The sequence below is a fragment of the Eschscholzia californica genome, unplaced genomic scaffold, assembly GCF_041429995.1.
Source record: "Eschscholzia californica isolate CP2 unplaced genomic scaffold, dmEscCali1.0.p SCAF_2, whole genome shotgun sequence".
NCBI lineage: Eukaryota > Viridiplantae > Streptophyta > Magnoliopsida > Ranunculales > Papaveraceae > Eschscholzia > Eschscholzia californica.
The window spans coordinates 6434134-6503213 of NW_028238309.1; the positions used below are offsets into that span (position 1 = coordinate 6434134).

General features: G+C 35.6%; 7 protein-coding genes, 1 long non-coding RNA gene and 8 other non-coding genes across 18 annotated transcripts; 11 read left to right on the top strand and 5 right to left on the bottom strand.

Annotated features, from left to right (window-relative positions):
* Positions 1 to 1856: 1856 nt before the first annotated feature.
* On the top strand, positions 1857 to 16327 carry LOC147555693 (myosin-2-like). The gene is made up of 24 exons (XM_086663375.1): positions 1857 to 2777; positions 3367 to 3468; positions 3572 to 3715; positions 3806 to 3956; positions 4289 to 4316; positions 4521 to 4686; positions 4884 to 4947; positions 5069 to 5082; positions 5175 to 5259; positions 5384 to 5487; positions 5604 to 5742; positions 6474 to 6592; positions 7452 to 7604; positions 7747 to 7836; positions 9165 to 9242; positions 9579 to 9737; positions 9903 to 10112; positions 12051 to 12256; positions 12345 to 12480; positions 13150 to 13279; positions 13403 to 13549; positions 13913 to 14028; positions 14659 to 14871; positions 15392 to 16327. The coding sequence occupies exons 1-24, from the start codon at positions 2268 to 2270 to the stop codon at positions 15875 to 15877; spliced, it is 3750 nt and encodes a 1249-aa protein (XP_086519501.1). The 5' UTR covers positions 1857 to 2267; the 3' UTR covers positions 15878 to 16327.
* Positions 16328 to 16995: 668 nt separating this feature from the next.
* Positions 16996 to 17068, bottom strand: TRNAF-GAA (transfer RNA phenylalanine (anticodon GAA)). Its single transcript has one exon. It is a non-coding gene; the product is annotated as a tRNA-Phe (tRNA).
* Positions 17069 to 18766: 1698 nt separating this feature from the next.
* On the bottom strand, positions 18767 to 18839 carry TRNAF-GAA (transfer RNA phenylalanine (anticodon GAA)). Its single transcript has one exon. It is a non-coding gene; the product is annotated as a tRNA-Phe (tRNA).
* Positions 18840 to 20203: 1364 nt separating this feature from the next.
* On the top strand, positions 20204 to 22773 carry LOC147555696 (uncharacterized). Its single transcript, XM_086658516.1, has 2 exons — positions 20204 to 20260; positions 20347 to 22773. Exons 1-2 carry the CDS (start codon positions 20204 to 20206, stop codon positions 22771 to 22773), a joined length of 2484 nt encoding a protein of 827 aa, XP_086514642.1.
* A 2797-nt stretch (positions 22774 to 25570) lies between these two features.
* On the top strand, positions 25571 to 26676 carry LOC147555697 (uncharacterized). Its single transcript, XM_086663371.1, has one exon. The coding sequence runs from the start codon at positions 25695 to 25697 to the stop codon at positions 26424 to 26426; it is 732 nt and encodes a 243-aa protein (XP_086519497.1). The 5' UTR covers positions 25571 to 25694; the 3' UTR covers positions 26427 to 26676.
* An 889-nt stretch (positions 26677 to 27565) lies between these two features.
* MRE11 (DNA repair and meiosis protein (Mre11)) lies at positions 27566 to 35956 on the bottom strand. 2 transcript variants are annotated; one of them, XM_086663366.1, is made up of 23 exons: positions 35312 to 35956; positions 35147 to 35190; positions 34550 to 34685; positions 33456 to 33613; positions 33134 to 33224; positions 32707 to 32826; positions 32558 to 32626; positions 32372 to 32463; positions 32186 to 32288; positions 32000 to 32107; positions 31838 to 31900; positions 31692 to 31763; positions 31480 to 31557; positions 31316 to 31378; positions 31157 to 31220; positions 30574 to 30656; positions 30177 to 30290; positions 29998 to 30075; positions 29846 to 29917; positions 29444 to 29712; positions 29051 to 29171; positions 28401 to 28610; positions 27566 to 27895 (listed from the first exon to the last, which is right to left on the bottom strand). In XM_086663366.1, exons 2-23 carry the CDS (start codon positions 35161 to 35163, stop codon positions 27863 to 27865), a joined length of 2214 nt encoding a protein of 737 aa, XP_086519492.1. In that variant the 5' UTR covers positions 35164 to 35190; positions 35312 to 35956; the 3' UTR covers positions 27566 to 27862. The 2 variants fall into 2 exon arrangements, with proteins under 2 accessions (XP_086519492.1, XP_086519493.1); XM_086663367.1 differs by having other exon boundaries at positions 27642 to 27895; positions 35147 to 35173; positions 35268 to 35425.
* Positions 35654 to 37884, top strand: EMB1923 (embryo defective 1923). The gene is made up of 2 exons (XM_086663368.1): positions 35654 to 36029; positions 37068 to 37884. Exons 1-2 carry the CDS (start codon positions 35654 to 35656, stop codon positions 37763 to 37765), a joined length of 1074 nt encoding a protein of 357 aa, XP_086519494.1. The 3' UTR covers positions 37766 to 37884.
* A 47-nt stretch (positions 37885 to 37931) lies between these two features.
* On the bottom strand, positions 37932 to 41058 carry LOC147555700 (protein ARV 2-like). 2 transcript variants are annotated; one of them, XM_086663369.1, is made up of 10 exons: positions 40775 to 41058; positions 40529 to 40687; positions 40391 to 40438; positions 40219 to 40308; positions 40039 to 40084; positions 39877 to 39947; positions 39695 to 39789; positions 38787 to 38853; positions 38575 to 38650; positions 37932 to 38284 (listed from the first exon to the last, which is right to left on the bottom strand). In XM_086663369.1, exons 2-10 carry the CDS (start codon positions 40682 to 40684, stop codon positions 38163 to 38165), a joined length of 771 nt encoding a protein of 256 aa, XP_086519495.1. In that variant the 5' UTR covers positions 40685 to 40687; positions 40775 to 41058; the 3' UTR covers positions 37932 to 38162. The 2 variants fall into 2 exon arrangements, with proteins under 2 accessions (XP_086519495.1, XP_086519496.1); XM_086663370.1 differs by having other exon boundaries at positions 40529 to 40668; positions 40775 to 41009.
* A 4022-nt stretch (positions 41059 to 45080) lies between these two features.
* Positions 45081 to 47243, bottom strand: LOC147555701 (uncharacterized). Its single transcript, XR_015234914.1, has 3 exons — positions 46911 to 47243; positions 45309 to 46820; positions 45081 to 45262 (listed from the first exon to the last, which is right to left on the bottom strand). It is a non-coding gene; the product is annotated as an uncharacterized LOC147555701 (long non-coding RNA).
* Positions 45377 to 45519, top strand: LOC147555702 (small nucleolar RNA snoR134). Its single transcript, XR_015235502.1, has one exon. It is a non-coding gene; the product is annotated as a small nucleolar RNA snoR134 (small nucleolar RNA).
* LOC147555703 (small nucleolar RNA U36a) lies at positions 45814 to 45898 on the top strand. The gene has a single exon (XR_015235516.1). It is a non-coding gene; the product is annotated as a small nucleolar RNA U36a (small nucleolar RNA).
* LOC147555704 (small nucleolar RNA Z223) lies at positions 45975 to 46064 on the top strand. The gene has a single exon (XR_015235476.1). It is a non-coding gene; the product is annotated as a small nucleolar RNA Z223 (small nucleolar RNA).
* On the top strand, positions 46133 to 46247 carry LOC147555705 (small nucleolar RNA Z278). Its single transcript, XR_015235486.1, has one exon. It is a non-coding gene; the product is annotated as a small nucleolar RNA Z278 (small nucleolar RNA).
* LOC147555706 (small nucleolar RNA snoR97) lies at positions 46366 to 46473 on the top strand. Its single transcript, XR_015235505.1, has one exon. It is a non-coding gene; the product is annotated as a small nucleolar RNA snoR97 (small nucleolar RNA).
* A 2754-nt stretch (positions 47244 to 49997) lies between the features above and the next one.
* LOC147555707 (small nucleolar RNA snoR97) lies at positions 49998 to 50101 on the top strand. Its single transcript, XR_015235515.1, has one exon. It is a non-coding gene; the product is annotated as a small nucleolar RNA snoR97 (small nucleolar RNA).
* A 2152-nt stretch (positions 50102 to 52253) lies between these two features.
* LOC147555708 (cytochrome P450 93B2-like) lies at positions 52254 to 54623 on the top strand. The gene is made up of 2 exons (XM_086663380.1): positions 52254 to 53258; positions 53698 to 54623. Exons 1-2 carry the CDS (start codon positions 52347 to 52349, stop codon positions 54343 to 54345), a joined length of 1560 nt encoding a protein of 519 aa, XP_086519506.1. The 5' UTR covers positions 52254 to 52346; the 3' UTR covers positions 54346 to 54623.
* Positions 54624 to 69080: the final 14457 nt, after the last annotated feature.

Below are 69080 nucleotides of genomic sequence, written 5' to 3' on the forward strand. Positions count from 1 at the left end.
ACCACTTGTTAGGAAAAATAACCTAATTAACTTGTTCAGGAATATGAAGATAAACGATGCGAAAGTAAAAGTAGAGACACCAAGATTATTTAACGTGGCAAAAAACCCCTCCAAACTAGAAGGTAAAAAACCACGGGACCTAGTCCAGAAATCTTCCACTATAATTAAATAATGGTTTACACAATTCTTCAAGATGTGTAGAAACACTCTTGGACAACTCTTCACCAAACCTATGGTGGATAAACTGAACAAAGAAACAAAGAAATAAAATCTCTTACTCCTTAGGATTTGAACAAATCCTAGATTACTAAAGGTTGAAGAAGATAACCACAAACTAAATTGCTTCACAAGATTAATAATCTTCTTTTCTTCAAACCAATATTCTGCTCTTTCAATCTCTCTTGAAAGAACTACTTCAGAAATCTCTCTTTCTCTGACTTCTCTTTGTTCTGGAAGTTGTTGTGTATAATCTCTTCCCTTTCATTCCCTTTTATAATGATAAATAGGGAGGTTTACCAAAAGAAATAGGAATTCCTTTTTAGGCTTGAAAAAATAGAAACTTCTATTTTTTTTCCCAAACAAGGAATAAGGGAAATCCTATTCCAACTAGGAGTCCTTTAATTATAAGGAGGGACCCCAACAAACTCCCAATAGTGGTCTATGATAAAACACACTCATCCTGAATAGAAAACAACAAATTCATATATGTGATGTGATGTAGATTGTTGCGGAAGCGTAAAAGTAATGGAATCCACCATTATAACAATGATAAAATACGTAAATAAACTGATAAAATACGTAATAAACTGATAAAGTAAAGAACAAAACGATAAACTTGATTAATAATAAACGATAAACTTGATTAACAATAAACTTGATTCATAATATTCTCTGATCTGCATAACAAGGACAGACCTGACTTCCTTTTATAGGAACTTAGAAACTTCTAGATAGACTCAAATTAGGAATCCTAAATATCAAAGATACTCAAATATAGAAACTTCTAAACCTAGACTTAGTAGGAAATACTAAAACATGGAAACTCCTAAACTCTAACCCTAATGGATTCGGCCATGAGGCCCTCTAACTAGTTCGGCCGTGAGGCCCATCTTGATGGTCTCCATCATACTCCCCGACCGAGAACGAACTTGCCCTCAAGTGAGACTCAACAATGCAATCCTTAATTCCCACTTCGAGCGAACGGTGCATTGGGGTCGAAGGACACCCACTTGGACGAAATCATTAGCTTCAATCTCATAGTGCAAAGAATCTTGCAAAAATAAATGTAGGAAAGAAACTTCCAACAAATTGCAACATCTCCAGTCTTTGTTTATGACACATTGAAGAGAAAACCAAATCAAAGTTTATAGTTTATTAAGTTTATTCAGTTATTCATATATGTGATGTTATTATTGTAATGTTTTCCTATACAAATTCACAAACATATTTTTAATTTCATTTCGACTTTTATGTGGAATTGACTTTAAATTACTGATTAACTACATAGATCCAAGACTAACTCAGTATTTTAGTAGTAAATCACTTTTTAGATTAACCCCCACTAAGTTAAAATGAATTTCGGATAATTATTAACCAAAAATAAAACTTCCATCTCTATATTTGGTAAACAAGTAGAGTAGGGACTAGGGAGTAGTTTAAAAATCTTTAGAAGATTCAAAAACAATGAAACATCTTTCCCCACTCACTAATTAATCAACTCTTTTAAGTTAAGTTAATTAAGTAGATAAGATCAAGGTCATATTAGTAAATTACCCACAAACTTTGAAAATAGGTAAAAATCGTAATTATCAAACTTGTTCTTCATCTAATTAAATAATATCCGTCAGATTTAGTTTAAGTTTCCTAAGTTGAGTCAGGGTTTTATTATGCCCTGTTTGTTTTCCCCTTTTCAGATCTACTTGAAGATGAAGATTGAAGAAGAAGAAAGAGATGAAGAAGAATTAAACCTAGTAGTAATTTTTGTTGTTGGACCAAAAAGTGGGACCTATTTGGAATTTTTGAATTTCTGACAAAGCAACAAAGTTTACTTCAAATAACAGGTTTGAATTTCTTTTAATTGAACATCAAAAGCTTCAATCTCATTGTTTTCATTTCTTTCTCTCTCTCTCTCTCTAGTTTCTGCCTTCCGCTAGTTTAAATTAGGGTTTTTAGTTTGAAGTAACTGAATTCAACGAAGAAGAAGAAGTTTGAGTTCACGATTTTGAGGTTTTAGAGTGAGAAAAAGGAAAGAGTTTTGATTTTGGATTATGATGATGGCTCCGTCGTCGATAACTACGAGTACTGTTGCTCGTAGTTCACTAGAAGAGATGTTAGATTCATTAAGACAGAGAGATGAGAAACCAAAGGATATACCGCCGGCATTACCAGTTCGTCCAACTTCAAAAGCAAGATTACCTTCTGCTAGAAGATCATTGCCGATTAACTTTAAGATTGGTTCAGGTGATTCTGTTCCTGAGTATTTACCAAATGGTTTTAGAGAGAAGGAAGGGGGTAAGACTGATCGGAGTTTTACAGAGGAGGAAGAGAAGGAAGCTGGTTCTAAGAAAAGTTTTATTGGGGGTAAAAAACGGTTGAGTATTGTGGTGGATGATCAAGTTGAATCTCCTTACCCTAGGAAAAAGGTAGGAAAAGATAATTTTGGTGAGAGATTTGAAGAAAATGGTGATTCATCATGTCTTTCTTCTTCACCTTCATCATCTGGAGTATTTTCTGAGGACTTTGATTGTTCTGATAACATTGGGTTTGTTCTGAAGAAGGTAATGGATTCTTCTTTGATACAATTTTAGTTAAAGTCAAATGTATAAGAACTAGAAACAGAAAGGAATTGATAAATTTTCCATTAGGGATGACTTTAGAAGTGGCTAAACATAGATAAATTTGAGTTGGTTTCTCATTGGGTAAGATTTCTTCTATTAGTTTGGTTAGAGCTGTATGTCTTTTACGAACATAATGCATTATCATGCTAGAACACAATCTAGGGCTTGAGTGCCTAAAAATGTTATTATAAGATGAATGTATACATATTTCTCTAATCAATTTAGGGGACAAATTGCAGATGATTGATTCTCTTGTGTATACCAATTTCTTATTCTATTTTTCTTAAAATACCTGGAGTTTGGGGATGTTTTGAGGATCTGAAAGAGAATTCAGAATGCATTTGAACCATGTAGACGATTTCTCCCTAAAGCCCTAAATAATTGAAATGTAATGGGGGGTATAATTGATGCTATTGTTGGCCATTTTGGATGGCTTTAATTACTCTTGCTAAGTTGACTGTACCTCATTTAAAAGGGAATACACTGTTAAAGTTTCATCGTAGTAATCACAAACTATTCTTTGTTTCAGAAACTTCGAGTTTGGTGTTTGCTCCCCAATGGGCAGTGGGAGTTGGGAAGGATACAATCAACTTCTGGGGATGATGCTCGAGTTTCGCTTCCAAATAGCAGCGTGAGTTTGTATAAACTTTTCATGTTTATTATTGTTAAAATGTCTAATCTCTAGAATGTTGGGGGTTGGATTATACAACAATCTGTCTTGTTATTTTGCTCAGGATGTGACAGTGTCCCATGGGAATCTGTTACCTGCTAATCCCGATATCCTGGAGGGTGTCAATGATCTGATACAACTCAGTTACTTGAATGAGCCATCGGTTCTCCACAATCTCCGGTATAGATACTCTAATGATATGATATATGTAAGTTAATTAGATTATTTCAGCCTGTCAAATACAAATGTCTCCATGTGATGGTCCTACAACTGATTTTGTTTTTTTTTTGCACTCTAGACTAAAGCAGGTCCTGTTTTGGTTGCCGTCAATCCCTTTAAAGAGGTCAACATTTATGGAAATGATTTTGTCACAGCTTATAGGCAGAAAACTTTGGACAACCCTCATGTCTATGCTGTTACAGACACTGCTTTCACGGAGATTATGAGAGGTGAACAGAAAAATACTCGTTCAGTTAAATATGATACTCTGGTGAACTAACTAATATTTATAAGGAAACTGCACGCCATGTTTCTGAAAGAATTGAAATATTGAATCAATGAAACAAATTTCGAAATATTCTAGCCGAAATAACTGAAATATTTCCATTCCATGTCTACCGAAATTTCCACCTAAAACGAAATTCGATTACTTTCTCTTAACAATGGCTGTTCAAGGAATTAAATTTCAAAATATTTCGGTCGTCTATGCCTACCGAAATTTCCACCTAAACTGAATTTCATTCCCTGAATTGAATACATTTTGCTCGTGTGGATTTTGCAGATGGAAGGAATCAATCCATCATCATAAGGTAAGCATCAGGTTCTATTGTTGTAGATACATGTCAGATGTGAAACTTATTCCCCAAGTATGCTTTTAGGGGCTTATTTCTAGTTTTCTCTCCATAGGCACCTCCCTTGCAGTCTATGCATTTATGGGAGTTCATTGATTTGTGGGCTGTAAAATTGAAGTGCAGTCAAGAAACCGTTTTTTGATTATTTCTATTGTACTACAGTGGAGAGAGTGGAGCTGGGAAAACTGAAACTGCCAAAATAGTGATGCAATACCTGGCTACACGTGGAGGTGCCAATGGAGTACAGTATGAAATCCTTCAGACAAATTGTATACTGGAAGCTTTTGGCAACGCAAAAACATCCAGAAATGATAACTCTAGCCGATTTGTAAGTCTTATGTCATATTTACAGTTGAAGGTGGTTTAGTGTGATTATTGAGTTTTTGAATGTTCATGTCATTGTTAATTCAGTATAAGATCAGCATTTTGATATTCTCGAACCTTTTTTGGTACTTCAGTTTTGTTTCCTGTGTGTAGAATATGTCAACGTGGGGCTTCAGTTTATATGACTCTTATGTGTTACAGGGGAAGCTTATTGATATTCATTTTAGCACCAACGGGAAAATTTGTGGAGCGAAGATTCAAACCTGTGAGCACGTCTTTCATTAGATCTTTCTATCTTGCAACAATTTCTGATATTATCACTAATTTGACTCATTTCTATGTTTTTTGCCTTTAAACCTCAACTAACCTACACTTGCTGGAAACAGTTTTGCTTGAGAAGGTAGTATTTTAATTACTCCCAGAGTATCGTTTGAGCTTTTTCGTTCTTCTTTCCTCGTACCATTTTGAAAAGTTATATGTCTCTTGTGACAGTCAAGAGTGGTTCAGCTAGCGAAGGAAGAAAGAACATACCATATCTTTTATCAACTTTGTGCTGGTGCTCCATCTTCTCTTAGAGGTTTCTTCTCAACCTTGTTTTCTTTGCAGGTTTCTTTCTTTTGAAAATACAAAAAGTAAGATTTTGACTGGTATCTGAGTTTGCTGCCTCACCCTTACAAGTCAATACTTTTACTGTTCGGCAGAAAGATTGAACTTGAAAATGCCCAGTGAGTACGCCTATCTTAGTCAAAGTGGTTGTTTGACAATTGCTGGTGTGGATGATGCTCGGCGGTTCCATATGCTGATGGTAACTTGAAAAATAAGAACTTTTTACCTTCAATGAGGTTATAATTTGTTTCAATTCATGCGTGCTTTCCAAATTTTGTGACATTTGTTTGGCTTTCCCTTTTATTATCTGATCAGGAAGCCTTAGATATTGTTCGAATTTCTAAAGAAGACCAGGATAATATATTTGTGATAGTTGCCGCATTGTTATGGCTGGGAAACATCTCCTTTGAAGTAACTGACACTGAAAATCATGTGGAAGTTGTGAAAGATGAAGGTACATGTCAAATGGAATTCCTTTTGCTGAAATTTAAATTAAGATTATGAATTCATGCTGGATTCTGCTTATTTTTTAGTAGCACAATCGCATATACATGTTTCATTAACACTGTTTAGGGATTGCCATGATTATTACCCCCCACCCTCCCCAGGTTGTGAGAAATGATATTTGAATTGTGGGCTTGTGTAATGTGAATATTTTACAGGTGTTAGATTGTAACAAGGACATGTATGGTGCAGTGATGCTGGTGACACTAAACATGAAAATTTGATCCAACTTCATTAAGTGATTAATAGTAATCTTGTATTTAAGATGGAAATGGTAGTTGTAGATACTTATTCAATATAAGTAATTAAGTATGCAGATTGATGACAGTAAAAAAACCACATTTTAAATTGAAATTGCTGTATTCTGACTTAAGCCCGCCGTGTCGTTTTTTTCACATTGCAAAGGAACTTTGTTATGGTTCCGGGCTTTGTTTGTCTACATCTAATCATTTAGCAAACACAAAATTTACTTAACTTTCTTTCTCCCAATGTTTATTGTTTATTTTGTTTTCTGCAGCATTACTTCTGTAGTTCTTTAGTTTTTTTTACAACATAGAGATGTGTACAGTACATGTCTGAAAATGTGTATATAGCCAATTGGTGGTAGCTGGTGAAGAAGAAGATATAGATAGGTCATGGATTTTCAAGCAGCTTCGTTTGACTTTTGTTAATATATTGCAGCTCTAACCAATGCAGCCAAGTTGATGGGTTGTGATTCTCGAGATCTGCTGTTAGCTTTATCTACTTGTGAAATTGAAGCTGGCAAAGATAATATTATTCAAAAGCTAACTTTGCCGCAGGTCGGATAAGTTCATACTCCCTTCGGTCACAATTATCATTCAATTTTTATATTTTATATATATGAGCTTAGAGAGGGCATTTATTGTGGAAGATTCTACTGAGCATGATCCAGATGATGAAGTGCTTGTCCTAACAAATTACCAGTCCATGTAGGCATGTACCATCTCCATGTGGCCCTAGTCATGTTCATTCTAAGGCTCATCTGATCCCTTCTCTTTTTATTTTTATACCATGGATATCCTTTTATATATTTTCTACATGTAAGATGCTTGGACACTGGTGCCCGTGTTTTTTTTTTTTGAATTGTTCAGCATGCCTCGACCCTTGACCTCTAAGGTGGAAGACTAACCTCTTACCACTCCAACCAAGAGGGCGTGGTATAATCTAAGATTTTGTATGTACATCTCATTTGCTATTACTCACAGTAATCTAAGGTTTCATACTACGGGTGCCCATGTTCTTTGCTATTACTCACAGTAATCTCATTTGGTATAATCTAAGATTTTGTATGTACATCTTGTGTATACTTCCAGTCTTGCACAATTGTTATACTTTAGAACCTTTGTTGTGTATAATGTAACAAACGTTGATTCAAAAGTAAAATTTGAAGTAAAAATAAAGGACTTACAAGAAAATATATATATACGAGTACAGTCAGCCCCCAGATTTGCAATTTCCCACTCACCATGTCCAGCACCTCTTATAATGTCCGAGACTGGTAATCATACTGGTGTCCAAATTAGACAGCTTGTTATGCATCTCTAACACATTACTGCGTTTTTATGTGATAAAAGAACCTGACTTTTTGCGTAGTTGTATCTGTATGTGAAGAAACTTTACTTGTTTTTGGTTCTCTAGGCAATAAACAGAAGGGATGTGTTAGCCAAGTCCATCTACGCATGCTTGTTTGATTGGCTTGTACAACAAATCAACAAGTCCCTTGAAGTTGGAAAGCAGTGCTCAGGGAGATCCATTAGTATCCTAGATATCTATGGCTTTGAATCATTTAAGGTGCCTTCATGATGTACATGTTCTCAGTAGTTATTTCTTTTTATTTGTATGTGTCGGCTTCGTATTCAAATCACTATATATATATATATGTATTTATTTGTTGTTTTGACAATTTTTTAATTTTTTTTTTAACATTTTTCAGAAGAATAGCTTTGAACAATTTTGCATAAACTATGCAAACGAAAGGCTGCAACAACATTTCAACAGACATCTATTCAAACTTGAACAGGAGGTAAGTATCTGGTTCTAGCAGCACAGCCTTGGAGGAAACAATAGCTGAATTATTTACAAGTTGGAAACTCTTGAATGTTCTCTTGTTTGAGTGTGTCGAAATTTTAGAAACATAACTTTTCACGCTTAATATTGTTTCATTACTCGAAGTTGGTAAAACTGGAAATCTTAATACAATTGTGTATAAAGCACAGGTCTGTATGAGATGTATAGCACACTATTATAAGTTGGTAACTCTTGAAGATTCTCTGATATGAGAATATTAAATTTATAGAGAAACATAACTTCGTATGCTTAAGATTGGTTCATTACTTGATACTGGTTTTAATAGTAAATCTCGCTGTACATGGAGCATTATTTTATAAACCCCTTAATAATTTCAAGTACATGTTCCATTATACAATCTTCGCATGAAAGGAATGCTTTCCGTATAAGCTTGAACTTCTATTTATTAATCTGTGTAAAATCAGTACTCTGTTTTAGTAGTTTACATGTATGATGTATTGAATACTCGTGTCATTTACTCGGGTGGTCTTGGAGGACTCTAGGTAGCCACTTTAATGGATAAAGTTAGATTAGGTATTTGCACATGAGTGAGGACTTTGACCATAGAATTCCACTCTCGGTTAATGTCGTCTGTATACAATGTAATAATGGTGAATCCAAAATAAAATTATTGTAAAAGAAAAAGGCCCATGGTTTATAGTTACAAAAGAATCCTGCGGTAGAAAAGAAACTATTCTATACACTAGTTATATGGGATTCGCCAGAATGACAAATGAAGTGCAATAAGTAGGAATTCTTTAGTTGATTTTGAACCAGGTCGAGGTTAAAATCATTCAAATGATTTTGCCATCTTACTAGAGGCACCTTCTTGTACCTAGGTCCTTAAGGAGTGGACACTTACGGTTCATGAATGATTTGATCATCATCCATGGTCTTTTTCTTAGTCAGACATGTACCTGCTGCTGCCTTTTCAGTGAAAATATTTAACTAAATAGATTACTAATTATGTATGTAGATCAGTATGGCTAATTTATGAATGCCAAAACGTTTAGGCTTTGGTAGATTGTTTGTAATAGCAGAGAAAAAAAAAATCTAATATCTAAGACATGGCTGCGTATACACAAATTTTCCTATTAATTTACTTCTCTGACTAGAGTTTTCAGCTAAGCTTTTTGTTGTCTTCAGTTTCTTCTGTTCTCAGGGATTTTGTTCAAAATTCCTTAGGTTTTCAGTTGTCACTTTGTTGGTAGAGTAATTTCTTTTTTAAAACTTAATTTGTTGGTTGAGTAATACTGTCCTAATGTGTCGGGATTTTAATTTCAGGAGTATACAGAAGATGGGATTGATTGGGCAAAAGTTGATTTTGAAGACAATCAAGAGTGTTTGAATCTCTTTGAGAAGGTATGCCGTATAGCATCTAAATTCCCTTTTATTTCTTCTCAATTAGTTAATTTTACATGAAATTCTAGTTTCAGACTAAAAACTAATGATTGTAGCAATTATCTCCCTTCAGCTTATAGGAAAATATAACAGTATCCTATATGTAGGCTTTGTGTATACGAATAACTAGAGTATAAACAAGAACCCTCCATTGTTTCTTTTCCTTTTTATAGGGCAACTTCTAAGTGTCTTTATCGTTCCAATGATCTTCAGTAGATAGTCATGAAACAACCCCAGTGCTGAGGGTATATTGAATGTCGGAGTTATTAATGATCTTTAGTCTTACATTATGTGCAGAAGCCATTAGGGTTGCTTTCTCTATTGGACGAGGAATCAAACTTTCCTAAAGCCACGGATTTGACCTTTGCCAATAAGGTTAAGCAGCACTTGAACACTAATCCCTGCTTCAAAGGGGAAAGAGGTGGTTCTTTCAGTGTTTGCCATTATGCAGGAGAGGTTAGTTTTGGTAATTTACTTGAGTATCAGTTATCATGTGACTTGCTTCTTCTTTCGTTCTTATATAACCTCAGTTCGATGCGAGTCTGCCAAGCTTTTAACTGTTTTTGCTATTAAAGTGACAAATTTGCTTTGCCATGTAACTAAAATGAAGACTTCTATCAGGTGTTATATGATGCAGATGGCTTCTTGGAGAAGAACAGAGATTACTTGCCTTCTGGTTCCATCAAGCTTCTATCATCGTGCGGTTGCCAACTACTCAAGTTATTTGCCTCCAACATGCTAAATCCGTTGCTGACTGCAGAACCCGCTGCTCTTCCACCGCGACTAGTTGCATCTGACTCCCTGAAACGAAGTGTTGGGACAAAGTTTAAGGTAATGCTGCCTATTAGTACTTTAATTTGGTTTTCTCTTTTATTGTATATTTATGAGTTGTGAAATAATATTTTTCCTGACAATGTACATTGAGTGCATGTCTGCATAATACAAGTAGGGAAGGATCCAGGATTTTAACCATGCAGGGGCGGAATTATATCCCAAAATAACTAAAAAAATTTCAAATACAAGAATAACCAACATGCTAATAATTCATGATTCATTTATAATATTCATATATTAAGCATTACAAAGTCGATTGAGCTCTACGAGTTCTCATGTTTTGAAATGTAGTCATAACAGACCTATTGTCAGTTTTGCTTAAAACTTTCTTTCAAGAAAGACTAGTAAACTTAACTACTCATCACCTTAAGCGCGTCTTGATTAGATTAGTAGCTGAAAAAGTTCTCAAAGGAGACAGTTGCAACCAGCAAAGTTAATGCTAAATTGATAAGCAGATAAACCAATAGAACTCCATTATCTCTTTTCTTTCCACAATTTCTCTTGCAAAAGCATCAATCTTAACTAAATTTGAAAAAACACAATTTGACCTCATACATGAAATAGGAGTAGACATAGGAGTAGGACTTTCGCTGGAGTTGAGGCTGAGGCAGAAGCTGAAGGTGATTTTGTAAAAAAAATCTCTTTCTATGGTGATAAAAAATGAAACCAGTATGAAGGTAGAGAAAGAGAATGACAAGTAAAAACTTAGAGAAGGAGAGGGTGAATGAGAATGACAACCATTCAGAGCTATAGATAGAGTTTGAAGAGTTAAAGCTAGTGGTTGGGTGGTTACCGATTTAAGTTGTTACATTACATTTACTAGTAAAAATATATATGTATGTATATATATAATTAGTACTAGTATATTTAATTCTTCCAGAGTCGGGGACATGGAGGCCCACAAGGCCTTCATGTTCCTCTTTAGATTTGTTCCTGTATACAAGACTAGTAAGATTTATATTACCATTATAGAATGATGAATACATTATTATAATTTCAGAATAATAAGATGTGAGTTTGGTTTAGACAGTTTTTCTTATTCAAAATTGAGCGATGGCACAGTTGGCACTACCACAATTTTCTTGTGTTCATCTCCTTGCGCTGTATCTTGGATTTAAGTAATTACAAGTGTCTTTCCTAGTTATTTTCCTATCGCAAGGGTAAGTCGAGTAATGCCAATATGCATTATCTTCACACAATTAGTATTATCTGGTACACCTAAGGTAAATTAATAATCAATAGATTACATTCTTGTTTAATTCTAATCTTCCTCAATAACAAATTTCAAACTTCTTAAGCTAAGTGATTTGCACAGTGTAATCATTATACTAATTTCATTTTTGAACTGTTGAGGTAGTATCACTGCCGCACATTTTGAAGTTTCATGACAGGGATGGACTTGGACATTTCCCGATTAGATAGTTGTAGCGCCACTATCAACAAAATTACTAGCTATAGACTGCTTAACTACCACTACCATCACTATGCTCAACTATACCAGAACGGAAGGATCACCTTGACGAATACAATTAATATACTAACACTACAGATCTTTCAAATTTCTGAATCCCCCTGGACTCAATATGAAGATCTAGGGAGTGTATACATTTTTCCTTATATTTATTCAAATGATTAAAAAAAAAATACAGTTAATCTACTCCAAGTAGAACCATATTTTAATGTAGAAGAGACGTAAAGATAGAAATAAAGGTTCCTGTATTTCCACCAAATCTGTTGTCCGTTTATATCATTCATGAAATGTGTGTAATAGTGTTATTATCAGTTCCAAAATTTGCTCACAAATAACTTTGGAGCAACTTATTCGTTCACTTCAGAGCTTCCATTGTTCTATTATTGCCTTTTTATTTGTTATTCTGGATTGTTGAACGGTAAACATGAAGTCATGCTTTTAAAAAGTTTCTTTGGTATTTGTAGGGCCAACTATTTAAACTTATGCAGCGTTTGGAGAACACAACACCCCACTTTATTCGTTGCATAAAGCCAAACAATAAGCAAGTTCCAGGAATCTATGAGAGGGATCTTGTCTTGCAGCAGCTCAGATGCTGTGGAGTCTTGGAGGTTGTCAGGATCTCAAGATCCGGATATCCAACTCGTTTGACACACCAAGAATTCGCAAAAAGGTACCTGATGAATCCGTTTTGTCTCTATAAAATCATCATCTGGTGATTTTTTACTCATGCAGTCTACATGCTTTCAAATATTTTACAGGTACAGGTTTCTTCTTCGGGAAAATGTTACATCACAGGATCCTTTAAGTACATCGGTCGCTATTCTTCAGCAGTTCAACATCCGTCCGGAAATGTATCAAGTTGGTTATACCAAGCTATTTTTCCGAACAGGACAGGTACCCATTTATGTCGATTGCATGTTATCATGTCTTCTCTTATGTTTGGGAATCAATGTGATGATACTTACAGTGTGTCACGAAACTACATATTTTATTTGGAAAATTAGTCGTGTTACATCTTCCCTGGAAAGTAGCTTCATATTCAACCAGGGTAGTGTTTCAGCAACATGGATCTTTCCATAGTTGGTTAGTGAGAATTATTAGAAAATAATCCTTGATTAAGCGATGTTTTGCCTAGGAGGAAATTTGGATATTTTCAAATTTTAATTGTATCCAGAAAATTAAATATTCATCATGCAAGTCACTGTCAATTTATTAATACCAGAATTACAATTTCTTTTTGTAACTTTTGCTCACTGCAAAATACATTAAACAGGAAGTCTATTTCTTTTATCCTAAATGGTTCAAAATGCTGCACTGCGAGCAAAATATAACCTAACCTTTTTGCCGTCATTTCAAAAGAAAACATTTTCGGGAGTGATTTTCTCCTGTGACTGGAATTACTGGGTTATTTCCTGCTTTTGAAGATATATGACCAATATCATATAAATATTTTCCATCTACCTTGCAAATAAAAGTTTACAATGATAACTTCACCTAGATTATAGTTTAAGTATTTATTAGTGTTGTCACTAGTATTCTGACGTGAATTTGGGTCGTTTATAGATTGCTGCAATGGAAGATGCAAGAAATAGAGTGATGCAAGGAACTCTTATGGTTCAAAAATGCTTCCGCCGGTACCAAGCTCTCCGTCAATACCATGGAATGAAGGGCGGATTAATTACACTGCAATCATGTAATGCATATGTCACGTCTAAAGTTTATTGGTTCAATTGAAAAAGAGTAGAGGCTAATTTCATGATTACGTCACGTCAATGTCATTTGCTCATCTAACTATTAGACTTTTATGTTCGCACAGTTATCCGTGGTGAAAATGTCAGAAAGCAGTATCAGCTGCTGGTAAAGCAACAGGAAGCAGTTATCCTTATACAGAGACTTTGGAAGCAGCAGATTGCTAGAAAAATACTCGATGAGCGGCAAAGGGCGGTCATACTCCTGCAGTCCGGTAAGCATTTATTTTTAATAATAGGATTTGTTTGGTGCTGTTTTTTTTTTTTGTTGATCTGAATCTGAAATGACTGTATAGGTAATTATAGTTGTTTTGCATGCTTTTATCTTAAGATTTTGAAACAAGTCTGTATATCCAGCATATATGGTTTGAGCTTTCAAAGCAAGTTTGAATTTGACAAGAAGACTTGTTTTAAGGTCTGAATTGATTAGAGAAATAAACACATGCAACATGCAAGTACTCAAACTATATAAGTAAATTACATATTATTTATTTCAGATTTAGTTTAAGGAAAAAACAAGCAGCACCTTAGTGTTAACCAAAAATAATAGATTTTTTTTCCTTCTGACATTTTTGCAGCTACCCGTGGTTGGCTGGTCAGAAGGCGTTTTGAGCACATGAGAAACTTGGAAAGATCAAATATTGACAGCACAGAATCTGAAGTTCTGATAGACAAGAAGATCACAGAACCAAAGGTAATTCTTTTCTTCTTTTTTTCTCTGAAGTGCTCTTGTTGGTGCATATTTTTTGCTAAATTGGTATTGAATTATCAACTCGGCAAGTAAATAAACGTAAGTGTAAGTTTGAAGAAAATAAAATTAATAGATGAAAATGACTAAACTGGAAAATCTAGGAATGAGGCTCCTCATAGCTGGAGTCATTGTCCTGGTCCGTACGTCAAATGTATTTAACTGTAGTGATTAAGATGCATCAAAATTCAACTTTCGCAATTCGATTTGATTATCAAGTACGTGGTCCAAAGTGTTCTGCATTAATCAGCGATACATAATAATATAACAAAAAAAAGAGCAAAAGGAGATCTGTCTTAAGTTCGAAGTCAGTTCACTTGGGAGATTAGAGCTACCAATCGAAGAAGTGATATTCATGGTTCTGCTTCATTTCAAATCCCTTGACTATGTTATCTGTAGGTCTGTACACTGTAAATTATGTTCGAGTTGTGTTTCTCTGGTTGGGTAAAAGAGGCCAAACACTAGTCCGCATAACAAGAGAGCTATTATAAGATTTTCTGTACTTGGTGTTGGAGTGCTGAAATGAAGAAAACAATGATAAAGAGAGAAACTAATTAATATTTTATATTTGGGCAGGACTCGAGACAGGAACATATTCAGGTCGAGGCATCGGCCTTTGCAGAGCTCCAAAGGCGGGTTCTGAAGGCAGAAGCTGCACTGGAAGAAAAGGAAGAAGAAAATGTCATGTTGCGGCAGCATATAAGAAAACTAGAAAGTAAGTGGTCTACTTACGAAGCCAAGATGAAATCCATGGAGGAAACATGGCAAATACAGATGACATCTCTACAGGTATTTTCCTGATTTTTGCATGCGCCCTTAATAGCGTGAATTCCACCATCAACCATTAGGTAGAAAAATGTGTAGGACCAAGTTAAACTCGAGAAAACTTTGTTTGCATGAGTAAACAACTTAGTTCGAGGTATCAGCAGACCATATAAATAAGGTAAGGAGCATAAAAACTATACAAGGTAGGGAACGTAAACACACAATTCTCCTAAAAGCATTCGACGAATTGATGACAATTAAGATACGCAGCATTCTACCAAGTCCTGTCATGAACTTCTCACGTATGTAACATGCAAATTTCTTCCATCGTCAACATATATGCAGAAATCTACTAGTCTTTTTTTTCGTATTACTTTTGTTGAAAAATAAGAGAATAATGACTTCATAAGATCTTTGTCATGGGAGCTAACTAAAAAAGCCCAACAAAAATCTCGGTTTCACATTTTCAGTTCTTCGCAAATGTTTAATCTTACTCTTTTTCTTCGTTGACCAAACTAACAAATAGATACTGATGATATTGCAGGTGAGTCTTGCTGCAGCTAAGAGACGTCTTGAAGCTGATGACAGAGCTGGACAGAATGGAAGATCCGACGCTTCCCCTTCTCCATCCCCTCTTTATTATGATTCTGAGTATACACCAGAAACCCACACTCCAGAAGGAAGTACACCGGTAAAGCAACGAAGTCGCACTCCGGAACCAGAGTCAGTACGAGAAAATGGTGCTGGTCAGAGTGTAATTAGCTCCCTGGCTAGTGAGTTTGATCAGAGAAAACAAGTATTTGAAGATGATGCTAAGTTCATTGTTGAAGTCAAATCAGGCCAGACAGTTTCATCTGTAACTCCTGAAGATGAACTTCGAAGACTCAAATCAAGATTTGAGACATGGAAAAAGGAGTATAAATCTAGGTTACGAGAAACAAAGACGACCCTTCATAAGCTCGGGAACTCAGATGCAGATAGAACTAGAAGTAAGAAATGGTGGGGGAAGAGGAGCATAAGACTGACATAGATGTCCAAAATTGTCGAATTTTTATCATCTGTATTGGTCAGTATGATCTTACATTGTCCAATCTGTAAATCCAAAACAAGCAAGAATTCTTCCTCAAATCAAGAAAAAAAAGACGGCCATAGTCCGTGGCAAATTACCTGATCAGTTTCTGGAGCCATTACTCCGGCTAGGTAAATTATCGACTACCTCTACACCAGTCTATGACGGAATACCAGTCGTGCCGTACTGCCGTTTGAATAGTCGGAATGGGATGAGCTTCAACGTCGCATCTAAACACCATTTTTCTTATAATTATTCATTATGATTGTTTATATCAAAGTCAAGAAAGGGATGAACTTTTGCTTATTTCATTTTCTTCCCTTTTAGTTGGGATTTATGTAAGTAAATGTTGTCAGTAATGTAATTCCTAGGTACAGTATATATATGGGAATGTGAAGTTGTTTCCTCCAAGATTCGAGCAAATCGTTATTTGTTTTCTCTGAATTTATTCGGATCCTTGTTCTTTCGACCCAACATGTACCTACTTTTATTAGAGTTTACCCCAAGATAGGGTCTAAGCCCCCTCCGAGCGTACCATTCCAAAACGAAAATGTGGTACCTCCTTGCGTACCATTCCAAAACGAAAATGTGGTACCTCCTTTATCTCCATCACTCGACGAGCGGCAACCAGTCTAATAGTTCATGATTATCATAGAAATTTTGTTACTGCAATAATGGATGTCTTTCCATGCAGGAACAGTAAAGATGGGAATGTTGTGCCATTTTGAAAGCTCTTCAATGGCCTTGGAACTTTAGCCTTTTGAAGGTGTAAATAGAGGTAAATCTTTTAGTGACTATTCAAGCTATCAATGGATTGAAGAAACCCAATAGTTGGATGCCCACATCAACATTACTCAAGATGAAGAAGCTTTAGAAACAATTTGAAGACCCAAAATCAAAGAATTGGTGTAAACAATATCGGAAACTACTTCATTTCAGAGATCTAGAAGATTGAAACAAGTTAGAAAACAATTGAAGTAGCCAATGCCACAAGACTAGAATTGGCCTCATAAATCAAGAACAAATCGTTGCTTACAAAAAATGATTCAAAATGAAAAAAAAAAAATTATAATGAAACATGCGGTGAACGTGGATCGAACACGTGACCTTCAGATCTTCAGTCTGACGCTCTCCCAACTGAGCTATCCCCGCTTTCCTGGAATGTAATTGACGTTATTTTTCTTGAAGGTGTCTCATTATATACAAGGTCACTTTGGGGGTTGATTGTGTTAAGAGTCTAAACTACCATTCCAATTTATATGTTGTTATGATCAATAACTTATTCTTAATTATTTGTTTCTTGAAATACCCATGGCAAACATGTAAGTCGTAAACTTTTTTTTTATTTTTCACAAGAAAAGAATCACCTTCTTTGTAACTCTCAATTTCAATGTTCTGCATAGTAAACAAGACCGTCGTTTTAGCGAAACTTTAAAAGTTTGTGGAGTAGAAAAAGTTGAGTAGAAAAAGAATTGTTTCTTTTTTTTTGTTTTTCTCTCTTTTTTGAGACATAGATACTATATTACATTTCTAAAAGTAATATAATATGGGAAGTTCATAAAGGTCCTAAATCCTAATGTACCCATTTGGACTAAAATGATTATATTGGACACCTCCTATGCCTTTGATGATTATATTGAGAACTCATTACATTCTCCCTTTACCATAGATCTTATCTATACATTTGAATCCTACTTGTCATGATACTTTGAGATGGAACTTAACCAAAAATGAAAGTTTTACTATTTTTTTCTTATATAATATCTCATAATTCTACCCAATCTAGTCCTGTCATCAATTTCGAAAAACATATGACATTTAAACACTATACAAGTATTCATATGGAAATGTTGTGCTAAGGCATTGCCGTTACGTTTTGAGCTTAGACCTTAGTTCTTCCAATCATTGCTCTAATCATGTGGTTGTTGCTCTATGTATGAAGAAACGCGTACATTTTCTTCTTTAAGAGAACGAGTAGAGTTTTGGTTTTTTTTTTTGGAATTGTTCAGCGTGTGCCTCAAACCTCTGGCCTCAGCTAATGTGGAAGATTATACCTCTTACCACCCCAACCAAGGGTTGTTGGCTAGAGTTTTGGTTTGTTAAATTTAATTCATCTTATTATGCCATATTTGGAAGTCTAGGCATAATATAAATAACTGGAAGCCTATCTCTCCCACAAATGTTTGTCTTACTATAACCAATTTTATCTTACATACTCAGCAGACTAGACATTACAGATGTGTAATAGCCCAAAGCTTTCTATTCCTTTTCGGTATCAAAGTCACTCGACGAGCGGCAACCAGTGTAGTGGTTCATAATTATCATAAGAAGTTTAGTAGTGCAACAAAAACGGGTGTCTTTAGATCGAGGAACAGTTAAGAAGATGAATGTTGTGCCATTTTGAAAGCTCTTCAATGGGTTTCAAAGTTTAGAGTCTTTTGAAGGCGTAAATAGAGGTGATTCCTTTAGCGATTATTGAAGCTATCAATAGATTGAAGAAGCCCGATATTTGGACTTCCACATTAACATTACTCAAGATCAAAGAAGTTTTGGTAACATTTTAAAGACATAAGTTGGGTTCACTTGGCCGCTCGGTATTTTGCTTGGGGGCAGGAGGGGAAATGTCTGAGAGAGCGCTTCGCCAAAGAATTGGGTGCAGGACACGTTGAAAAGTTTCCCGTTGGATTCCATTTGTGCTATTGTTTTCTCCATTTTCTTCTCTTTATAAAGATGTGATCTTTCTTATTCGTAAATCAAAATATTAAGGTTTTTTCACTATAAAATTTAAGTACTTCTCTATTCAGTTTACCAAGTTGACAAAAAAAATTTCTTAAAATTATATTTGAAATATGCGGTGAACGTGGATCGAACACGTGACCTTCAGATCTTCAGTCTGACGCTCTCCCAACTGAGCTATCCCCGCTGATGTGATTAATTCTTGAAGCTATCATAGAGATAGTTTCCACTTGCTTTGTTTCATGAGCAACATAACATGTTATGGCTGGCCCAAGTAAGTTCAATTGTCTCTCATCATCAACAACTAAAAGAAGAAAGGAGTTGTTCACTGGTCTCTCTCTCTCTCTCTGAATATATCCATATGAAGCACAAAACACAATAACTACAAGTAACAAAAGAGAGAAAGCAAGAGCAAAAATGTAGTTCACTTTTGCCATCTTATCTTGATAAAAACATTCAACTTTAACCCATGCACCTAATAAAAGCTATATTGCTTACAGAGGACCCAATAGTTTTCACATCCATACACATCTCTTTATCATCTTTTCAACTCTTAAATCCACTAGTGGTAGACCATAATCACTATCTTAGAGAAAGAGAGAGATCGGTTCTCTATGTTTGTGTACAAGATAAACTTAAAAGGAAGTATCTACCACCTTTGTACTCTCTACCCCTTTACTTCCTTTCTCCACGTGCCTAGTCTAGTGGTGGCCAACGGGCCGTGCCGACACGGAAACGGACCGGCACGGCCCGTTTATTTGAGGACACGAAACGGCACGGAACGGTCCGTTCCGTGCCGTGCCGACCCGTCACGGGTCTGGCGTGCCGTGTCGGGGTTGGGATTTTAGAGTCCCAGACCCGTTAAACACGGCCCATTAGACACGCAGGAACGACACGGAACGGATCGTACACGGCACGACCCATGGGCACGGAACGACACGGAACGGAAACGGCAACAACGACCCGCTAGCAACGGCCCAATTTAGTTATTTGAATTTTTAAGCATTACCTAGGGTGTACTAACAGGGACGTTTCTATGTTAGGGCCAGGAGGGACCATGGCCCCCCTGGCCCTAATTTTTTTCCCACCTACTAAACAGTCAAATAGGTCTAAATCTTTTGCAATGACATTAATTGGCCCCCTTGATCCAATCCAAGTCCAACACGGCATCACTTACACCAACTTTTAGCCACCGACCTAATAACCTAAAAACTTAACTGAACTTGCCGCCCACAATCCCACCTATTTATTGCCCTAATTTTCACCCCTGACCCCACCACCTCTTTACCCTAATGTCCACTTTCTCAATTTCAATCCTTATAAGTATTATTTTATGAGTTACTTTGACAACTGAATTTAATAATTTATTAGGTCTCTTCAGTCTATCTCTCATTCTCTCTCATCTCTCTCCCTCTTACTGTATGTCTTTATCTCTCTTTTTCTTTTTTGCAACTACACATTACTTACTACTTAATAATTTATATGTTCATGTAAATAAACGTTAATTTAATGTCAATTTTTGTTTGTTTTAAATAGGGTATAAAGATTTAAATGGCTAGCGGGAGCAATCGAATGAATAACGATGATCCAAAAGAGACATCGAAAAAGGTTAGCTCTTATTTTATTAGTCTATGTATTATTCCTACTTTTTCCTATTATATGTTGCATTCGTATGATATTTTGTTAATTTACAGCCTAAAAAATCTACTACGATCGATCAATTTTTTAAAAGAAAAAATATTGACGGAGCAGAAGGAGTTTCATCTTCTATTGCTAAAGCTCCAATTATAGATGCACCCCCTACGAAATCCCCAAGAATTGATATCAATGAGGTTAACATTGGTTCTTTAGAGCGTGATCCAGGACTACGTCCTCAAATATGGGAATATAATGTTAACCAACAAGATGAAGTTAGGAGAGCCTATATTAAAGCCGGTCCATACCAACCTCTACTCTCAATCTACCCCAAATCAGGACATGCCACTCACCGACGTAGCTTTCAATATTCGTGGTTTAAATTGTTTCCGTTATGGTTAGAATATTCTCCTTCAAAAGATGCTGCGTTTTGTCTACCATGTTATCTATTTAACAAGCCATCTGGGAGTTCCGGGCAAAAAGCTTTCACAGTTGATGGCTTTAAAAATTGGAAAAAAGTAAGAGACGGAAAAAACTGTGCATTATTGAATCATGTCGGAAAAGATTCACTCTCTTCTCATAAAGTTTCTATGCGATCCTTAGAGGATTTAATGAATCAATCTCAACACATACAACAGGTGATTCATAGTTACACTTCTCAACAAATTGTAGAAAATCGGTTAAGGCTCAAAACATCAATTGATGCAGTCCGTTGGCTTGCGTTTCAAGGTCTTGCTTTTAGAGGTGATGATGAAAGTCAAGGATCGCTAAATCGTGGAAATTTTCTTCATATGATAGAGTTATTAGCTGAATATAATGATAAAGTCTCAGAAGTTGTGCTAGATAAGGCTCCGAAAAATGCTTCTTACATCTCACCATTGATCCAAAAAGAAATTTTGCACGTTTTCGCAACTAAAGTTAAGCGAGCTATTCGAGATGAAATTGGAGAAGCAAAATTTTGTATTATGGTTGATGAGTCTCGTGATGAGTCCAAAAAAGAACAACTTGCTATAGTTTTAAGATTTGTGAACAAAGATGCCTTTGTAGTAGAGGGTTTTTTCGGGCTTGTTCATGTACCTAATACCGAGGCATTGACATTGAAAAAAGAAATATATTCAGTATTATCTCATCATAACCTTGATATCCAAAATATTCGAGGTCAGGGATATGACGGTGCAAGTAATATGCGAGGTGAGTGGAATGGGTTACAAGCTTTAATTTTGAAAGATTGTCCGTTTGCTTATTATGTTCATTGTTTAGCACATCGCTTACAATTAACATTAGTTACAGCTTCGAAAGAAGTTATACCAGTTGAACAATTTTTTACTAAATTATCTTCTATCATCAATATTGTTGGTGCTTCTTGCAAACGCAGTGATGAATTAAAAAATGCTCAAGCTGCTGAAATTGAACATTTGATCTCTATTAATGAGCTTGAGACGGGGAAAGGATTAAACCAAATTGGTACTTTACAACGGAGTGGAGATACTAGGTGGAGTTCACATTTGAAGTCAGTTTCTAGCTTGATAAAAATGTTTAGTGCAACATGTGTGGTTCTATTGGGTATTATAGAGGATGGAAATACTTTTTCTGAAAGATCTAAAGCGGAGGTCGCGTATGAAAGTATGACGACGTTTGAATTTGTCTTTATATTGCATCTTATGAAAGAAATTATGGAGATCACTGATTTACTTTGTCAATCTTTGCAATGTCAATTTCAAGATATTGTGAATGCTATGGAACTTGTTTCTTCTACCAAAGCATTCATCCAAAATTTGAGAGATGTCGGATGGGATGTTCTACTTGCAAAGGTAAATTCTTTTTGCGAGGCGCGAAATATAGATCTTCCAGATATGAATGCTCGATATGTTGGAAGGAAGGGTAAAGCTCGTTATCAACAAGGAAATTTTACAAATGAACAATTTTACAGGGTAGATATTTTTTATGCTGCAATAGATTGTCAACTGCAAGAGTTAAATAGTCGATTTAGTGAGAACTCAGTAGAACTACTTGTTCTTAGCTCAGCATTGGTTCCTCGTGAAGTTTACAATTCTTTCAGGATTGATGACATCTGTAATATGGTAGATAAGTTTTATCCACGAGATTTCTCAGATCATGAGAAGATGCATTTAAGAATACAACTACAACATTATGAACATAATGTAGTTCAATGTCCAGACTTCAAAAATTTGAAGACGATCTCAGATTTGTGTCTATGGTTGGTAAAGACTAGAAAATCAGTAAGGTATCCCCTTGTTTATCGACTAATTGAGCTTGTGCTAACTCTTCCTGTTTCTACTGCAACAGTTGAACGATCTTTCTCATCTATGCGCATAATTAAAACAAGGCTACGCAACAAAATGGATGACAATTTTCTCTCAGATTCTTTGATTTTGTACATTGAAAAGGAAATTGCTCAGAAGTTTAGCACAGAATCCATCATAGATGATTTTAGAGATTTGAAGGAGCGACGGGTTCCATTTTGATACATTAAAGAGAAAAAAACTATCAGGCTTAGTAGTTCCATGTTATTTTTTTATTTGTGTTTATTTTTTGTTGAATTAATTATTATTTTCATGTGTTATTTTGAACGTAGGTGCTATATAAAGTTTTCAAATTAGTTCATGTTAGAATTATTCGGCCCCCTCCTAACAAAAGTTCTGGTTCCGTCCCTGTGTACTAACATCCTCATTCCTCAAAACACTTTTTTTTTTACTTAGATTTTTTTTTGTTGAAACAAATTAAAACTTTTTTTCAAAAAAATAAACAAATAAAGTGGTAAAGATAGTCCCACACCTAAACCACAAAATATAAAGTAAATGTGGAGAGCCTTTATACAACTCTTCTCCAATAAAATAAACAAAGATAGACATAGACTCTAAAGTTTTTGTACATCACAATTTTTTACTTGAAAAAAATGTAATATTTCTTTTATTACTTTTTTTTGACAAGTAAAAAAATATTTATGAATGGGTCTGAGCCACGGAAGCGACTACGGGAACGCCACGGAACGGCCACGGGAACGACTACGAGAACGCCACGGAACGGCCACGGAAACGGTCAGAAACGCCACGGGAACGGCCCAGCCGTTCCCATGGGCCGTTTCTGTGCCCAGACCTTTGTGGTCTGGGCACGGCACGGAACGGCACGGCTCAAGCCGTGCCTGGCGTGGCCGTGGCGTGTCTGACACGCCACGGCTGCCAAACGGGCCGTGCCGGCACGACACGGCCCGTTGGCCACCACTAGCCTAGTCACATCCGAGGAAAAAGTAGGTGGGAACAACAAAAAAAGAAAATTTGATCTAGAAACGAGAATGATTTCTTCACTACAAAAATTAGTGATTCAGCATCTCATCGTCAAACTCCTATTATTCGAGAATTACAACTCAGACAATTTAGTTGGTATTTTGGGTACCATTGTACCAAATATTATTATGTGACCAACTTTGTTATGTCCCATCAGAATCATGTCAAATAATCAGAATGATCGATTGAACAAAATATTTAGTTGACACGACCTACATATACATATATATATATATATATATATATATATATATATATATATATATATATATATATATATTATGTGAATGTGTCTCGTCGTGTATGAATCGGGTAGTTTGAAGAATGGTGCACTATGTAGTTGCTTCTTTTAACATGTTGTGGGTTTATTGTGCATAGTAGGGCCGAACAACTTTTAATAAGGGGACATATTAGTAGGTATAACAAAGCATGCATTTCCTAAGTTGTTTCATAAACCCTACAATGAACAAAATATCATGTGACTATCAAGTGATAATATTTCAATAAACATGACCCAAATTTGACAATATAACAGAACAACTTTATTATCAAGCGCAACAAGTCAAAGTATTGAAAATGAGTGTGGGGAACCTCTAATTTAAAGAAATAAGAAGAGATCCCCACTTCAACCAACTATCTAATAAAAGAAAGAAAGTTGCAAATGACTTTTAATGGAGAATTGTTGAGAGAGAGAAAGAGTTAATGGAGAGAGAGTGAGAGAGTTATTTTCATAGCCCAAGGAAACTTATAACCCCCCAAATTCAAATCCCTTGAGGAAAGATATATTTTATCTACTTAGGTTTGTATCTAATGTACCACATTTGTAATCCATTTCGATATGAGTTACTAACTACAACAATAATCTAATACTATTTTTACTAGAAGAATCAGTGTTAGATTGCACATTTATTTCCAAGATCTATAGCAAAGAAATATAAAGGTAGATAATCAGAAAATTATGTATTGTGCGAAAGTACCTCCAAATTTTATAAGATTTCCTTTGTGACCTAAAAATGATAAGACAAGATCTTTTCTTTTTTAGATGATATAATAATCAATGAGAGGCTTTCTTTTTTTAAGGATGGTTGGCCCTCAACTTGTGTCTTTTTTTTGTTGAAAGCGCCCTCAACTTGTTAAAAGGGAAAAAAAATTACTATTTAACATACTCGTTAAGAGCAAATATCAGAAGGATTTAGACATTACTTCTTTTCATTTTGAACAACCAAATATTTACTCATGAGCAAGATCACATAGGGAGGTGAATCTTTTTCATAATGGTGAGTAATGAGTTTTGATCCAAACTTGTAGGAGGAGAATCACTAAATCTTAGCTAAGGGACTTTGACCCTGCCCTTTCATAGTTACTCTTTCCGGGACTTGTACCATTTTTCCCTTTTCATCACTTGTGCTAATGATGGCATTTCCGTAAATAGAAAACACCAAAGAGAGGGACATGTCTGAGTTTCAAAAAATTACAGGGTCTTTTGGATTTACCCCCTCACACTTATTAGAATTTGATTTCACTCTCCTTTGTAACTAAAGGTCACCCACTTCAACTTACTATTTTTGTAACCAAATTGATTAGCGGAAACGAGTGATTTCTAAAACATATATCAATCTCGTAATGTGATTCCTAGCAAATGTAATAGTTTAATCTATTATTTGACTTGTCAAAGTATAATTGGTAGGCGTTGATTTAGTCTCTAAATTTCGAAGAAAAACCAATCACATTCTATTACAGACCAAACATAACTTTAGGGTTCTCCAACAAGACGAGGGGACCGAGGGGTTAAGCTCCATCATTGAGGGGGCAAACTCAATTACCAACTATTTGGGGGTAAACTCAACTACCCATTGATCTTGAGAGGATAATAAAACCCAAAATTGCATACTCATCACTCTCCCATTTTTCCTCTGCTTTTCCCTCTCTCTCTCTCTCACTCTCACTCTCACTCTCTCTCTTATATTCCTCCAATACATTGCTTTCAAGCACCAAAGCTTAAAACCCAAACACATGTCTCACTTTCTTTCTCTCTCTACCTAGCCACATCTCATTTTCTCTCTCTCTACCTATAAAGTGATTTGAGATTTCTCATCTACTCAATGGACAAGAAACAATGTGATCAACAAATAAGCTCAATCTCATCTAAACTTTTGATCAAAATCATGGGTTTCTTTGAAAAGACATACATTTTTCTATTATCTCTCACTTCTCATCCTCTTTTCTCAATCTTTGTTGCTTTATACAGTTTAGTTCTTCTCTATTTTCCTCGAATTTTCCTCCATCTTATTTTCTCCCCTGTTCTTATTTCAACCGGAATTCTTTTATCAACTCTGATTCGATTAGGATCGATCGAAAAAGTCGATAATGGTGAAATTTTAGCTTCCCCAGATCAAGGAGATCTTGAATTCATCAGCTTTGAAACAGAGAGGAATCAACCAGAGATTGATAACAAGGGTTATGATAAAAAGTCATTTCTTTCTGAATCATTTGTGGAGTATTGGAATGTTAGTGCACCACTTGAAGTTATTTATGAAGAACATTATGAAGGTCAAGAAGAAGAAGATTTGAATCAAATGAGAATCAATGAGTTAGCTTCATTGGCTAGGTATTACCCGGAATCAGACACAGGGAGCTCGTCGGATGGGGATTTTCCGGTAATTGAAGGATGGGATTCGCCGGAGAAGATGAGTTTTCAGTGGGATGAAGAAGATAGAGATGGGTTGATTGAGATTGAATTGAATAGTGGCAAGACAAATAGTACTAGTTCAGATGAATTTGATCTTAATGTTGAAGATCACGAGGAAGATAATCTAATAGAGATCGATATATAATCTAATAGAAATGTTCGCAATTGGCTCTCAGGTAAACCGGAATTTGTATCAGAGTGTCTGAGATTCCAATAAATCGGATCAAGAATTAAATATTTTGATGAGGTAGATCAGAGAGAGAGAGAGGATTGGGGAATTTTTTGTTCTTGTAGTTTGTTAAACTTAGTTTTATTATACACAATTAATTATGTACACATTAATCACTAAATTCAAACATGATTAAGAAATGAATAAACCCCTTTACATCTTAAAATAACAAGATTTTCTCTAATAAGACAACGCCCACGTTATTAGTCTTTTCGAAACTTGTTTATTAGAGTTGGTTTTGTCTTCTACTGACGTACTCTTTGTTTTTTTCTAAGTCGAAAATCTGATGAATTAGATTCCACAATGTTTGTTTTTTTCCGACTCCTCTAGTGGTTAATTTTGATTTGTTCGAACCACATTTGAGTCGGACAATTCAGATTCAAAATACCCCTTAAGATCTAGTTTGGGGTTAATTGTGTGTAACCATTATTGTAGAGCACAAATCTCTGAACTACTTTAAGATCCAACTCCAAGATGGAAATGGTACTTTTGTCCGAGTGTGGTTTTCCTTGGGAAGAGTAATGCTATAGAACAAAAAAAAATCAGGCAGATATGGGGAGAAATCTTATGTGACTTGTCGTGATTCATGCTTGCGATGATTTTGATACACTAAAGCGAGAACGACGACGAACCATATAAAAATTCAACCCAGAGTCTAGTTTTTCTTGTTCCCTAGCATCACACTTTCCTTGGAATATAATCTAATGTCTTGGTTTAGTTGGCTACTTGTTAAGATCAATATCTTAAAAAGCACAAATTGTCCTTTCAAATCCTGACCCCCAGTTATGTCTCTTGGCTAGGGCAAAGTTAAGATAGTAATTAAGGGGAGAATAAACTGCAACAAGTATGATATCTGGATAATTTTGTGGATGACTAGTAATCAGAAACCATAACTAGCACAAAATAAAAGCCATATTATATACATGATACATCCATCCGTCTTTCTCTTCGTAAGTAATGGTTCTTTCTTTTCCATCCATGAATTTATATCTCAGCCCCAATTCATTTTCGAGACACATTCTAATGGGTATTTTTTCTGAGCAGGAATGTCGTGGGGACAAAATTGTCATTTGGTATATATTGATATGATCAATTTCAGTAGAGTTCCGCAACAAACCCAATATCGGAGAATTTGGATGAGGAACAAATGTATTTAAAAAAAAACATGTTTATATCGGACTACAGTGAATCCAAAACCCACGATGTGCATTGAAATAATAAGTTCTGAGTTTAACAGTTGAGATTGAATGCGGATGAGTTAAGCAAGCTTTGGAGGAACTTACCCTGACTGCTCTTTCAAAGTTAGGGAGGACTCTTAAGAAGTGAAACACCAGAAGGTACCAGACCTAAATTCATCTCCTAATAGCACCATAATTCTTTGTTACCTGTGGAAAATTGACATAAAATTAGACCTTTTTTTAACAGTGATTATTCCTGACCAAAAATTTACACTTGTGATAAATTACGCGTTCATAAATTGCATGAATTATGTATATCTTTACTATTCCCAAATTATCTGGCTCCAGTTTGCATGCAAAGAAAATACTAGTCCTAGTTTCCACAATGGCAAGAATATTTTTATAAATCACGGAAAAAGATTAATATGGGATCGTATTGCATATTATATGTAAGCATATTGTAAATTTCACCAGATTTCTGCATTTTACAAAATTTTAAGAGAACACCAAGCAGAGCCTGGAGTGCAAATTTCAAATGTTAGAATTTATTACTTCACATAATTTTGGAGTTCTCTATAACTATAATACTTGTTACTTTCCCTTCACATAGTTATCGTTCTCAATTAAGTTGTTTTTGGAGTTCCGAGATTTATCAGGATGTTTCAAATTGAGATTTATCATGACAGGAGAAAGAAGTATCAGAAACACTTACTCGAGTTGAAGCTCTCTTTAGTCTGTTTGCCATGTCATCCTCATCATCGTCATCGTCGTCTTCGTCATTGTTCAGGAGTGGTTTATGAACTGAGGATGTATCTGATTTCCTTCCCCTCTTGGAAGATGATGTAGCACCACGGCCCCTTCCCCTTGAAGTTGGTGGTTTTCTTTTGCTTCCTCTACTAGCTGGTAGACTTTCTTCATTTTCCTTCACAACAGAAAACGCATAAAAGTTAGCCCATAATAATATAAAAGGAGGAAACGCGAAAAGAAAAGTTAATGATTTTGACCACTTCAAGTGTAGGTTGAACCGTTGGAGTCTGAAACATTTAGCAAATAAGTTTTTGGTTCAAAAGCATCGACGACAAGAAAAGCTAATTATTGGCGTGCTGAATGTCAAAAAACCATATAGTCTCTCAAAATAATAGGCATTCCATCAATTTCAAGAATCAAATATCAAGCCCTTGGTTGATAGTTATGTATTTAATATTAAATTATTAATCTTGTTAACTTAAGCCCCACAAACTCAATCTACTGTTTTAGAATAACATTTTCCAATGAAATAAAAACTAATGGTCAATAGGTTATACGTTACATGTGCTCCAACTTGGGCAAAAGAAAATGGGGACAGAGGAGGAAATATCTCACCGAACTTTCAACGACGTCGTTAACTCCAAATTCCTCTACCTCATCACTTGAAGGAGATTCAAGTCTCCCTTCATCAGTCTCAGTACTTTGAACTGCAGATGATGCAGCAATAGATACAGATCTGGAGCAGATACATAGAAAATGATAGTGAGTCTTTTTGCTGAACGAGAATAACCCCGAGTTGCAAGTCAGAAGCTCTAAAATAACTAGTCACATCATAGGAGAATTACAATTATAATCTTTGAGAATTGTTTATATCTATATGTTTATATATGCAAGACAAAATTAGTACCAAACTTCTCAAGAAGAAAAATATATTCAACAAAAGTATACTGCTCATTTCAAAGGTCTCCAAAAGGGGAGATGTGAAACATGGTAGTCACATAAACGTACCTCTCAGAACGGCGAATCGTCAATGCTGAATCAAGAGTGGTTTGCTTTAAATTACTAGTGGCTCTCCCCCTGCCCCTGCCTCTACCTCTTGTGCCCCTGGTTTTACCAACTCCAGAACCAGAGGCATCGGGAGAGGACCTAGAAGCGACAGATGATGTTTTTCTGCCTCTTGTGGAAGACTTTGAGCTTGATAACATCTGGGCTGTGTCTTCATCGTCACTGAAGGAATTGGAAGTTCCAGCTCCTGCTGCGCTTTTCCCTCTCGTATCCTATTTAAAATTGAATACAGAAGTTCTATTAGATCACAAGCTAATAAGAGTAACTGTTACTCAGTCTAAACTCTGAAGATGCCTTTGTGTTGTCCACTCAATCAATAGGAGGTAATCAGGCAGCTACACCAACCTTTAAGCTCTGTGAGAAGGATGGGAATGGTGTGCCTTCTTTAGCACGTACTGATCTCTCCTTCACACGTGCCTGCAAAAAGATACTCAGTTGCATATTATAAGACTATTAAGCATTAAGCACAAGCGGACATTTAAATAAAAGCTCCTTGCCTCCATGCATTCCCCGACTTTAAGAATCAAATCTTCCTCTTCAAACTTCAGAGCATCTGATTCGTGAGCAATTTTGTTCTGTAGAAACAAAAAACTGCTCATTATAGAAGTATAGAATACTAAGCTAAGAAGACTATTTGCAACAGTTTCAGAAATCATAAAATGCAAGAGAGACTCACACGTGTTTCCTCAAGATTGTACTGCAAACAAGAGTAGAATGCTGTTTTATCATCTTTGTTGACAAAATCGTGCAATGCAACATCCAAATCATTAACTGGGAGGATCTCCATTTTCTGCAAAACCAAAAGTTACATGTGAGGCCTCAGTACAAGTACATATCCTTCACCTGTGAATGCCTTTTCAGTTATATTCTACTTGGAACCTGGGTAACTAATTATTCCTTTCCTCGAAAAATCAACTATCAAAACTCAAAAGCTACCAACAACTGTATCATAAAAAGATAGTACACTTGTATGGCAACAAAAAAGAACTTCAAGAAAAGGATAAAAAAGACTAGTAGACGACACACGAGAACACTATATAAGGAAGAAAGTACAAAAATTGTAGGTTGAGTACCAAATTACTTTCTGCAACCAGAGCCTCAATATTTTGTTGATTTAGTTCCTCCGGACGAAGCCGCTCGGAATCATCAATCTTGCCTACAAATAATAAGCATAACCAGATTTGAAGGATCAATAAAAAAATTTCAGCGTATATTGGTACAGAAATACGACGTAAGCACCTTAACTGCAAATAAGACTCGTGAATTTATTGTTAATAAGAATATACTCTGAAGATAAAAAGATGGCCAACGGTGCCCAAACTTGGGACTCAGATTAATCAATCTGCAGTATGGCATGCTATTTGGACGGTCCAGAAACTCCACATCCAATCTTTGTATTAACATCTAAACTCGATAGATTGCAAGTTGAGAGATCCTAAACTACCCATTTCACCATTATCCTTCACTCAAGTATTAGGTAAGAGAAGGAGTTCCAAGGTGGAGTTCCAAGGTGGCTTTCTTTACTTTGCGAGGATCATCATTTCCTCTATTAATCAACTAAAACTAATCAGGCATAGCCGCATAAATAGGTTCATGTAGTTAATCAAGGAAAATATCTTCTAGCACCCCCCTGGCTGACTAGTATACCGGTATTACCTTCACGAGTTTGTCGTTTGAGGGCAGCCTTGGAGAAAATAAGAATATCTTGTGGATTTGCAACCTACAAAATCTATGAAATATCAATCATTTTAATAGATTAATTTATTCATAACCTATCAACCATGACTTCCTTTACTGCGGGGACTGATAAAGTACCTTTCCAACATACTTCTGCCCAAACCTTTGAGGGTTTATTGTCATAAATCCAGAGTAGTCAACCTATTAAACATAATATAGCCAATAAATTTCCAAGTACTAAAGACTTTTAGGATAAGCTTAAATTTAACAGTGTAAAAATCTAAAGCTAAAAATAACATTACTTTTATTCGGATCAATGGAAGTGCAAGCTCTGGTCTCCTGACAACCCTTCCACTAGATTTTTCAATCAGATTTCTGACCTAAAGCAGTCAAACTTCTTAAGATACAATGGAAAAAATAATAGACAGGCAGGAGTATCACCCAAAAGCAAGTAAAAGGAACTATTAGATGCATAGAGTTAACAATTCATGTAGACATAAAAGGTAGCTCGTACCACATTGTCCAGATGTTCAAGAATAGATGACTGGTCATTGGGATTGATATCATGTTCATCCTTTAGCACAACCTAAATTCAAGGCATTGGATAGGTAAGAGATGTCTATTGAATTGAGAAAATGCTATTGATTCTTGATCACCAACCTCAGCATATTCAAAAGGCCTGACTGACGTTAATGGTATCTTAGTTGGGCGATACTGATTGCCCTGTAAAAAACAAGTTTCAACAGGTTATGCACTGAGACATATATAAAAGGACACAGTATATGGAAAAATGGAATAAACAGGCATTTGGACCATAAAAACCTTAATTTCTAACAGAAGTACGTGCTTCGGTTTTGATTCCCCGTCGATTAATGAGGTTGCAACAGAAGAGCCTGGCTGAGTAATATGGAAGCCCATCCCAGGAACTTCCTGTCGAACCCAAAAGAAGCAAAGGATAAGATGCTGTAAGAAACAATCAATAAACTAAAAAAAAGTGGACAGACATACCTGAGGGTCAACAAGACATTCATGCTCATGTCCCCACACAATAAAATCCAGGAATCGTGGCAAAAAGTGCTCATTTATTGCGTTCTTCGGATTTGTCTTTATTCTAATGAACACATCAACAGGTATATTCAGTCAATTATCCTTCACATGTGATTATATACAAGCAATGAAGTTCAAATACGTGACCTGTTTTGATGGAGAACAAGAATGTTGAACCAGTCTGACACTTCACACCCTTCTTGAGCCTCAGGTCTCATCCATTGTACAGCATGAGGTGTCTGACATATTAAAATGTAGGTTAATATTAGTGATAATAAAACCTCAAACAATTCACCAACCTGTTATAAATACCAGAAATGGATATGGATGTACCTGAAACATTCTATTCAGACGCTCATCTCTAATATTGCCAAGGCCATACAGAGCCACAGCTGTTGACCCCTGTATCCGTAAACAATACGATTATTATTTGTTAAATAATACTGATCCCTACTGAAACACTAGTTCCGGGTGCAACAAACCTTTCGAATAAGTATGGGATAAAGAGTTATCTGACCAACTCCTGAACCTCCAAGAACCATTTTTCCAAAATAGTTCACAAGATTACAGGCAGAAAGAATATCAATTGCAGAAAGATTGTCCTGTCAGAACAACACGAAAAAGATGTTGATGACTACTAAAGCAAGAAGATTGCAAAAGGCATCTATCATCAATTATCATTATTCATTAATGCCATTGCCAGCAAGGCTGCAACTAAGAATGGGACTAATTTTCCTTCAAAACATAAAATTGTTTTTCAAAGAATGACTCGATTTTGACATAAAACCAACAGATTCCATATAATATTATACTTCATAGAGATATGACGGGAGGATATTTAATATGAATCAAACAAAACCAAATGAAGCTTCAAAGCTTGTAGCCTTGTGATTGACAGATAAAAATTACCACTCCAGCAGGATCATCGTGATTTCCATGAATCGTGAACACCGGCAGGCCAACATTGAAATGGGGATCTTCATAGTTCACATGACCAAATCTGGATAAGCAAATTGAAACCTTAAACATTTAAAATCAACTACATTCTCAAGTTTGGGAGAAAAAGTTCTAGAAAATAATAAATTTGATGCTACTTAGGGGAATCGAAGTCAAACTGTCCCTTAAATAATAGGACTATATGAGAAGGCCACAGCCCACAAGCCACGCAGAGAATTTCAGCCATCACACTTGTATAAAGAAAAATTTAAAAGTTGGATGATAAAAGACTTACATATTTGCGAAGTTCACTGTTTGATCACTGACAACTTGGAACTGCACAGGTTGATCATTGAGGCAATATTGACGGAGGATCTCAATGGTTTTCACTAAGGTTGTCCTTGAAGGTTTATTTTCATGGAAAAGATCACCACCAAGAAGTAAGAAGTCTACCTGCAGTTCAGGTTGAAGTCTTATCGCTCTACAATTGACTATTTCATGGCACCACCATATGCATATTCACACATTCTTTATTTTTAGACATGGGATAATTCGTGCATACACATAAACTATGTTAAGCGTCAGAAATAACCGAACCTCTGAGAAAAACTGAAACTTGAGCACAGGAATACAGGATAATCAAGATATGAAATGAAATAAGATTAGGCTACAAAAAAAGAATCATAAAGACACTTGGGGATTGTAAGATGTTAGTGCTCCAGAAATATTTGGTTATGAGATAGCGACTGAGCAAGCAATGGAAATTCCAAATGAATATGGAAAATATAATTGCACAAGATAGAAGAAAAGAGATCACCCAATGAGACAATACTAACGGATTTGACAAGGATGTAAACCTAGTAAGCACATTAAAGCCATTAATAAGGACAGTTGCAAAGTGAGATGGATCTCAAGTGAAGTAGCAAATCATTTAGGATAAATAATCGAGATGCATCAGATCTTTTTAGAAATCTGAAGTTGTAAACTTGTATATGACCCTTTTGCATTTACTTGTTTAGTTGCATTATTTGAATGATCTTACTTCTTAGTGCAGTTAGATGGTTAGAGTTCAGCTATGCTCACTTCAAATATCATCTGGCTCGAAAAGACTCAAAAACGAAGAAGATCAAACCAAAAACAATAAGTTTGATTAAATTTGAACTCCAGATATGGGTTTACTCAAAAAAACAAAAAAACTCCAGATACTACGATATGATACCTAGGTCTACATAGCATTTGGGATTGGGGGATCTAATGTTACATTGACACCATAGAAGGCTAGAACAACATTTTTGGCCAGGATAGAGTGTGAGGAGGGTAGAAAAACTACAAAACCAACAAACTAATGTTGATTCAAACAGCAGCACATAGACAACTAAATCATATTACCTTCTTTTGCTCTGCAATGGAGCATATCTCATCGAAGGCCTGAAATGAATCAAAGCGTCGTATTTCATCCTTCTCCATATAACCCAGATGGCAATCAGTTGCAACAAGCACTCGAAGAGTGTCATTTGCATCCTCCCTGAAACGACCATCCATTATATAGAAGTAAAACCATACAAATAATACGTGTTGCAACTTTGAACACACACTGATTTAAAAACAAACAAGCAGTGGACTTTGACAAGGTATAAAAAAAACATGAAAACCACCGTACCCAAAGAACCAAAGATTGAACCCCCCACCCCCACCTCCCAAAAAGAAGAAGGAAAACCAGTGATTAGAACATCCAACTAAGAAATCGTTTTCATAGGATATGTTCATGAGGCAACTGAGAAAACCGTCAATTAACATATTTAATCCGATAAGTTCAAATTGGAGCTTAGGTAATTTGTGTCCATGGTTTTATCCATTTACTACAATACTAATATAGTAATATTCCGATCAAGCATGAAAAACAATGCAGTTAAGGTTAGTATTTCATAACCCTAATCAATATGTTAATTCATATAAAAACGGTCCCAGAGATGGAATGGAATTTACCTAGAGGATTCACCCATTTGGTTTTAGCTGCAATCAAGTTGATTCTACAATGAAGAAACATAGTTAAAAACCCTAAAATAGAGTTTATGTCTTAAAAACAAAACCAGGTAAAAGAAATGACCTTGTACATGAAGAGAAAATGATAGAGAGAGAAAGAGATTCTACCGCTTCTGAATAGTATATTGTGATAATCCGAAGATAGATAGATAGAGAGAGAAAGTCCTCTGAAAGTGTTTGAAGGTTAAGAACGAGAAAACGAAGAACCAAAAATGGTGGCGCGGAATTTTAAAATGACAAATATAGAAGAATAAAATGAAATGAGATTGTCCTTGTCTTTTCGAAATTGACAATTATATCCTACTAAGACTTTTAGTGGTCTTGTTGTAATTTTGTTTAAAAAATAGGGTTAATTATCAAGATAAACCTTTTCTTTAGATAATATAACTCATAAACCCCAAATTTCTGAAATTTTACTTCCCCAATTTTTTCTGTATTGTCGATGTTTCAATGTCGATTCCACTTTGTTCATCTTCGAATTTAGGTCAGAAATCTAGGGTTAATTTAGTTACCCATAGTTCTTTACAGAATAATTTATCTTATGCCCTTCGTCATAATCACCTTTTACAGTTTCGTTCATCTCCATGTAGATTTGAATCCTTAAAACTCAGAACCAGTGATTTCTCCGGATTTAGAAATGAACCATTAGGGTTTTCTTTCAGAAGCAAGGTGAGGGTTTCTTCTGGTTTTGAAAATGAGGAAGGAGAGACGAAGGAAGTTGTGGATGAAGCTGAAGAAGCTCGAGGACAGAGTACAATGCCTTCACGATTTAGGTACTTGACTAAGGAAGTTCCAGATCGTCCTGTGAGATGGCCATGGTTGATTGGTAAGCACATTTTAGGGTTTAGGGTTTATTAAAAGAATCTTAATTTGCAGTTATGTCTTTGATTAAATTGCATCTCTTTTCATTTCTAGACTGGTAATACAAAACAGATTCTCAAAATTGTTTGAACTGTGAGATTCTTTTGCTGAAAATGAAGAACATCAAAAACGAAATGAAGTTTGTTCTGTGGATTCTGATTCAAATTAGGGTTCCTGGTTGCCTTTGTTAGATTTAGTGATTTGTATTGTCTTACTCTAGTATTGTGATTTGTGAAAACATGGAATATTGGAAATTTGGGATAAACTCGACAATATTAGTCCTAATTATGATATCTAGTTAAAGTTTGAATGTATAATCTACTTGTTATTACAAATCTTGGTTAGATGCACACGCTTGAATAACGTGAATGAGCTTAGCTCCCAGCAGTCGCTATGCCAATTATTCATGTAGTTTTCCTTGACTGGGACCTAAGCAGTACAACTCGGACTCAGACTCGGCTCGGCCAAGGTCCGAGTCCGAGTCAGGGGGCGAGTCAACCAAGTCACTCGGCCGAGTCAATATTTCAGCTTCCTGTTTCATGAGTTTGCTGCCCATAGCTTCCATCTCGTGTCGAAAATGCCCGAGGTCCGACCAGCCCGTGACCATTTAGCCCGACAGAGTCCATGTGTCCAGGCGGGTTTAGAGTACTACTTTGTCAAAACTACCCACCCTGGTCTGTCCGATAATTTGACGAGCATAGAATTTGTGTTGGCCTGTCCAGCTCGCCAAGTTCTTTTTATTGTGGGCGACTGGCCCATCTCGAGTGTCACCGCTACTAATATGATGCTTTGGTTGGTTATTCATGCTCTTAAATTCGTGAAATGTATTATGTAATGTGTTTTGCTTTGATTGGTTTTTCATACTGGTTAGATTCGATCATATGATACTTCATTCGAGTTTCGTAAGATTTATGCTCGTTCATCTTGGTGATTTTAAGTTGTTGTCTTGTTATTTTATATGATAAACACATTTTGATCTTCTCTACTTTCCGAAAATTTGCAGCTGCTGCTTTCCTTGTTTACGCGTGGCGATCGGTCCTGTGGGAACTTTCTAACTGGAAGAAATCTCTAATCGCTATTACCCGCTTCACACTTTACCTTTCAAAACTTTCCCTAGCGATTATCTTCCATTTCTTCGGTGATCCAATCACAGCTGTCCTCGGATTTGTCGAGACATCACTCTACTCAGTTCGTTCACTCTATTCCGATATAGTGGCCTCAGCTCCAGTTTCAGAGCTAGTTACAATCATTCTCTTAAGTTCAGTGGTACTAGCTATTGCAGAAGCCACTGTCCCAGACTCCGTAAACAACCAACCTTATCTCCTTGCAGTTGCTGGTTTAATTGGATTTGCAGCAGTGAGAAGCTTCATCCCTGAGCCCCTTTTTTGGGTGCTTTTATTGGGATTATTCGGGTTTTCGAAGTTTATTAAGAAGAGAGATGGGGTTTCGTCTGCACTGCCTGTTGCTGCTGTTATGGCTGCTGTTGGTGAACCTTGGGTTAGAGTTATTGTGATTGCTTTGTATCTTTCTCTTGCCATATATCAGTACTCTAAGAAGAAGATATCTGAAGATATAGAAGGAGAAACTGGAGGAGCTATTCGAAGAACTCCGGTGGCATTGATTGGTGCAGCTTTAGCTATTGGTATCCATGTTGCAGCTAAATGGGTTCGGTATCGCCATCTTACATGGATGATCGTGTAATTGACATTGTTAATCGTTCTGTTTGAAATAACCATTCACAATTTAACGAGCAGTTGGTTTTTTTTTTCAATGTAAACCATGAACACTAAATTCTGCACAACAAAAACTCTCTCAATCTCTCTCAAGCTCACATACAAAAACTCTGTAAACCGGTATATTGTGCAAGTAGAGAAGAGAAGATATATCTTAATTCATCGAGTAAATTAAAGATCAAATCATGATCAAAGGTATATACAAGTTTTTGTTTAGAAAAGGACTAAAAAGATAAGGTAACAAAATAGATAAGATGATAAATAACAAAAGGGGAAATTCTACTGAGAAGATTGCATTTATATGCACTTGATCTCAAACCCTTTTATCCTACAGAGCATTCTGCAAAACGAAATGCCCAAGAGAATCATGATTGAAGTACCATCCTGCCTTCCGCCATTAGGTTTGCCAAGAAGAACTTCACAGCATGCGCAGCTAAGCACACCCAAACACATTTAGTACTCGCTCTCGACTCTTCAGTCATCGCCACTGGGTTCACAAGAAAGAAAAAACATGATGTTAATGTCAGTTTAGAAAAAAAGGAAAATTAAAATGTAACATATATATACAGATACGTGTACGAGGATTCAAAACAACACAAAAAAGTGACAACGAGTCAACGAAGACAAGGATCAGAAACCTCACGGAACTTGAAAAAGTAAGAAGAAAGATGATGTCTGATTGAAGAAAAAAAAACGAAGTAGAGAAAAACATTATTTAACATCAAAATTTCCTTTCTGTTTGCCTGACAGACTTCCTGAAGTGTTTCTATTTCTAACCTTTCAGAGCCACGGCATTTGATGATAGTACGAGTAAGTCGACAATGAAAAGCACAGAAGACGGAAAATCCCAAACCTATGAAACATTAAACTGAAAATTAGCGAGGTACGTCAATGAAACCTATAAAAAGGATCCTGATCTCAAAAAGAAATTAGTGGAAAAAGAACAAACTGTAATATGTAATGCTAATTGTATACGAGTAACTATTTACCATTGTGGCGATGAGAAAAATCTTGAAGTAGCTTGATAAAATGATAGCTAGTAATATGTCTTTGTAACTGTAAAATTTGGGAACAATTATAAGCAGAGGTAGAGGTTATGTATTAATTAACCAATTGATGCGAGAGCTCCAATATATGTGGCATCTGGCATGGAATAAACAATAATCAATTGATGGTAAATTGGCGTCAGCTTGCGTAGGTGTCTCATCACTAGCGATATTATTAAAGACTATATCACTATAAGATCAACCGAGATCGAGAAATACAGTTACATACAATGATACAAGAACAAAGAAATTTTTGTTATAAAGATATATTCTACAACTAAACAGAACTAGGTAGTCAAAATTATCTATACGAGTTGAAGTCTTAAAAAGAGCATGAATATCTACTTATAGGAATAAATGAATGAAAGTAAGCTAACTAATAGTTTTGTGCTAATATAGTATTAGGAAAATAGAACTAGAAATTGACAAACTGGAAGTGATGCCAAAACGGAAGTTTCATTGGAAGGCACCTAGCGAGAGCACTAATCGAGAATGCTTAGAAAGGCCTTTAAGACCTGGTAATAACAAACACCTCATCTTGCATATCACTAGGCCTTTTGGTGGGTTCGGCACCTAGATCGGTCATTTGAAGAGCCCCTGGGGTGGTCTAGGGAAATATGGTTAGTATTGATACAGGTGTTGTTACATCATGAAGTATAACTAGTAAGGTCTAACAATAGATTCCATTGGAACTACTTGTGGCATATTTACGAGTTACTGATTTTCTTTAAACTAAGACACATCTTCACCCATAATGGTATTTTTATCCTAGGAATAAAATGCAAAAGTAGGAACAGAGGATGTCCCATCATCTACAAAACCAGATTGTGAGTATGAGATCTAAATTTCACCTGATGACTCGAGAAGAAGAAATCACTAAATTCCTTGCCCCAAGAAGCAGAACACAGATAAACGCGAAGTTCACCACAAGTACATCCATGAACATCTGCCGCCAAAATTACAAAAACAACTCTTCAAGACAGAGCAAAAGAGCTTTGACGACACTAACACAATCATTTATGAGGAAACATACCTTTCCAATCGAAACGGACGAAAAAGAGCTGAGTGATTGACCTCGATCATCCCTTAAAAGCAGAATCCTGTCTTGAATCGGTAAGGACATTCACATATACGATTAAAAAATGCCGTATCAACTCAAAATAAATGTAAGAAAGGGTTTGTGATGTACACATACATGCATCTAGAAGAAGATAAAGAAACGCCGACTTCCATAATATGCCCTATGAGAGATGAATATATCCAGTCAAGAATAAGAATCGTGGTTTCGGTTGTAACAACTATTGTACATACAAATATGAATAATCAAACTAAAATCAATACACATGTTTATTAGGGAAATAAAATTGAAGGGTACCTGAAAATCAAAAGAACCTAAAGTTATTGCATTGTGAAGGAGATGCCTATATGCTTTCCTTTTGTGCAAAATCAAATCAACAAGTAAAATCTGAAAAGAAAAAATGTAACCCATTACAGAAAAAACCCCAGTTTAATTAAAGCACAAGTAATGAAACTATAATCATATTTACCATGATTTCGCATTCAATGTACTCATCTGCTGTAACTTTGCAATTCTCCTGTCAAGTTGAAGAATAATAAGAACAAGAAGAACAAAAGTCTGTATCTTGTTAGAGAGAGAGAAAGAGAGATGGGTTTTTTTGTATTACACATTTCATCAATCGGATGTTACCAGGGGAATATTGAACAAACAACATATTCACCCGACACCCACAATGAATGCATCTGAATCCATTCCTCTTATCTATTGATTTTCCTTCCTCCTTCTCCATCCCCAAATCATGGACAGCTGAATCACCACCCATTATCTATCAATTTATTGATGGAAATTGACTCAATTTTGTAGCAAAAAGCTAAATTTAATAAGTTCATATTCGATTAATAAACCCACTAACCTTATCAATGATGATATAATTGATTGAAAATCACTCTAAGGGGAGAAAGGATCTGGTTTTATCCTTCGACTCTGAACAATTGAATCAGAAAACCAATTTCAGTTACCCACAAAGGGTGAGTTCAGAATTGAAATTTGGGAACACTTTTAGTACTCAATAGTAGATAGATAGCTACGCCATTAATTCGTATCATAACTCATCAGATATCATGATGCCCTAAAGAGTTAATGAGTCCTATGATTTTATGAAACTTCGACTATACTATGTCTCGTCCCCTGACGTCATCACTTTAAAGTATATAGTCCAGATGAGAGTAAGGGACCATTTGATACGTTTCAACGTTTTTCTGATAAGAAAGAAAACAATCATTTTCACATTAGAAATTCAAATTTAAGTATTTAGTAGGAGCATGAGAAAATAGGGTTCTTTTAGAAAATGATGTGCTATTTAGACTTTTAGGTGGTGTTTGTATACTCTTTCTAATGATCTTATGTTATAAACGCTAAAGGGCCAAATCCATGAAGAGAAAGATAGCGCCGATCTTTCTAAAGAGAGAAGCATATCAGGAGAGAGAGAGAGAGAGAAGCTCGGGAGAGAGAGTACAGAGTGGTATAGAGGAAGAGAGCAAGAGGGGAGTTAAAATCTGTGTTATGTGTGTCAGAAAGAAAGTTTATGTCGTCAATGATTCGCTGCAATTTTTCATCATCAATTTTGAGATGTTAAATCTTCATTAATCTGTGTTTTATATGTTTTGGCAACTCTGCTATGTCAATTCTCATCATTAATTCTCATCATTAATTCTCATCGTTAATTTTCATTTGATGAGGTGTATTTGATTCTTATTTCTATATTATTCATGGATTGTGAAATGAAGGATTTTAGAGATAAAAAGTGTGAGATGAAAGGATTTTATCCATAAATATGTCACAATGAAACCAGAAACCCTAGAATTTTATAGAGATGAACAGTTCAAATCGGGTATAAAAAGAGGGTTTAGAGAAAGAAAGAGCGTGTAAGGTGGAAGGAGAGAGAGCGTGTTATCGTGGGAAAGTGACTTTTCCCGGTTTTAGATGCGAAAATCTTTGGCTTGATTTTCCAACCTTTCTTTTCTTAAGAAATTCGGTTTTCCCACTTATTTGGTTGAACCAAACAATGGAAAATCGATTTTCGTAAGTAAATCGATTTCCAACCTCATTTTCACAGGTATCAAACGGACTCTAAGGGTCTATCCGGCACGTAGTAAAGTCACGTGGGATAGCGCTAAAAAACGTGAGAACGTCGTTTTCTGATGAAAAAAAGGTTGGAAAATAGGTCCAAAACTTTTCCCATAAACAAAAAAAAAAATGAAAAACGGATTTCCCACCCTCTTCACTTTTACCCTCTCTATCTTCCCGTATTTCCTTTTCTCTCTATCTACTTCTGAAAGTGTGATTGCAACCCATGTTTTAAGATTCAATCTAAAAAATATAATCCAATCCCAAATTTTTTGTTTCGGATTCAATCTATTATCCTAATTGATATGGGAACAATCCAATCCCAACTTTTATAATGATTCGATCTCAAAGACATCACCAACATCAACACGGGTAAGAAAGTATTGGTCACAAGATTTCAAAATTAACCCCAAAAGAAGTGAAATAGAAAAAGGAAATCGATGTAAAGAGAATCATCACGAAACGAGAATCATTTCAAAATAAGAATCGTCCCAAAACAAGTGAAATTGAAAAAAAGGAAATCTTCGGCAAATCTCTTTATCTTCATCAAACCCCTACCTTCAACACAAGTACGATTAGGAACACAAGAATCATGCGAGAATACCAATCGAAAACCCTAACCCTATTTACAGGGCCGGTCCTGACATTTTGGAGGCCCGAAGCGAGTTAACAGAATGTGGCCCCTTTACGTTTTTCATGATTTTTAAACGAACGTATGTTTACAAGATTTTTTCGGCTGCAGTGAAGATTATCTATTGTTGATTTCAAGTGACGATACTCTGATTACCATTTCAGAGTCTTAATAAATCTTATAATGTATCTAACGGTTAACTAATTGCATTTTTGTACTTGTGTCAAACTGAGTAGATCAAGTTGATCCACTCATTCTCGTAGTAAAAATTTTCTCAGAAAGAAGGAAGGTTGATTCCAGTTAAACACTCGATTTACAAGGTTTTAAAGTCATTATTAGATTTGCAACTATTGCTTGCGGATGACCTATGCTTAAATATGTGTAGGGATACATAGTTTGAATTGTAACAAGTCCCAAGCCTATTACGTTCTGATAAACAGATTTTCATTCTAAGTGTTGTTTCTATAATTTCAACAAAAAAAAGTGTTGTTTCTATACTTTTGAGCCAAATTCTTATTTTTTTTCGATGTATATTAATATCCCAAATGATAACAAATCAAGAATAACAATGGTAATAATCTGTAGGATAACACATCAGACAGTTCTTTACAGGATAAAAAAGAGAATTTGATCTATTCTTTTTTTCTTTTCTTTTTATTTGAATTCGTCAACTGGCTATAGAGTCAGACCCTTTAAAAAAAACAATACTACGAATAAAAAAACACAAGGTAAATTAGAAAACAACCCAAAAACAGAAAAGCTGACCTATCTAGTGAACCCAACAACATAGATTTTATCTCTCACCAACTCTTTTATACTTATAATGATATTAACCTATTTTAAAAAAATGATATTAAGCAAAAGAGATTTACCGAGTTCGTATTGTGCGGTGTTCATCTAGTCTTATTTATAACAACAACAACAACAATTACAGACATAAATAAAATAGCTTAAAAGCAACACTTACGAAAGAAAATTAATTAGTTGCACACCATTAGAGAGAGAAATAGCAAGAGTTAGTGAATTAGCTGTTTTTGTTGTGGGATGATTTGACACTTTGGTTGGTAGTTTGTTGTTGGCACTGGAAGAATAATAAAGAAAAGTTTTGGAGGTGGTTTGAACAATCGTTTGGGGTTTGGTCATGAGGAAACTCGGAGTTGGAAGAAAGGATAAGGGGAGAGAGAATAGAAATTGGGGCAAATACTAGGGTTTATTACTTTTCTTCTTTTCTTTTTTTGTTGAAAGGGTTTATTACTTAACATATTATGTTGTTGGGTCCAAACAATAAGTAATGGGAGTGGGCCAAAAAGTGAGGCCCCATCCTATTGTTTTAACATGTGTGGGGGCCCTTAAAATCTGTTATAAGAAAGTATTAGCATTTAAAAAATTTCTAGTTTAGAGGCCCCCAAATTCGGGAGGCCCAAAGCGAGGCTTTGCCTGCTTTGGGCTCAGGGCCGGCCCTGCCTATTTATGCTTAAGTTTCTTCAGTTTTTGTCAGAGACATGAGAGATCGAAAACCCTAGAGGTTAGAAGACTCAATCTGAATTGGGAGAATGACTGAAATCCCCATGTTTTGATAAGCTCTTTACATAAATCCCCATGTCTAATTTATAATTTCATTTTGCACCAACTTTTGTTATATATACATTTAGAACTTTTAATATAACTTTCCTGCCCCTTTACATTTCACACCACCTTTCACTAACTCGTTTACATATTACACCAGGTTTTTCAAAATGAAGAAACAAAATCAAAATGAAGGGAAAAGATGAAACCAAAATATAGCTGCTTTGACAGTTTTTTGAGACTTCAGATCAAAATGAAGGAACAAGATGAAATTACTGAAATCTGAAATCAAATAGAGTATAAACCAGACAAGTTCACACAAGTTCTATAACTTTTCATCTAAATTCGAGTTATTACTATCAAATGGAACCCTAAATGCTATCAAATAGATTATAACATGGGGATTTCAATAATTCTCCCATCTGAATTTTGAGATGGAGAAGAAAGGAGAAGAAGATAATTCCTGAAATTTTAAAGGCACCCCTAAATGTCCAATATGTACAAGGGCGGAGCCAGATTTTAAGTTAAGATGTACTACCCTAAAATTCTCTTAAAGGACTATATTTTTTGCTTAGGACGTATACCTACTTGAAAAATTATACATTTTTCTACCAATATCAACACGAATTTTAACTTTCTAGCTCAATTCAAATTAAATACTATATTTGGAAACATAAACAAATTAAAACGAGAGAAGTTGGTTGGTGGCAGAGGTATGCCGTCTATCATCTTCTTTCTTAAAGTGTGTGAGTAATGTATGTGCACTTGTAAAATTATCCATATATGGGCCAGGTAGAAATCATGTGTGCCTATAAAACTTACCCTTAAACACTTACAATTAAGCCTCAGCCCAATCGACATCTAAAGCTTCTAATCTATACACAACTCGTCAATTGGCGTTCCTAGTTTCTGGTTGAACTCCGCGGCTAAGAATTAGGGTTTTCTAGATCTGGCTTTATCTATTTAAAACCTCAACCCCCTCCTCTCAAATCCATCATCCATCTCTCTACTATTTCCACTGCGATTTAGGGTTAGGGTTTAGTCATATTACTGCATCTTCCTTAATGTTTTATCTATCTTCAATTCACAGCAATTAATCTCCTTTATTAGTTGTCTCTTAAACCTTCAAAGATTGTCTTCAACTGTGATTTAGGGTTAGGGTTTTTAACGTTTCATTTGATCTTTTCTTCTATGCACGTAGCACCCCGGGCTTATCTGAACTTCAAATGAAGAAGAAAGCCCCAATGCTCGTGCTAAATCTATGCCGTTAAGTGTTGCAGTTTTGCTTTGATTCTTCAAACCAGCTTATCTGTGTCAAAATAATGGCTAAATCTCTTAAAATTTTTATTCAATTTGTGGTACTCTTTTGTGCCCTAATTTTTGCCTCTCCACACCTTTAAGCTCACTGATTTAATAAAATCCTCAGTGAAAGCTTAGTCATAGAGGCAAATATTGAAATCGGTCTGGTTACACGTGGGGGTTTACCTAATTCGATGGTTTTACCTCTAAAAACTCTGGCTACATCTTTGATTACTCAATCAATTTCTCAAATTCATATTTTTTGTATGTTCATTTTGCCCTAATTTTAGATCAGACAGTTTAAAGTTGTGATTTTTTTTAATGAATATTGGCAATGATTACAAATTATCCGCGCTTCTGAGAGTAATCTATGAAGCAATTAGGATAAATGGTTGAATTTCTTGATATGAGCCAATCCTCTAATATTAAAAAAATCCAATTTTTCATAGCTTCTAAATTTCTAGGGTTTCAAATTTGTGAAGCGTTTAATAAATGACAGTGATGATTAATAGACAGCTTTATGCCAGTTCTGCTTCAGAAAATTCTTGATAGAGAGAGCTGAAATATATCTGAGTCAATTCAATCTATATTATTTAAACATAGGGTGTGTGATCTATGATTCATCATTTTAGGGTTTATTGTGTGATTGCCAATGATGATATAATCCAATTAATTGAGGTGTAGTTGAACTGCGACCCTGTTTACAGGGAGAACCCCTTGGGGAAATTACATTTCATATGAAACTACTGGATTTAGCTGAGACATTTTATAATTTATTAGATTAGATTTTGACATGAATTTATTAGGTTATGGTATTATATGAACGTTGGGTAATTTTGCATATGTTATAATAATTTTGAGTTTAACTATTCTCCTATCTAGATATAAAAGTGGATTAGAGACTGATAAACTCAGAAAGTATTGTGTTGTCTATCAGCTTCTTCTTTTGTATAAGTACGAGTTTGGAGTTAAATAACAGCACTAAATTTTTGTATAAACCACGAACATAAGGGGTTTAAAACCGACAACATGAAAGAGGCCTAAAGCTCACAAATTATTACATATGATAAATCTTGATGGTATATTGCTTCCATGAGACTCGATCTTGCGAGACTGGTGGACGCTCGTGACCCTCGGTTGAGGCAAAATTAGCTTCAGTTAAGCTCAGCTCAATCAGATACACTAACATTGCTTGATGTCTGGGCATATCGGCCTTTTTACGATGAGGCAGAGATTTTCCCGAAAACCCAATATTGTTGGGCTTATTAACCATTTTTATTGCTCTATCAATTAGAACGCTTAATCAAGTTATACCAAGGAAATAAATCTATGGATACTTTTTTTTTCTATGAAAGAAATCTATGGATACTTAATAGTTTTTTTTTTGAATTGGTAAGCGTGTGCCTCGAACCCTTGACCTCAATACTTAATAATAGTTAATTGTACTATTAGATAAATAATTCAATGTGTGGGGTTTGAATTATGTAATCGCACATCAATATAATTCTTTGTTAATTGTTAAAATTAAATTAAATTCTCGTAAATTCTTATTCGGTTTTGGTATTATTTTTGCCCCAATTTTTGCCTCTCCACACCTTTAAGTTTACTGATTTAATAAATCCTCAGTGAAAGCTTAGTCATAGAGGCAAATATCCAAATTGGTCTGGTTACACGTGGGGGTTAACCTAATTCAATGGTTTTACCTCTAAAAACTCTGCTACATCTAATATTCAATAAATTTTTCAAAGGCATATTTTTTGTTGAATATTGGCTATGATTACAAAATGTTGTTCTGAGAGTAATCTATGAAGCAATTAGGATTAATGGTTGAATTTCTTGAAACAGTCATGTGAGAATAGTCACTCATTGAAAATACTATCTAGCAACTACAAATATAATGTCTAGGTCAATTCATTCTATATTTAAAACCTAAGAGTATGATCTATGTTTTTCTATATTTTCCGTCATCTTAATCTTTGTATTTTCTTGATTTGGAATGCAAATTATTAATTCATCTTTTTAGGATTTATTCATGTTTGCCAATGATGATATAATCCTATTAATTGAGGTATAGTGGAACTGAGACCCTGTTTACAGGGAGAACCCCTTGGGAAAACTACATTTCATATGAAATTACTGGATTTAGCTGAGACATTTTATAATTGATTAGATTTTGACATGAATTTATTAGGTTATGGTATTATATGATCGTTGGGCAATTTTGCTTATCATATAACTTTGAGTTTAAACTCCAGAAATCCTTGGAGGTCTCAGGTTCGAATCCCAGAGAAGGTGGAATCTTTGGTTATTAGAATTTGAGTGGGCTATAGGCCAGGTCATGTTAGAGTTTGAGTGGGCGGGTAGCAAGCTTATTGATGAGACATGAAAATGTCCCATCTGAATCTCTTAACTCGGGTTAGTTAGTCCAGTTCGAGCGATTACTCTGACGATTTGTTTGGTTTTCTTTCTCAGGTCTCATTTACGGAGTTCGATGCGAAAACATCGTGATAAAGACATATTTGAGGGGCATTTTGGTCATTTTTATGACAAGGGTATTCTGGTCAATATAAGTGCTCATGTGAAAGTAGATTCCAATACGAATCCATCGGCGAAAGCGGAAGTGGAATCGAAGTCCGGATGCAAAAATAGGAGCAAGTCAAAGTTTGGCTCAAAACCCACTCTCCAAGTCAACTGGAGGACACATGGCAAGCATCTAAACGTTAATGTGAAATTTCGGGACTCTGGTGGGCACTCTGGTGGGCATTCTGGTTATATTCGGGATCTGCTCTTCACTCTGATCACGTGTAGCGCGAGACATGATAATACACTGCTTCTGTACGTGCATGCGAGATCCAACGGCAGCTGCTCGTCCCAATCACATGGCTTCATCTAAAACACATGCTGCACCTCTTTTCTTACGGCCGCGAAGCATGGAATCGTTCTATTCCAGCCAACAACAACCCGGACCCAGCTGCATACGTATCTTCCTCTTCCTCTCTTATCTTCTAAAATTCAAAAAAAAACAGAAATTAAGAAAGAGAAGAAAGGAAAGAAAAGAGAAGAAAGGAAAGAGTGATGATCGGATATTATAGAGAGAAGGAGTTACTGATTTAAGAGAAGGAGTTAGCTGGAAATGAAGGTTTTGATAGAAACAAATGAGATTATTGCTTGATCAAGAGAGAAGATAAGACAATCGTATATGTTTTCTAGAGAGAGAGAGAGCTCTCGGCCTCTTCATCCTTTCCATTTTCAGAGAGAGTGTAATAGCTGGAGGATTAGAGAGATTAAAGAAAGAGGATAACTGATTCGGTTGGGGAGCTTCTCTTTGTTTAAAAACGCAGAGGTCAGAACAGAAAAGGACATCTCGGTTTTGAGGTCGAAAAAAATCACCATCTCGACTGGAGAGTTTTCCTCTGGTAGCTCAACCAAAACCGACTATATTAGAGAGAGAGAGAGTGATGTAAAGAGCTCTCGGCTGGGGATGAAGAAATGGAGTTAGAGAGAGAGACAACCGAGAGTACCATCCATTGATCATCATCATCATCATGTATTTTTCTTCTTCTTCTTCTTCTTCTGTTTGTAATCCTTTTTAGTGAGAGAAAAGATTATCAAGATAGAAAGAGAGAGTTAGATAGAAAGAGTTGAGAGAGAAAGAGAGTTACTGTAGAGAGAGAGAGAAAAACAGAACCAAGAGATTCAGTCTTAATAAATCACTATCTTCATCTTGTTTTGATTCTTTTCTTTTTGTTTTCTGTTTACTTTGTGAGAGAGAGATAGAATACTCAAAGAGAAAGAGAGAAAACAGCAAGAGAAAGATAGTTGGAGAAGATGAGAAAATAGGAGAGAAAATAATTTTCTCTTAGGGAAAATATTTCCGGGAAGACGAGAAAATCGTTTTCCCAGAGGGTGCGTTTGGCAGAACAGTGGAAAATCAGAAGGAAATCACTTCCCTAAGGCTCTGTTTGGCTGGAAAATCAGTAAGAAATTCAATTTTTTCTATTTTTCTCCCATATTTTATATAGTTAACCTTTAAATCTCTCAAAATGATTAACTAATCTTTTATCTAGGGTTTAGATGAAGTCGTAATAATCATTTTCTCGACAATTTATTAAAGTTTTTACCATTTTAACGATAAAATCTTCCGGGTTTTTAGACCGTTCATGGACTAAAAACCTGAGTTATATAAAGAACTATCTAATCGGACCAAAATTAATTTGTCGTTAGAATTGTTAGGAAGACGGATTCAGAAAACCCTAGGCTCTCCCCCATTTGAGTTCCTTGTATCATTTACCGTAATTTTATTTATTTTATTTTATTACCAAAACCTCATCAAAACCAAAAACCAAGTTACTTCCAAGTCTTAGAATAGGTTTCACCTAGTCTCTGAGGAACGAACCGGTCTTACCGGAACTATTACTTGACGCCCGTATACTTGCGGGTGGTGACCTATTTAGGGTAACTTTTTAGGCCCATCACTTATCACATCTTTGATGTATTCAATGCCAATTGTACAACAATGTAATCGGTTTCCAAAAAAAAAAAACTCAAAAAGTATGTGTTGTATATCGGCTTCTTCTTTAGTATAAATACAAGTTTGGAATTAACATCACTAAATTTATTTATTTAAATCTCAGTGTTTATCGGGCCTATTGGGTGGTCAATTTTTTAGAGTTTAGTACTAGCCCGCTTAAGCCTGTTTGCAAACTTGGGCAGATCAGGCTTTGGACGCGACCTAGCCCGTTGAAAAACTCAGGCAAATCAGGCTTCCTACAATCCAGCCACCGATTCTGTATATATATATTTCGTTCACTTTGTTTCTTTCATTCTCTTTGATAAAAATCTTTCCAACTCTTTTCTAAACTTTAAAGAGGCAATGTGATACTAATATTTTCAAGGGTTATTTGTCTAATAATCCACAACTTTGTGACCGGTTTCCTTGACTAGATCGATAGGTTGTGAGCTTTTTCTCTAAAATCTAGTTTCTACTTGAGCTTTTTCTCTAATAGCCCACAACTTTGTGACTGGATTCTCTATATAAGGACTCATATGGTATTATATGATTGTGAGCTTTTTTTCTCGAGCAGAGGTTTAGGTTCGACCTCAATAAGAAAGTGGAACAGCTAACAACACATCTTCACATGTGGATGTCAGTGGTTCAAGTCAGCTTATCTCCAGCTCGTGAACTTAGCCGAGACAAAGGTATATGATAACACCCAATTTTTCAGATTCGGTAGTTCGATCAATGATTTATCATTCATGAACGCTGATAAGATACTTCCATTTAGCAGCACCTTAGGATGACATAGTCTTAAAGTGAACAACGAGGTTCAAACGAGGAAGGATTACTGAGGATACCTAGGCATCCAGAGACGAGGAAAGGTGCAGGAAGCGACGAAATGCTCCGGGGTGTTGAAAATAAGTGTAGTTCCGGAGATTTTCGAATAGGGCAACCTTTCTTTAAACCCTATGTCCTCTTTGAAATATCATAAGCGGTTCTTCGATTAGCTGCAAATTAGTTTGAAGATATCAAATTTCAACTTTTGAAAGAGGGTGTTCGGTTGTCAACTTCTTCAAAGAGAGGGTTCGACTTTTGGAGTCATTAATTTGAAGATCTCATGAACATTAGTTTGAAGATCTCAAACTAGAGGAAGTTCAGAGAGAGAGAGAGAGAGAGAGAGAGAGAGAGAAGAGAGAGAGAGAGAGAGAGAGAGAGAGAGAGAGAGAGAGAGAGAGAGAGAGAGAGAGAGAGAGAGAGAGAGAGAGAGAGAGAGAGAGAGAGAGAGAGAGAGAGAGAGAGAGAGAGAGAGAGAGAGAGAGAGAGAGAGAGACTCTGAAACTGGAAGAGGGAGAAAGAGATACGAGAGGAGAGATAACTCATTAGTTTGAGAGAGCGCATGGGAAAAGGCTTTACACAATGTGATCGAGTGTGAGAAAAAATTTCAGACTTTATTCCTAAACACTAGAAAATTTGTTTTGCCGCAAAAACGACTTTCTCAGTTCTATTTTTTTCCCACGCAACAAATGGAACCTAAATTTTTTGTGGAGATTCTTTTTTGGTGTTTTATTTTGTGTTGAAGGTCATGGATTTTGGAAAGAAAAAACATAACTGCATAGATATTCTCCTTGACACATGGAGATTGTGTACTGAATTTGTCTTGGATTTAAAGTTCTATTTTGAACCTTTTTCAATTTTGTTTGGATCTTAAGTACTATTATGACCTAAGGTAGAACCAAAACTCTTTTTTATTTGAAACATGACATCCAAGTCTTCCACTCTATTACTTAAAAAAAAAAGTCTTCCACTCAATTTAAATATAGAGTTTAATTTTTTTAATAAGATGTGGTAATCCTCTTTGTGTCTTAATTTAATACTATTCTTAGTAAATGATGTAGATTCGTGCTTCTTTTGCTAGTGGTCTTAGTGGTACTGGAACCATTGCATTGTAAATAATATCTTCGCAACTATTTTTGGAAAACATGATGTTGTACATGGGGCCACCAAACAATAGGCCAGTATTTTTCCCACCTTTGTGCAAAAACAAAAGAAAAAAAAAATATAGTATACTTTTCTCTCACTTCAATAGGCCAGTATATTATGGAAAGTGCTATTAGGGCCAAATTCTTTCGGGAGATGCTAGAGTTACAAAGGATTTTGACAAAAGAAAGTTATCAGCTGATGTGGCGAACTATCTTTTGTAACTTTAACATTTCCTAATTCTTTAACCCTAGCTTGGCCGGCGTTTGCTTGTACAAACTAGGGCCAAGTAGCACAACTGATATACTATATATAAGAGAAACAAGACAATCTTAAATATTGAGTCTTGCTTACTGTTGGTCTAGTAGTGGTTATGATCAGACAACAATGGTGGTAGACATCCTCTTCTCCAGTATTACATTCTTCATTCCTGTATTGGTTTTGCTTTTCACCATGGTTTACTATAAGAACAGATCAAGTTCTAGATACTATCTTCCACCTAGTCCACTAAGTTTACCAATAATTGGACATATGCATCTCATCGATACTGTCCCTTATCGATCTTTTCACAAACTTTCATCTCAATATGGTTCCTTAATTTATCTTCGTCTTGGTTCGATTCCTTGTGTAATTGCTTCTTCTCCTGATCTAGCCAAAGAGTTTCTCAAGAACAAAGAACTGAACTTTTCTTCAAGACCCATTTCTAGAGTCATTAACCATGTCACTTATAACTCATCTGGTTTTGCTTTTGCTCCTTATGGACCTACTTGGAAGTTCATGAAGAAAGTTGTCATGTCTCAAGTTCTTGGTGGTCAAGTTATTTCTAAACGTCAGCATATTCGAAGAGATGAGATCGATATATTAGTTCAACTATTAATGACTAAAGCAAAACATGGGGAAACGGTTGATGTTTCTCATGAACTTATGAAGCTTTCGAATAATATAGTTACTCAAATGATGTTGAGTATAAGGCGCTGTGGAAGGAAAGATGAAGCTGAGGAAGTTGGAAAACTTATTAGAGAGGTTACTGAGATGTTTGGTCAGTTTAATCTCTCAGATTCTTTTGGGTTCTTACGAAATCTTGATCTTCAAGGATTTCTAAAGAAGGCCATTGATATACGACGAAGATATGATGTTGTACTGGAAAGGATAATGAAAGAGAGAGAAGAAGAAAGAAAGATGAAGAAACATATAAAGAGTGATGGGTTAGAAGATTTTTTAGATATCTTATTGGATGCTCTAGAAGATGAGAAATCAGAGCTCAAACTTAGCAGAGAGAACATCAAGGCTTTCCTTTTGGTATGTGTTATATTTTCTCCACGTAAGATATGAAATTTGACACAGACATCAACTTACTCGAGTCAGATTTCAAAATATTTTTTGTTGTCTGACTGCCTTTAACAATGTTGGGTTAGACAAAATAAATCTAAACTAAGAACCTATTAAATAAATGGAAGATGCTAGAGTTACAAAGGATTTTTATAAAACAAAGTTCCCAGCTGATGTGGCGGTTGTGATATTCATCTCTCAACGGCCTAGATTTAATCAAAGTTTTGAAACCACAACCGCTACATCAGCTGAGAACTTTCTTTTGTGAAAATCTTTTGTAACTTTATCATTTCCCTAATCTGAAATAATTATTCTGTCTCTTACTAAACAAGTCGAATTTAAACAATTAACCACAAATAAACTTTTACTTTATCCTTTTATATTTCGACCTAATTTCGTTATTAATCAGGATATAATGACAGCGGGAACCGATACATCAGCAGCATCAACAGAATGGGCATTAGGAGAGCTTATAAACCATCCCCATATATATCTGAAAGCAAGAGAAGAGATTGATTCAGTTGTGGGGAGGAATAGATTAGTTGAAGAATCTGATCTTCCAAATCTTCCTTACCTTCAAGCAATCTTTAAAGAAACACTTAGACTGCATCCCCCTGCACCAATGCTAGCAAGAGAGTCTACCCAAGATTGCAAGATTGGTATATATGACATCCCAGCCAAAACTAGGCTCTTCGTCAACGTTTGGTCCATTAATAGGAACCCTAAGTACTGGAAAGACCCTTTAGAGTTCAAACCAGAGAGGTTCATAAATTCAAGTGGAAATGAAGGTGTGGTCAAAGATGTTAAGGGCCAAAATTTTGATTTATTGCCTTTTGGGACTGGGAGAAGAGGGTGCCCGGGTATATGGTTAGCTCTGGTACAGGTTCCTACTGTGTTAGCTGCAATGATACAATGCTTCGATTGGAAAATCATCCACGATGGCAATGACAATGTAGTCGATATGAATGAACGACCGGGATTGACTGTTCCAAAGGCTAATCCTCTCTTGCTTGTTCCTGTCACTCGCTTTGATCCATTTCCTAAAAGTGGTTGTTAGTGATTGAATGCGACTTTTTCAAGTGTTTAACAAGGATCATTGTGAACAAGTATAGAAAGATTGGTTCTTATGAACATCCTTAAATAATGGAATATATTCCAGTACTAGGACGGATCCAACTATCGAAATTTAAAACTTGAAATATGTAAGTGTACATCTTATTGGATGCACTATGAATAATAGCAGGAACTGCATATCCAATATCATTCAAAAAAATTACAAAATGTAACTCCTGTAACTAAATAAAAATATCATGAGTGAAGTACCACCTTTCAAATTAATTACTTGAGTTTTTTAGTCTTGATTGCACCACCTTATAAATAGGAACATGAGTCAACACTTGGTTGACTTGCGTAAGAGCATCTCCAATGGAACACTCGAAGAAAAACCCTACGAAAGTGGTGAAATGGGTTTAGTTTTATTTTTCTGTTTTGCTCGAGGACTAGCAAAATCTAAGTTTGGGGATGTTTGATGAGACATGGAAATGTCCCATCTGAGTCTCTTAATTTAGACGAGTTAGTCTCTCTAGAGCAGTTACTCTCACGAATTACTCTCTTTTATGTTCAGGTACCTTTTTACAGAGTTACGCGTGCAAAACGGATAAAGTCGGAAAGAATACAGACTAGGGGCATTTTGGTCATTTGTTGATTCTGACTTCTTGGTCAATATTAGTGTTCGGATGGAAAGTAGAGTCCAAGACGAGCCCGTAGGCGAAAACGGGAGTCGAAACGAAGTTCGGAGGATAAAACTAGAGCAGGTCAAAGTTTGAGTCAAAATCAAGTCCACTTTGGTCTTTTAGCGACACGTGGCGCATTAGATGTAACCAGATCAGACGGTTGCAAGGTTATACGGGCAATGTTCGGTCACAAGATTGGGGTTGTTGAGAATTTTTTATTCCATGTAAAGTGCCACAATATAGTACTGTGTACAGTGGGCATCTAACGGGTGAGTTTAGTCAATATCACGTGGCTTCATCTTAGCGAAGGACGCAACTTGCTAGACTGTCCCGCGAAGCACAGAATCATCTGTTTGAAGCAACCAAACCCGTACGTGATTCTCTCTTCCTCCCTTATCTTCTCAAACTGATATTAAAACAGAAGAAGAATTAGAGAGGGAAACCGAGAGATGGAGGAAGATATTTGGTGGGCAATCAAAACAGAAAGAGAGATAGACCCGGGAGATAGAAGAGAGATTCGATTGGTCTTTAACTCTATAAAAAGAGAAGAGGTCGGCTGAACAAGGATCACGGTTTAAAGAAGAAAGTAGAGAGAGAGAGAGGGAAACCGAGAGCTTATAATTCGATTTGTTTTAATTTCTGATTTTTGTTTCTTTGATTTGTAACCTTAATTTCTTAGTGAGAGAGAGAGATTACAGAGGAAGAGAGAAAGTTAGAGAGAGAGACAGAGAGATTTTGTAGAGAGAGAGAGACTCGGTTGTGATTATCTATTCCATTTTGTTTTTGATTTCTCTTTCTTTTTGTTTCCTGTTTAGTGAGAGAGCAAGAGATAACATAGATAGAGAGATTAGAGTAAGAGATAAAGAGAGAAACAGGAGGTTAGAGAGAGAAAGAAGGTTGAAGAAGATGAGAAAATAAATTTCCCAGAGGGAAACCATTTCCGGGAAGACGAGAAAATCGTTTTCCCAGAGGGTGCGTTTGGCAGAATCTCGGAAAATCAGAAGGAAATCAATTCCTTAAGGCTCTATTTGGCTGCAAAATCAGTAAGAAATCCGACTTTTTCTACTTTTCTCCCATCATTTATTTAGTTAAACTTCCATCTATCATCATGAGAAACTAATTTTCCTATCTAGGGTTTTAGATGAAGTCCATAATGAGAATGTTATTGTTTTGATTTATATGCAAGTCAATTTTTAGATTAAATCTTCATATATTTTAAAGTTCTTATTGATTTAATGACAACATCTTCCGGATTCTAGAACGTTCATGTAATAGAACCCGAGTAAAACAAAGAACTTAGTTGATTAAGGCAAATACATCGTCTTTAGGATTATCATATGGACGGATTCGAAAACCCTAGGTTCCCCTTTTCTGAATTTCAACTTATTTGTTTTCTTTTGAGTTATATTTGCTATTTTTTTTTGGAATCATATTACCAATCAAACCACTTTTGAAAATCACAATAGTTTTAAGATTAAATTGAGTTTGACTTAGTCTCTGAGGAACGAACCGGTCTTACCGAGAAATTACAACTTGACACCCGTGCACTTGCGGGTGTAGACCTATTTAGGGTAACCTTTTGGCGCGCGGGAATAGAATGTGATTCCTGGGAATCACATTCCCTTAACGTGATTCCTGGGAATAGGATTACTGTAGTTTGATGTTTGGTTTGACTAGGAATGGGAATTTGATTCCAGACATATTCCTAATTACTTGTTTGGTTCGTATAGGAATAAGAATGTAAATATTTGTAAAAGTTCAATTTTACCCTTACTTAAGCTACATAAAATACATATCAACTTTGTTATATATTAAAATCAGTATTATTCATTCAAATTCGTAGATATGAAATAATAACACGATACCCTAAAGGGTTAGAACTTAAAGATAGTGTTTAAATGTATTAATAAAAATTTATCTAAAATAAAATTTTATTCATAAACTTAGAATAGAAATTTATCTAAAATTAAATTTTATTCATAAACATACATAGTACTTTTTAATGCCAAACCCACAAAAAAATAAAATTGGTAATTCCATATTTTGGTAAGGATATATTTGTCAATAAATATCGACATATGTGATTCCGGAGGAATGTGAATCACAAACCCACCTCCCCCATGGGTTTGCTATTACCTCGTTTTGAGGGAATCACATTCCCGGGCCCACGTCATTCCCGCAAGCCAAACAATGATCTGGAATGTGATTCCCAGGAATCACATTCCATTCCCACGTCATTCCCGCGCGCCAAACATGGCCTAAAAGTCCTTGTTGTCAAGTGTGAATTAATGTTCTCCTTCTTAAGTGTCAAAATTGAGACACTCTAAACTTTGTTTGTCTCCAATAGAGACCTCTAAATAACTCCACTTAGTACACACTAGGTATAGCCCGTGCCTCCGACACGAACATTTGTCTAGTATTATAAGTACGAATGAGCACCTAAATAAACCCACACATGTTTTTTGACTTCCGTCAGTAGTCAAAACGACAAATAATAGACAAATGAAACCATCTCAATTGATAAAGTAAATACACAAATAACACAGCTGAACATGTCTGAAATGTAATCAATTTTAAATATTACACAAGTTGTAATATTTATTTTAAGATCAATTTATTACAAGAAAAAGTTGTAAAACATCACACAAGTTGACAATGAACACAAGTATGAGTGTAATCTAAGTGTCAACATAAGTGAAGAAGAAGGTGTTACTAAGGTGTAAGTCAGAAAAGATATAAGTAATGGAGGTGCCTTTAGATAAATAACAAACTTGGTGGTTAGTGGTTGTGGATTAACAGAATCTGTTATTCCATTCTCTCTCTATAACCGAATATGTAAAAGGCTTATATAAGCTCATTCTCTTTTATAGAACAATTATGAAATTCAATCGATTAATGAAATCTTATCTTTCTCTGATTTCTATCATGGTATAAGAGCCTGTGATTTTTTTTCTCTTCTTCTTCTTCTTCGAATCACTTTCTCTCACTAGAAATCGAAATTCATTCTCATTAATCTCTAATGGCTTCACAATCATCACATTCAGTTTCATCTCCGAATCTTTCTTCACCAAATACTTCCGTAGCTAACATAGCAAGTTTTGTCTCTGAGAAGCTTGATGGATCGAATTTTCTAATATGGAAGGATCAATTCGAAGCAATTTTAATCAGTACTGATCTTTTTGGTTTCGTTGATGGCTCGATTGTTCCTCCAGTCAAGTCAATTATAGAGAATAATCATGAAATTCCTAATCCTCTTTATCTTCAATGGAGGAAAACAGACAATTTTGTCAAATCCTGTATGAAAGCAATGTAGGGATTTACACCCTTCTACTAGTGTTTATAGCGGAAATATGACATCTAATGTCTACACTAGTATTCCCAGGATCACATGCAAAACTAGTAATTAATCTAATGGAGATAGTAGATTACCTTAATCGCTTTTCCCTCGAACTAGTTAAATTGATTGAAGAAGACCAAGAGCTTCAAGTGTAGCTCCTCTACTTGGGACACGAGCAATCAATTTGATCTCCCACCTTGTTGTATAGCTAGCACACCAATGGTGGTTGGAAAAGAAGAACACCTTCTTCTTTGACTAGATTGATAGTAATGGGAATTAGCTCACTTTCTCCTCTCTACTTGATGTGGTAGAGTAAGAAAGCTTAGAGAGAAATTCCACACCTTATTCTCTGCCCTAAGAGTGTTTATATAGAACCCTAATAAGAATCCACCTCCTTTTAGGTTTCCTAAAACACCCTTTAGAATAAGATTTAGGGAAATAGTCGAAAATAGCAACTATTGGTATTTTCTCAATTCCCTAAGGAGATGACGTCCAAACCCAGCCAAAATTGGCAGATTTAATGTTCATAACATAAGGAAACGTCCCTCCAAAACTCAGCCCAATCCGAGCCCTAAAAGTGCCCGAATCGGCTAAGGCCCAAAAACCCTGTTTTTGGCCTTTTTGTACTATCTTTGCCTAATTCCTTTTTAGGCCTATGAGATATGTTTATGGGACACTCCCATGATTATATCTCACTCCCACTAGTCATATCCTAGATCAATTTGTCACTCTTATGTGTAACCCGTTGTAGGATCCGATCGAAGTTAGCCGCGAATTACTTCGTAATTCGACGATCGTAGTTGGTCTCTAGCTACAACTCTACGATCCCTAAATCAATCGGACTTGATGATCTTCCACATCAATTGTCCTATCCGACAAATTGTTCGCATTGTCACCTTGGTCGAAGGACATCTCCTTCAACTCCTTCAAGCAACATTTACTCACTCTATCTCTTCGGATGTTCTTGGACTTCAAACTTCTAGAGAGATTTGGAGCCATCTTGAGCAAAATTATGTTGAAGAGTATGAGGCGAAGATTGCCTCACTTCGTGAGCAAATTCAAAACATTAAGAAAGGCGATTCTTCTACAACTGAGTATCTTCGAAAGATCAAGGTATTATCTGACTCTTTAGTTGCTGTTAATGACAGATTATCTGATAAGGAACTTAGTCGAATTGTTCTCAAAGGTCTTGGCAAAGATTATAGATCTTTTGTTATAGCTATTCATAATAGAGAAACACCTATAACTTTCTCTGAACTTAGAACTCGTCTAATCCATCATGAACAATGGATGAAAACTCAAACTCAAGAGGATGAAAGTTCTGCTTATTTTGTAAAAAATCTTCCATCTAGAGCTGTTTATAAGTCCTTTAATCCAAATAGATCTTCTCAATCACATCAAAATTATAGGAATTCTTATCAAGTAGATCAAGGAAAATCACCTTCTAATTCTTATAGAGGACCTTCTTCTTCTTTTAATCAAAATCTAGGAGAATCAGCTTCTGATTTTGATTTTAGTACTGTTCCTTGTGGCATATGCAAAAGATGGGGACATTTTGCTTCCAAATGTCGCTATAGATATGCTCCTGATGATTCTATAAAGAATCCACAAAGTAAAAATGATCAAAATCAACCTCAAAAGAGGTTTCCACAGCAATTTAAACCTATCAAAGGAAATTTTGCTGGTATCCATCTTTATGAAGGTATAGATGAAAGTAAAAATGAGAAAATGGGAGCTTATTCTCCAACAGATGAAGAATTGTATGAGTCAAATTTTGACTATAATTCAGATGAATTCAATTGTGAAGAGGCAAATATGGTAGTCATATTACCTTCACAAGAAAATACAACAAATGAAGTTCATAATACTATCACTGAGAGAGTCTGGTTGGCTGATACTGGAGCCACCAGCCATATGACAAATGATCCTACTATCATTATTGATCAACAAGAGTATAAGGGATCTGATTATGTCATGATTGGAAATGGTCTTTCAATTCCTATTGCTGCTACAGGTAATGCTCAACTTCATACTCCATCTTATAATTTAGACTTGTTCAATGTGCTATATGTTCCTAAACTCAAAAGGAACTTACTTTCTATCTCAAAATTTACATATGACAACCAATGTTCTATGACCTTTACACCTTGGGGTTATCAAATAAAAGACTTATGGTCTGAAGACATTCTCAATGAAGGATCAGTTAGGAATCACTTATATCCTATTGTTTTTGGTATACAAAAAGATCATAATCATCAAGGTTATGCTGTGTCTCTAGATGCACCATATTCTATTTGGCATACTAGACTAGGTCACACATTAGATGCTATTATTCATCTTCTCTCAAGAAATAAACTGATCTCTGTGCTAGATAAGCCATCTAAGAGTTTATGCCATCCATGTTCTATTGCTAAAAGTAAATTGCTACCATTTCCTGTATCTGATAGCTATACTGAATCTCCTTTGTATTTGATACATTGTGACATTTGGGGTCCTTTCCCTCATGTGACTCTTAATGGAGATAAGTACTTTATACTATTTTTAGATGATTTCAGTAGGTTTTTGTGGATATATCCTCTGAAATACAAGTCTGATAGTCTCAAGTACTTCAAATTATTCAAAACCTCACATGAGAACTTATTCAATACTTCTATAAAGTATTTTCAAAGTGATGGTGCATTAGAGTTGTCCAAAGGGGAGTTCAAACAGTATTTGGATCAATGTGGAATCTTATTTAGAAGTTCTTGTCCCTATACTCCTCAGCAAAATGGTAGAGCTGAGAGGAGAAACAGACAAATCACTGAGATGGGGAATTCTCTCCTTTTTCAATCTCATTCTCCAAAGAATTTATGGTTTGAAGCTTTTTCAGCTGCTGTATTCACCATTAATAGGCTTCCAACTAGAATTCTTCATAGCAAGTCTCCTTATGAGGTATTATTTCACAAAACACCTGATTACTCTCTGTTAAAAACTTTTGGATGCTTATGTTATCCTCACTTAGGTGCTATTAGACAAGATAAGCTGAGTCCTGAATCCTCCAAGTGTGTATTCATTGGATATAGCTCTTCTCATAAGGGTTATAAGTGTTTTGACTTGGAAACTCACAAAATTCATATATCTAGGAATGCTATTTTTGAGGAGACCACTTTTCCCTTTACTGAAATTGTTCAATCTGATTCTAATTCTGAATCCTCACCTATCACATTGCACTTACCTATTACACCTATAACTCCAATGCTTGATAATTCTTCTATACCTGAGCACTCTCCTCAAGCTAGCACATCAGTAAATGAAGCTAATGATCCTGAGCCAAGTCATAGAATGGTAACTCGACTAAGGAATGGCATATCCAAACCTAAATGCATTCCAGACTATATTTCTCATTTTACCATTACTCATCCTTTATCTCAGACCTATCTGACCTTGTTACTCAAACATAAAGAACCTTCAACTTTCAAAGAAGCCTCTTCTAATCCAAAATGGGTTAATGCTATGAAGGAAGAATTTCAAGCTTTGACAAAGAATGAAACTTGGTCACTAGTTACACCTGATCCATCTATGAACCTCTTAGGTTGTAAGTGGGTTTTTAAAGTGAAATATAAGTCTGATGGCTCTGTGGAGAGGTATAAAGCCAGACTTGTGGCAAAGGGTTATCACCAAAAAGATGGTTTGGACTACTCTGAGACATTTAGTCCAGTAGTGAAAGCTGCTACTATCAGAACAGTTCTTAATGTAGCTGTTTCAAATGGGTGGAATATCCAACAGTTGGATGTATCCAATGCTTTCTTGCATGGAGTACTCCAAGAGAAGGTTTTTATGACTCAGCCTCAAGGTTTTGTTGATTTGGAATATCCCTCATATGTGTGTCATCTTCATAAAAGTCTTTATGGTTTGAAACAGGCTCCAAGAGCTTGGTTTCAGAGGTTTGGCTCTTTTCTTCTCACTTTGAGTTTTAAGAGAAGTGCTCATGACCATTCAATGTTTGTTCAACTCACAGATTCTGCTATGATGGTCTTACTCCTATATGTTGATGATATCATTCTAACTGGGAGTAATAGTTCTATTATGCATTCTCTTGTGCTTACTCTAAGTAAAGAGTTTGCTATGAAGGACTTGGGTCCTCTCCATTTTTTCTTGGGGATTGAAGTATCTCGAGCTAACTCTTCTGCTCTATTCCTCACCCAAAAGAAATATGATCTATGCTTACTTGAAAAAGCTGCCTTGCTGGACTCCAAGCCTAGTTGTACTCCAGTTCCTGGTGGAAATAGATTGTCCAAGTCTGATGGTGATCTCATTTCTGATCCAACCTTCTACAGAAGTATAGTTGGGGGTCTTCAATATCTCACCATGACCAGACCTGACTTGGCTTATGCTGTGAATTATGCAGCCCAATTTATGCAAGCACCAAGAACATCTCATATTCAGCTAATGAAGAAGATTTTAATATATGTCAAAGGGACAATTGACTGTGGGATTACTATCACACCAAGAGACATTACTAATCTAAGAGGTTATTCAGATTCTGATTGGGCTGGGTGCCCTGATTCAAGGAGATCAACAAGTGGTTTTTGTATTGTACTTGGTCAATCATTAGTATCCTGGTGCTCTAAGAAGCAACCAACTGTTGCAAAGTCCTCTACAGAAGCTGAATACAAAGCTCTCTCCATCACTTCTGCTGAATTACTCTGGATATCATTTCTTCTTGTAGAGCTCCATCAAAAGGTGTCTCTTCCAATGGTTTTATACTGTGATAATCTAGGAGCAAAGAATATTGCTGCAAATCCTATTTGTCATGCTAGGACAAAGCATATTGAAGTGGATTATCATTTTGTTAGGGACTTAGTGGCTTCTGGTCGACTTGAAATCAGGCATATTCCATCCTTAGAACAGTCTGCTGATTTGTTTACAAAAGGACTTGCTAAGGACTTGTTTCTCAATCTTAGAGGCAAGCTAATGGTTCTGATCGCCCCATCATCTTGAGGGGGCATGACAATGAACACAAGTATGAGTGTAATCTAAGTGTCAACATAAGTGAAGAAGAAGGTGTTACTAAGGTGTAAGTCAGAAAAGATATAAGTAATGGAGGTGCTTTTAGATAAATAACAAACTTGGTGGTTAGTGGTTGTTAGGATTAACAGAATCTGTTATTCCATTCTCTCTCTATAACCGAATATGTAAAAGGCTTATATAAGCTCACTCTCTTTGATAGAACAATTATGAAATTCAATCGATTAATGAAATCTTATCTTTCTCTGATTTCTATCAAAACGCACAACACATTTTCGGCCTCATAGACCACTTATGGTCCTAGGCAAATGACTCTTTTCGTCGCATAATTAACAAGATGCGTAATGCGAAGATGTATATATATATATATATCGTGAATATATCAGTTTCAAATGTAACCTTGTGTTCTCAATTCTCTATAGAACTTATTTTCTTTTTAACTTTGTTTGTTTGTGCCGGCCATGGTATTCAGCATCGATGGAGGAGGGAATTTAGGCTACGACTGCGCTATTGACTTCACCATACAAACAACTACATCAAGATGGCGCCTCCAAATATTAAAATGTTGATATTTAATTAGGAACCGAACAACCTGCCTTTCACCCATGCACATGGAATTCATAGTTTATGTGATCATGAAATTTGAATATATTATTCACTTTCATATTATATAAATTAGTATATACTTTATTTTTGTGATGAGAAGATCAAGATCCACAGTTTTATGGATCACATGGGGTGTTTGATTGAGGAGAATTTAATTGATGTTTTTAATTAAGAAAAAAAATTGTTAGAAATTGAAGCATTTATGAGATGTGAAAGTACTTTAGTCGAAGTTGCCGAGGAGATAATGTACGAGAGGACATGGATGAAAAAACTGTACTGTCTTGTGATTCTTCTCTCTTATTTAGATGAAGAGTTAATCTGCTCGTCTTTCTCGATAACACCGAGGATAGACTGGTGTTTATGGTACTTAAGTGATCTTTTAATACGTTGGGATCTGACTTGACAATCTATCATTCTTTAATGTATCTTGATCAAAAGAGTAAATCACGTGGTTACACGAGGTTGAACCTTGTAGTTCACCTAAAACCCGTTAGCTCTCAATAGATTTATTTCAAAGAAGTTTAAAATCGCTTAGTTTGAACAATAGTACAATATGTATAAAGAACTCAATTAACTTGTATATGAAATCATCTCAAACCATTTAAATATGAAATACTCATTGAAACATATTATGCAACAAACAATAACTTTGTATCCCTAAATTACAAATTTTGAACCAAAATTACCCTAGCTTAAACTTGCCAAAAAAAATGAAAATGAAAAAGAATTAAAATGGGGCAATGAAATTTGTGATGATTACTCAATGACCCTATAGACCAAGGAATGGCTACCTTTACTCTGAAGACCAAGGAGTGGCTATCTTTTACCCTAAAGACCATAATCCTCATGTTAGATGATTACTCAATGACCCTCAAGAGAGCCAAATGACCCTTTGTGTTATTGTATGTAATAAATGATTATAGAATCAAATTTCAGATGGGTCTACTAAAAGGAATTCAGATGGGGCAGATAAATATTGGCAATAGGATTTAGAGAGAGGGACAGGACCGACACCTCCGCCCACCTTCACATGCCAATTGGCCGTCGGTACCCACCACCACCTCCTCCACCTAAACCCTAATTTTGGAAAAGAAGAAAGCATTTAATAACTGGACCAGGCATGTTTCAGGCATCCCAGAATTACTAAGGGCAACTCCAACTCGCCTATATGTAATTGTATTGGGTCCACGGGTTTTAGGCCCAAATAAAATTTAAAAAAGATTAAGGTTCAATCTTGTGAGAAAATATGATTTTAGTCTTTTCCCTTTTGAAAGAAACATTGGTGATACATTATGTGTTATGTATGACACATAAAAAAAATGAAATAAAGTATGAAACTTTAACAATAAAGAACACGTTATTTACGAAACAAAACAAGAATCGATAAACAGAAAGACACTGTAACTTTGACATCTAGACATACTTTAACTATACTAAATATGTGTTGTTGTAGAAATATACGTAATTAATACTAAATAACGTGTATATTGCGAAACAGATAGTAAGTTTGAAATCAATCGAAAAAATTTGAAAAAAAAAAGAAAGAGAATTTTGGGGATTTGTTTTTAAAAGTGACTTTTTTCTTATATAAGAAGTTATAATGGGTATTATGATTAAATAAAAATGAAGAGATCTGTTTTTTTTTATAGAGATGGGTCAATGTGGACTAAATATCCATTATAATTATTATTTTGGCTTAAAATCCTGTACTAATATTAAAGTGGACTAAATGTGTGTTTAGTGGTAGATTTTTAGACTAAGAACCCAAATATTATTTATAAGAATTTTCAAATAGCCCGCAAAAATAGGTCAAGTACGGGCCTAAAGCTGACGTGACCGACTCTCATTGCATGCGTCGTGCAATGGGGGTCGGTCACAACTAGACACAATGAGATTCGGCCACATCGACTTTTTGCCCGTGGTCGACCTATTCTTATCAAACCATTATGCATTGTGGTATATAAAATTGTAATCCTAGTGACCTACAAGTGCTCTGTCAATTTTTTGGCATCCTTCAGAAAATACAGAGATTATAAGTTCGATTTGTCGTGTAAGTGAAGTCCCATCATTTTTTGACTTGTGCCAAGGGTATAAATAAAGTAAAATAAAAGTGTTATCTGTTTCTAGAATAGTTTTAAGGGTCTTTAAATGACCTTCAGAGTTCAAATCCACCCGTCTACAGACTTGCGAATGCCCCACATATTCATGGATTTTAGAATGTCTGTATTTTAATGGCTCACATATTCGGGGGTTTAAAATATTCGTGATTGAATATTCAGATATTCGTGAATTTAAAAATGTAAGGATTAATGCCTGGGAGTCTGGGACAGTCGTGAACTTCGAAATGTCTACTAATGTCCGGATTGAGTACTCCCTCCTACAAAAACACTGAAATGAATTTAATGTCCATGAAGCTACATTGTCTTCAAATATCCATAATCTTGTCACCGAAACTAGGGATGTCAACGGGGCGGGGTTGGGACGGTTCATTCTCTTCCCATTTCTGTTTCGTTAGTAAACGGGTTTTATCATAACCGTCCCAAGATTAATCAGGGTGGGTATTCAATTATCATACCCGCCCCGATTAAAAATTGCTAAATCATTACCCTCCCGCCCCGTCCCGTTTAATATGAAATGAATCGGGTTGGGTCGGGTTCAAACAAAAGTTTTTTTTTTCAAAAAAATTATTTTAATTTGAAGTAATGTATTATTGTTAACAAATTTTTATAAAAGTTTGAGTTTATCAACCATAAACACTATAACTACTCAAACATCATAAAAATAAATTGATAATATAAGATTAAAATTTTAAAAACATAACTTTAAATGTAAAACATATTTAATATGTAACATACTACTTGGGGCGTGGCAGGGTTTACTATCTAATACCAAATCCTCCCCGAATCAGTTATTTATTTCAACTTCGTACCATAACCGAATCGCTAATTAAAAAGGTCGGTAAAACCCGTCCCATTAGGAGCGAGTTTGGACAAAGCCAGTTCGGATGAAATTGCCACCCCTAACCGAAACCAATGCCCCATACATTGGAGGGCATTTTGAATGTCCTAAATCAATGCAAACATCTAAAATATCAAACTAATGGGTCGAACATTAGTGGATATTAAGGGGCATTTGAGCTATCTCAAACCAAGGCCTCAATAGTAGGGGACGTTTGGAATGTCTAGTCAATGCCTCAAACAATGTGAGACATTTCAAATATCTCAACAAATAACTCGAAGGAGCTACTTTGATCATGGGTTATATTGGTGTATAAGAGAAGGTCTTGATCATGCTCCTAGATTTAAGCCTCTTGTTAATTTAAATCGTGTCATCTTTGAAAGCCCTAATTTTTGTACGACTTTTTATTTTGCAATTTCTAGAGTGGGTTTAGGGTTCCGTTATTAAGTCATTGTTTATTCCCTTTTTAATCTTCAAGAATTAATTATACGTGAAATCTCAACTCATGATGGTGATGGAGGTGGTGTTAGTGGTGGTGTTGGTGGAGGATGGAGAAGAAGGGTATGAGGAAGGAAAAAAAAAGTCCAATCTGACCAACTCCGACTCACAGTCAATTAAACTAGAAAAAGTCAATAGTGGAGATTGTATGGGTATTTTTTATATTCTACGAGGTCACACCGAAACTGGTCATACTTTAGGTGGCCAATCGAAAAATAACCATATCATATACTCTACTTCTGTGTAATTGATTTTGCAATCCTCACTAGTTCTTCAATAAATGACACTAGTTTGTTGCTTGTTTTCTGAAGTGGTCGTTGAGTGTTGACCATGAATACCATGGAGGGATGGGGTTAAGTTTTTTTATTTGGTCTTTATGTTAATGTCAGTAAACTTTAGTAATTTAAAAACCAAGTACAGGCAAAATGTGATTAACAAAAAAAAATACACGCAAAATGTCTTTGGTGCCCAATCCCTGACGTGCCCAAAACAAAAGTTAGTAAAGGTTTTTTTTGATGAAGAAGTCAGTAAGGGTTGATTTCCTTTTAACTTACATTGTGATCAAATGAACCTTTTAGTTTTAACATGTGTTTGTTTTTGTCTCTGAGCATCAAAAAAATATTTTTTTCTCTAAAATTATTATGTTTTATAAATAACTTTTTTGATCTTTTTTATTTTCTATCTCTCTTCAATGCTGAAAGGGGGATTTATTTCCTCCTAAGTCTCTAATGCACTCCACTAATAAGACAAGGGATATTTTAATCTTTTCAAATTCTTTTCAAACAGATAAAAGACTAAAATACCCTATCTTATTAGTCTTTTTACTGTTCAAAAAGAATTTAAAAAGACTAAAATGCCTCTTTTCATGTTAGGGGAGTGCACCATGAGGTACAAGGGGAAGTCCCCGTATAAGTGTTGCTCTCTTCTACTTCACTTTGTCACTCCTCATTATCATTTCTTCCTCTCTCTGCCTCACCTCTTCTTCTTGGTCGAGTATGATAATTTAAACTTACATAAACGATAAACAAATTGATGAAAAGAAAAAAAATGTTATTTCCCACCCCTAAACACTTGATAAAACCAAAAAAATATATTTTTAACCTATTCCAGCCATCTTTAAATCTCTTGCCAGTATATCGCGGAGCCTAGCTTTGATACATTCATGAATCGATATCTTTTGCTACGACACTAGTAGTAGTATTGGTTTATTTAAAATCTAATCCATTCTAAATGTAGCTTACCCGGAAAAAAAAAAAAAAACTTATGAGCTGGCACAACTTGTATACACGCTGAAATGTGATCTTCTTATCAATAACTCTGTGCTCGAATGCTTACCAAATTTGTTTCCACCATCGTCTAGGTCACAAATTGGACACCTGATTTCTCTTGGTGGATAGGTTTAATGGAACATATGAAGTATGAATGATGCCAAATGAGAGTTGAAAGAGATCTGTTGAAGGTACAAACAAAACTATTAATATTTGGTGCCCTAATTAATTAATTAATCCATAAAATAAAAGAGGGTGCCCATGAAATTCATAAGACAGATCTGAATTCTCCCCTGGATCTTAAATGGAATTACGAAAGTACCTCCACAGTTTCTCCTGTCGGAAATCTCAACCTACTTCCTCCTTCTTACTGGTCGAAGATACG

Excerpts from the sequence above, each read along its gene's own strand:
- LOC147555693 (XM_086663375.1), top strand. The coding sequence starts at position 2,268 with ATGATGATGGCTCCGTCGTCGATAACTACGAGTACTGTTGCTCGTAGT. Across the intron at positions 4,317-4,520 it reads AATCAATCCATCATCATAAG|TGGAGAGAGTGGAGCTGGGA; the intron begins GTAAGCATCAGG and ends ATTGTACTACAG. Across the intron at positions 7,605-7,746 it reads ATGGCTTTGAATCATTTAAG|AAGAATAGCTTTGAACAATT; the intron begins GTGCCTTCATGA and ends AACATTTTTCAG.
- LOC147555696 (XM_086658516.1), top strand. The coding sequence starts at position 20,204 with ATGGCTAGCGGGAGCAATCGAATGAATAACGATGATCCAAAAGAGACA. Across the intron at positions 20,261-20,346 it reads CAAAAGAGACATCGAAAAAG|CCTAAAAAATCTACTACGAT; the intron begins GTTAGCTCTTAT and ends GTTAATTTACAG.
- LOC147555697 (XM_086663371.1), top strand. The coding sequence starts at position 25,695 with ATGGACAAGAAACAATGTGATCAACAAATAAGCTCAATCTCATCTAAA.
- MRE11 (XM_086663366.1), bottom strand. Across the intron at positions 32,827-33,133 it reads ACGATGATCCTGCTGGAGTG|GACAATCTTTCTGCAATTGA; the intron begins GTAATTTTTATC and ends TTGTTCTGACAG. Across the intron at positions 31,764-31,837 it reads GGCCTTTTGAATATGCTGAG|GTTGTGCTAAAGGATGAACA; the intron begins GTTGGTGATCAA and ends CCTTGAATTTAG.
- EMB1923 (XM_086663368.1), top strand. The coding sequence starts at position 35,654 with ATGTCGATTCCACTTTGTTCATCTTCGAATTTAGGTCAGAAATCTAGG. Across the intron at positions 36,030-37,067 it reads GAGATGGCCATGGTTGATTG|CTGCTGCTTTCCTTGTTTAC; the intron begins GTAAGCACATTT and ends GAAAATTTGCAG.
- LOC147555700 (XM_086663369.1), bottom strand. The coding sequence starts at position 40,684 with ATGGGTGGTGATTCAGCTGTCCATGATTTGGGGATGGAGAAGGAGGAA. Across the intron at positions 39,790-39,876 it reads CGTCCGTTTCGATTGGAAAG|ATGTTCATGGATGTACTTGT; the intron begins GTATGTTTCCTC and ends TTTTGGCGGCAG. Across the intron at positions 38,854-39,694 it reads TCTTCTTCTCGAGTCATCAG|TTACAAAGACATATTACTAG; the intron begins GTGAAATTTAGA and ends CAAATTTTACAG.
- LOC147555708 (XM_086663380.1), top strand. The coding sequence starts at position 52,347 with ATGGTGGTAGACATCCTCTTCTCCAGTATTACATTCTTCATTCCTGTA. Across the intron at positions 53,259-53,697 it reads ACATCAAGGCTTTCCTTTTG|GATATAATGACAGCGGGAAC; the intron begins GTATGTGTTATA and ends GTTATTAATCAG.